The sequence below is a fragment of the Phaseolus vulgaris genome, chromosome 11 (genome assembly GCF_051622355.1).
Source record: "Phaseolus vulgaris cultivar YP4 chromosome 11, ASM5162235v1, whole genome shotgun sequence".
Classification (NCBI taxonomy): Eukaryota; Viridiplantae; Streptophyta; class Magnoliopsida; order Fabales; family Fabaceae; genus Phaseolus; species Phaseolus vulgaris.
Genome location: NC_143508.1, coordinates 8895408 through 8960131, shown reverse-complemented (window position 1 = coordinate 8960131; position 64724 = coordinate 8895408). Strand labels below are relative to the sequence as shown.

At 30.5% G+C, this 64724-nt stretch overlaps 4 protein-coding genes across 10 annotated transcripts; 2 read left to right on the top strand and 2 right to left on the bottom strand.

The window, feature by feature from the left end:
• Positions 1–5300: 5300 nt before the first annotated feature.
• LOC137833589 (uncharacterized) lies at positions 5301–9617 on the top strand. Its single transcript, XM_090297321.1, has 10 exons — positions 5301–5465; positions 5554–5721; positions 6062–6200; positions 6296–6380; positions 6458–6582; positions 6943–7037; positions 7142–7336; positions 7548–7660; positions 9277–9338; positions 9406–9617. Exons 1-10 carry the CDS (start codon positions 5301–5303, stop codon positions 9615–9617), a joined length of 1359 nt encoding a protein of 452 aa, XP_090153447.1.
• A 1362-nt stretch (positions 9618–10979) lies between these two features.
• LOC137820614 (TATA box-binding protein associated factor RNA polymerase I subunit C) lies at positions 10980–17116 on the top strand. Of its 7 annotated transcripts, none has more exons than XM_068624792.2 (4): positions 11062–14986; positions 15138–15238; positions 15519–15800; positions 16860–17116. In XM_068624792.2, the coding sequence occupies exon 1, from the start codon at positions 11412–11414 to the stop codon at positions 14094–14096; it is 2685 nt and encodes an 894-aa protein (XP_068480893.2). In that variant the 5' UTR covers positions 11062–11411; the 3' UTR covers positions 14097–14986; positions 15138–15238; positions 15519–15800; positions 16860–17116. The 7 variants fall into 7 exon arrangements, with proteins under 7 accessions (XP_068480883.2, XP_068480893.2, XP_068480918.2 ...); XM_068624817.2 differs by adding an exon at positions 15901–16007 and having other exon boundaries at positions 11062–15238; XM_068624808.2 differs by adding an exon at positions 15901–16007 and having other exon boundaries at positions 11062–15238; positions 15519–15822.
• Positions 17117–29560: 12444 nt separating this feature from the next.
• Positions 29561–30903, bottom strand: LOC137831021 (uncharacterized). Its single transcript, XM_068638507.2, has one exon. The coding sequence runs from the start codon at positions 30544–30546 to the stop codon at positions 29584–29586; it is 963 nt and encodes a 320-aa protein (XP_068494608.2). The 5' UTR covers positions 30547–30903; the 3' UTR covers positions 29561–29583.
• Positions 30904–46998: 16095 nt separating this feature from the next.
• On the bottom strand, positions 46999–52322 carry LOC137812586 (phosphoglycerate/bisphosphoglycerate mutase family protein). Its single transcript, XM_068614718.2, has 9 exons — positions 51821–52322; positions 51589–51694; positions 49873–50089; positions 49657–49775; positions 49370–49468; positions 48637–48690; positions 48469–48567; positions 48119–48226; positions 46999–47718 (listed from the first exon to the last, which is right to left on the bottom strand). Exons 1-9 carry the CDS (start codon positions 52171–52173, stop codon positions 47344–47346), a joined length of 1530 nt encoding a protein of 509 aa, XP_068470819.1. The 5' UTR covers positions 52174–52322; the 3' UTR covers positions 46999–47343.
• Between the last annotated feature and the right edge of the window lie 12402 nt (positions 52323–64724).

Here is a 64724-nt window from a genome sequence, read left to right as displayed (position 1 = left end):
GTATGATGACCATATTGGTTGAACCATCATTTATTTTGTATGATGACCATATTGGTTGAACCATTAGTTTCAATTATATGTTAATTCTATAGTTCCCGATAGAATCTTAATTTGCAAAATGGATTGGAATGTATGACATTTCTTCTTTCTCCGGTTTATTGTGCGAGTAAAATCATATTTCATTTTGTATGATTATCATTTATTTTGTATGACAATCATATTGGTTGAACCATTAATTTTAATTATATGTTTATTCTATATTTTTTGTCAGGATCTTAATTTGTAAATTGAATTGGAATGGATGAAGAATGTACTAACATGCATCCAATGTTATTGAAATGGAAGAATATTGATGTTTTTGAATTGGCTATGTTTAATGTAGTGGTGTAGTTGTTTGATGTTTGGGTATGTTTTGAGATGGAAGAATATTTATGTTTGATTTTTATCTTAATTGAATTATTGATGTTTGACTAGGTTTGAAATGGAAGAAAAGAATATTGATGTTTGATGTTTTACAATACTAACAAACATAGGTTCAATTTTTTATTCATATAATCAATTTATATTCAATATTTTATAATTATTGAATTTTATTATTCAATTTCGTAACAATGCAAAAAGTAACAAATATTTTGATTGAGTTATTTTATATTCAATTTTTCAGTAGCAAACATTTGTATTCAATTTATTTAAAAAAAATTGTATACGAACTAACTCTTATTCAGTACAGAGAAATTAGTCCGCATCCACTACTCCGAATGAGCCAACCCTACACGCTGTTGACCAAACACGGATCCATACTCCCAAATTTCCAATCCTCTGATTATTTAGCTTTAACAAGCCTCTTAACTGAAAGTCCCTTTTCAGCTTAGACATGAACTATAAGGCCTAACTTATCTATACTTATAAGGGAGCACAAACAGACAACTTTCTACACGTGTCGCTCTCACGAATTTTTTAAAAAAAGAAACAAAAATTGAAATTTACCAGAAGAAGAATGTTTTACACGTGGCGCATTGTGAGACTTTAGTTGGGAAGAAAACGAGCTCATGGTTCTGCTGACCCAAAATGAGTGAACAGGCCCAATATGCATAGGTGGAAGAAAAATTAGGGTTTATGAATGTGTGTTCTGTGTGCCTAGCAATGGCTTTTCCAAAAGCTTTTATGGCTGTGCAAATGTCAATTCCAGCAGATATTGTAGAACAATGACAGAGCACCCTTCAGGTAATGATTTTTGAATTTAAATTTGAATTTATGCTTTCTAAGGTTTTTTTCGCTTTCCCCATTCTCTTTGTCTCTAAAATCTAATTACTCTCCTTTACTCATTTTCACCAATTTGGCAACTTCAGAGATAGATCCGTATTTGAAAGAATTTTTCCCCAAAACACCTTTATTTTTCACTATATATACAGTGTTGTATAGAGCCATTATTTCATTTTTGTTCGGTTTTGTTCTTTTCATTTGACATTGAACGAGGTAATCTTTATACCGTTTCTAGGGTGATTTTGTGTTCTAGGGTTGTAAGCATGTGTTCATTTCATTTCTCTTTATTTTTGCCTTTCTGATATTTTGTTCTTTTGATTTGTTCATCTTATCAACTTTTTCAGTGTATTTTACCTCATTTTTGTTGAGTTCGTGTTCCAGGTTTGTACGAGGTGATATTATTTCTCATTTTTGGCTTTTTTTTCATCTCATCCAACTTATTCAGTGTGTTTGTTTTTCTTCATTACTGTTGAGTTCAAAAATGGCAAACAGTTCCTCCATTCGTTCAAACAGGCCCTGCAACTATTCAGATTGTATTCTATTCCCTTTTTTCTATTCAATTAGTTTTCTTTCTGACATGCAAACGCTTTCTTCAATTTTTTTTTTGTTTTTGTTCTCTGTTCTTTTATCAAAGTTGCAAACTTTGATCTTCTCTGCCATCTTTTCATTTTTTGTTTGTCAATAAGTTTTCTCATGCCTTTTCTCAATATTTGTTGGTCTTTGATTTTCTTTTTCTGATAAAAAAAAAGCTTTCCTTTCATTTTTTGTTTGTCAATATGTTTTCTCATGCTTTTTCTCACTTTTTTTTTGGTCTTTGGTTCTCTGTTTCTCATAAAAAAGCTTTCTTTCTCACATGCAAAAGCTTTCTTAAATTTGTTTTTGTTTATGTTCTCTGTTTTTTTTTTATCAAAGTTTCTCTGCCATCCTTTCATGTTTTTTCTCAATTTTTTTTGGTCTTTGGTTCTCTGTTTCTGATAAAAGGTAATTTCTTTTTGAATTTGAATTATCCATTATTATTGGTTTTGACATTTGTCATATTGGTTACTGCTTATGTAAGAAGAACAATATGAAGATCAGTTTGAAGAACATACTCATGCTGTTGCTTATTGTGTAGGCTGCATTTGAAGAACAATGTGTAGGATCAAAGAACTTTCAGATGTAGGATTGATACAAGGATCAAAGAATTTTGTAATTGTTTAAAGACATATTTTTTATAATTTGATGAAAGAAGTATATATCAATGTAAAATCAATTTGATTGTGTAAAAAAACATTTTGTATACTTTGATGAAAGAAATCTATATGAATGTAAAATCAAATTTTGATGTAATTTATTTATATTAGATTCAAGGTCAATTCCTTTGTTTTGTGTATAGATATGAATATGAATATTTTGAGATTGTTTGAAAACTATTTTCTATTGCTTGTGTTTTGAAAAATCACAGCATGTTAATAAACATTACATTTAGATGATATAAAAATAAAAATATAATGACATTGATTTTCATTCAATATTATTTAAATGATTTTATGAACATTGAATAAATTAGAAGGCTTAAGAATTAATGAATAATAAATAGTAGTATTGCAGTTGTACCAAATAGTAATATGGAAAATATTTGTAAGTATAGATTCATAACTGAACTTAAGACGAGTTATGCAAAATAGTAGTATTGCAGTCAATCATTATCTCTTTTGAATGTTAATAAACTTCAACAAAATTTTATTATATTAATATTATTATTATTATATTAAGATTATGATTATTATAATTATATTACGATTATGATTATTATTATTATTATTATTATTATATTGTAATTTTAATATTAATAATAATATTTCAGTTTCCCACTTTTGCATTGTCATTTTTAGCTTCTTTTGCTTCTTTCTTTCAAAGATGGCAAACAGTTCCTCCATGTGTTCAAACAGGCCCTGCAACTGTTCAGGTTGTATTTTATTCCCTTTTCTCTATTCTATTAGTTTACATGCAAAAATTTTCTTCAATTTTTGTTTTGTTTTTCTTCTCTGTTTTTTATCAAAGTTGCAAACTTTGATCTTCTCTGCCATCCTTTCATTTTTGTTTGTCAATATGTTTTCTCATGCTTTTTCTCAATATTTTTTGGTCTTTGGTTATCTTTTTCTGATAAAAAAACCTTTCTTTCTGACATGAAAAAGTTTTCTTAAAATTTTTTTTGTTCTCTGTTTTTTTATCAAAGTTGCAAACTTTGATCTTCTCACCATCCTTTCATTTTTTGTTTGTCAATATATTTTCTCATGCTTTTTCTCAATATTTTTGTGTATTTGGTTCTCTTTTTCTGATAAAAAACATTTCTTTCTGACATGCAAAAGCTTTCTTAATTTTTTTTTTTGTTCTCTGTTTTTTATCAAAGTTGCAAACTTTGATCTTCTCTGCCATCCTTTCATTTTTTGTTTGTCAATATGTTTTCTCATGTTTTTTCTCAATATTTTTCTCATGTTATGTTTTTTATTTTATTTTATTTTTCAAATTTATTTAATTTAACCGTATTAGCAATATTTTAACTGAATAATGTTCTAATTTGTTTCAGAATTGGAATTTCGAATTTGAATATTTTATAATGCAGTATTGTATAAAGCCCAATTTTAATATATTGCATGTAAGAATTGGGAAGTCCACTTTGAATATTGCATGTCAAACCAATAACTAGCTTAAAATGTTAAGGACATACCAAATATACAAATCCAGAATACAGAGCAAACAAGATTGACAATGTTTGTGAATGTTCTTTTCCTTTCTCAATATAATAGCAATAGCCTGTTCATACAAGGAGAACGCATCCTCCATTTTCCCCTGTAATATCAATATCAAATCAACCTAAAATTAAGGCAAATGTAAAAACTGTAATTTGTAAAATTTAATAAAAAAAAAATAGAAAGTGGATTTTGGGAAATCATGTGGCGCCAATTTGACTGCATTAAATTTGACTACATTTATGAAATTGTTTCAATGACGCTTGTTTGTATAAAGTTGAATAAGTCTTCTAAAAAAACACTTACACAAGCCAGCTTACCAATATGTGTTCTATATTTGCATGCCTGATTATTGCTTCAAGAATAAAGTTTCACCATTTATCACCATTTATATCTTCAAATAAGTTTGTAAAAATTGTAATTTGTAAAATTTAATAAAAAAAATATAAAGTGGATTGTGGGAATTCATGTGGCACCAATTTTGAGAAAATTTATGACAATGTTTCAATGATGTTTGTTTGTATTACGAGACACATTCATCAATGTGTTCTCCAATAGTGTATAAACTTGAATAAGCCTTCCCAAAACTGTAAAAAGTATGTGCAAAATTACTTTTTGCTGCATGAACTGCATTTATAACATTTTTTTTATGGTTTATGAGAGCATTGCACATTCATCAATGTTTGCATATCTGTATAATTCAACCTGGTGTGTTTCATGAAGTGAACCAATTGCCACAGCTGCCAATCCTATGAAGTTCTGGGTGGTAGAGCAAAAGGTCTACCATGGCCTTTCCCAAACGTTGTTCAAATTGGGCTGCCAAATGGAAAGTGGATTTCTGAAAGTATCACCAAAATGGTACTAATTTTGTTTGGATTCATAACATTGTTTGAATGAGGTTTATGAGAGCAGTGGACAATGATCAATTTTTTCTGCAATAGTGTATAAAGTACAAGAAGCCATCCTAAAACTGTAAAAAGTATGTGCAGAATTGCTTTTGTATATAGGCAACGTGATGTACCTTTCATTGTCTAGAGGGGAGAATTCTGGCAAGACAATTAATTTATGTTTGCTCTAAAAAAACTCATGCCTTGGGTTTACCTTAACGGTGTTAAAATTTAGTTGACACATGGAAAGTTGAATGTGGAAAGCATATACATTTATTATGAAGGTGTGCTATAAAGATAGGTAATGTTGACTCTATTTAAATGAACTTCAGCATTGTGAATACATTCATATTGAAATTTTATTTTGTCATTGTGTTTCTCTCACTAAAATTGTTTTCTCTATTTTATGGAATACACTATGTCTATATTGAAATTAGATCAAACAATCAATGTATTAAATGATGTGAATTCAAAAAAGGAGTCATGGAATGTGGTTGTTAGAGTCTTACGGCTATGGTGTGTGCAAGATTTCATGAAACAGAAAATCTCTTTTTCACTAGAGACGGGGCTACAAGATGAACAAGTAAGTTTTTCATAAAACTCATAGTTGTGACATACACATATTTTATATGTGTTGCTTTTGAACATGTTTTCCTTATGTATTTTTTTAGGGAGTACGAATCCATGCATATGTGAGGAGGACACTAATATATAAATTCCAGAGTCAGATATCTGAAGGTCATGTGTATTCCATCCAATCGTTTAGTCTGACATCCAATTTAGGATCTTACAGAACAACTAAACATGCTTATAACATTAACTTCCAATATGGAACAAAGGTATCTTTAACGGCTAATGAAGTGGTACCACAAACTAAACCACATTACACCCCTCTTTCACTGCTTTTTGCTACTGGCTTTGAGACCGACTTTTTAGTGGGTTAGTTAAATTAACTTTTATGCTGATGTTTGGTATCTTTTCAATACAAGTTTTCTGTTATTAACTTCAGTAGTGTTTTACGCATATATAATTGGAATTCTGACTGGAGTTGGCACAGAGCGGGAGTTGACAAAGGAAGGAAAAGTTACCAAAATGAATGTCATCTCCATAGATTGTGATGGGTAATGTTCTAACTTCTATTCACCATTGTTTCTTTTTTAAACTGATTGTGTAACATAGTTGTTTTGTGAGAGTAGTTTTAGGATTAAATGCACCCTTTTTGGGAGCTATGTAGATCAGTTAAATGCATTCCTATCAACTTGGGAAGTAGACAATGCAGTCATATCTATAGAATTTTCCAAAGTCAAGTTCTTCAGAGGTATCATTTTGGATGAATCAAAGTATCTTATCTTTATTATTTGTTATTAGTTTGGATTTTTTAATTTTCTTACATGTTAATTTTTTATTATATAGACAACATCTATGTTCAAAACTGTATTGATTACACAAGAGTGAAATATAATGTACTGACTGAAAAAGCATTACTGTTGAAAAAGAGGTACTTTAGAAATATCATTATTTGATATTGGTGAAACGATTTTTTGAATGTATTATAATTTTGTTTTAATGGTAAAGATTGTTAGAAACAATGGACTCTCCATCGCAGGGGTTCAACCAACTGTGTGAATCTTCAAAGCAAACTTCTGAAGATGAGTTTCTTCAGACCACCGTCAGGAACACCATAACAGAGTTGAAGGATTGTAGAGAAGTAAACGTCATTATATATTTTAAATTCTTATTTGTCTTTTGTTTCCACTTATTTTTACATGTCATTGAAACAAGTCAACACATTCATAGTTCTTGCAACTATAAAACATGTTATGGACGATGATGATTGGTGGTATACTGCATGCATATGTAACAAGGCAGTTTACCGCGACTCCAAAATGTTTTTTTGTGAAAAATGCAATAAGCACGTAATGAAGGTCACCCTTAGGTACACGTTTTGAAGTATGTGTTATTGATTTATTCTCGGATATTGATTATAGTACAATACTAATGTGTTGCGTTGAACATATTGTATTTGTATGGCACGTATAAAGTGCAACTTCGTGTGATAGATGACACTGATTCTACAACCTTCATGCTTTTTGATAGAGAAGCAAGTTCACTGCTGAGTAAATCATGTGCTGAAATGTTTGAAAGCCATGATAAGGTTATTGTTGCACACCTTTAAATGTAAATTATATATATATATATATATATATATATATATATAACCCGTGCATTGATTAATTTGAATTTAAATTTTTATTTTAGAACAAAAATCTTCCAAATGAATTTGCAAAAATATTGGAGAAAAAGGTTTTGTTTAAGGTTGATTCAAAAATGGATAAAGGCTTCAGGTTTGAGCAAACCTTTAGAGTTAAAAAAATTTGTGTGGATGAAGACATCATTCAACGTTTCATCAGTGACAATAATAGTTCATTGATAAGTTATGTTTTACTGTACAATGTCTGTAATATAAAATGTTTCTTAAGTACTGATTTGTTTAAATCCTCATTTGTTTGATAAGGAGATATATGATCAAGATGGAAAAAAAGGAAAAGAAAAGCTAGCATTAACTGATGCTTCCTGTGAGAACATCACAGAGATATAAATAAATTTTAATAGACAATAGCATTAGTTGAAAACATTTGTTCTGAAAGTGTGTGTATTGAAACAGGATTTGTTGACAAAGTTTGGGAGTGAATGCAATGAGTCGCAATCTCAAACTGTGGATTTGAGCAATGACAGTGTTACAGTGACTCCACTCAAGAGACAATCTCCACCATTGTTGTAAGTTGCAGAGGAAAATCTGTCACTCAAGACATTCAAAATAACTGTTAAAATTGAGAAGTGAAATGTTATTTAAAATTTATGTGTGACATTTGATCTTTTGAGGATATGAGAGTAATTTGCTTACTTATGTAATATTGTAGTAGATTTGATATATTATGCAAAACAATGTCATAACTATTTTATGTTTTGAGGATATTATGATTACTATTATGTATGACATGTTATGTATTGCATTGTATAGTTGTGTATTGCTATTTTGTAGGTTTGTATGTTTTGATCCTCAATGGATGAAGATTGTTAGAGTATGCTGAAAGTTCTGTCATAACAAAGTTGCAGAGGTGAACCAAAATGTTCCACGACATTGTTATAAGATTGAAGATTGTTCATACAATATTTTAAACATGTATAAATCATTTGAGATTTGATTATTAATGTGAATAATCAAATGTGTTGTTTGTATCTTTCAAGTGTGTTATGCAGTGCATGACTTTAGTCCATGTAATGGATTTATTAATAGGTTGTAATAAATGAAATTTCAAGGGTAGTATTGGATTTGAGCTCAAACATTCTTTCTTTGGTGACATTATGATGAATAGATTGTCCAACTGTTGCTAAACTTTATTGATCTTTGTGAATACAATTACACAAAGGAATTAGCATTAAGCCTTATGATTTTTGTGAATGATAGTTATGACATTCAAATTCAAGTCAGCTAAGATACAATTTTGTAAGAGTTGTTGAGTTGAATTTTGACATTAACATCATGCTGCAGAAGCTTCCAGTAATTCTGAAAACAAATTGCATAAAAAACCATCTCCTTTTAAGATAGTGTGCATATTTAAGCTAAAGACGAGTTTTGATTTCATCCACAGATTGGATGAGAATGAGCAATTTAACTTCAAAATCAGTAAGCAAATGTTGAAGCACAGCTTGCCTTAGAACAATAGTGATAGTAAGATTGATACCATGATCAGATGAAGTAAATATTAGAATAGTACTGCTTATATCACAATATTCAAATTGAGATAGAATTGGGCATGTTCAATATCTACCTTGAGAAGCTACCAAGATCAATAGAGAATCGTGTGTATAACTTTTCATAAAATTTTCTTTTAAAATGTTTGTCAGTAATTTTGGGAATGTGCAGACAACTTTCATCTGTGCTTTATAATTAATTATAAATACAATTTGACTGTCTTTTGTAAATCTTTTTTGTCTAGCCTAATTTGTTTTACTTGAGAACAATAAGGAGATGATGTAGTATATATTTGTGCAGACCATAGGAATAGCCCAAATTTGAGAAAGTCAAAGTGCATCCAAAAAAGAGAATTTGGATTCCCGCTTTAAACTTTCACTGATCTCTACCTATTTGACAAATTCTTTTGTCAAAACAATTTAACAACTATCTGAACTTCACTAACAACAATATATGCATATGGATCCAGATGAGTCAAAGTGTGCAAGAAACTAAAGGAATCATCCTTCATAATAAGTTACACAAAAAAGCTACCAAACTTACAGGTAGAACCTCATATGCCATTTTTTTTAAATATAGAATTGAAGTTTATCATTGATGACTTGATTTCTTAAGGTACTTCAGATAAAAATTGCAGCAAACAAAGTCCTCGGACAACCACAATTTCTTATGGAGAAGCAAATTCTGTTTTAACAACAGGTAAATGAGGTTCTCATTGTTGGTTATTATTTACTGTTAATGTATTAAAATCAAAACTTCATTGTAGATGTCCGTGACAAATCAGACCACAATCCAACAAAGAAAATTAAGATGGTTTTCAACCAAGAATTCACAAGCCAAAAGAATAAGTTAACAACATTTTCATATGGATTAAACTACACACATGATTCAGTTTCTGACATAGAGAGTACAAAACATGTACATGACAGTTCATCTGAGAATGCAATAGAGAAAGCTGTCATGGTTGTTAAAAAATGATATATTAAAATGAATTTATGATGTGCACATATATGTTCAAATATGCACAAAAAATATTTTTATGGTTTTTTGTACTTCTCATTCATAATGGAAAATAACAATTTATTTACTATCATTGTCATTTCCCAAAATTTAGAAAACATATTCCTACTTCATACTAAATGTATATGTTAACTAATTAAAAATAAATTAAATTAAAATTCTAATTATAAAATGTAATTTTTGTTAATTTGGAATTAAAAATATGATATATTAAAATGAAATTATAATGTGTACATGTATGTTCAAATATGCACCAATATGAATTTATGGTTTTCTATACTTCTCATTTATAATGGAAAGTATCAATTTATTTAGTATGATTGTCATTTCCAAAAATTTAGAAAAATGTATTCCTACTTCATACTAAATGTATACGCTAACTAATTAAAAATAAATTAAATTAAAATACTAATTATAAAATGTAATTTTTGCTAATTTAGAATTAAAAATATGATATATTAAAATGAATTTATGATCTGCATTTAAATATGCACCACGCTCTTTATTTGAAATTCTGTTAATTTTTTTAGGTAGGGATATGTGTGAATGAGAATTTAACCACAAAAATATTTATTTATTCATGAGAGTGCATTTTTTAGGCATGCACTGCTGAATTGGATTGATGTGTTGGCTCATAAAAATTTCTTATTTCACATTAAAACGTATACCTAACTATTAAAGTATTTTTCAAACTCTTACATTTTAAACTCATTGTTTACCCAATCTTCTTTCTATGGTTGTCTGTACTTCTCATTCATAATGGAAAATACCAATTTAATTAGTATGACTGTTATTTACAAAAATTACCATTCATCATTTCAATACCTAGAAATATAACATTTTTTTAATTGCTATAAAAATTATTAATTATTACTTATTAGTTATTATTTATAAATACCTTTTCACAATCACACTATTAGTTGTATTTCTGAAAAGTTTCTAAACTTTAATCTACCTCTACTAGAGAGTATACTTTTCTCTTCTAAACCACTTCAGTGCTTCGTTAACTCTAATATTTGTTATATTGTATAAATTTCTTTACTTACAAATTGTATGAGTTGATTGTATTAGATGAAAGTATATATGTTGTAAAATTTATTATTATTAAAATATTTTAATGTATAAAATTATTTATATAAGACGCTAAGATTTTTATTACAATGAAAATAGTTAAAATATATATCTACATAAATTATAATTATTTAATTATTTATTAATATATTAATAATATTTCATAAATACAATCTTTCCTATTTTATAAATAAAATCTTTCCCGTGCCTTAACCTACTATTAAAATACCTATGGCCTTTGTGCTGATTGCTGCTTTTGGTGAGAATTTTGGATAGTTGCACTTTAAAAAAATCTATTTGAGTGTAAACTATGGAATTTAGTTTTACATTTTTTTTTATTAGTATGTTTAGTGCATTTAGAACTTAGGAAAGCTTGGTTTTTTTATTTTTCGATTTCCTTTTAATGTTTGTTTATGTTTGAATCCTTGACGGCATATGATAACGATGAACTAGTATTCTTTTATGTTATCTGCTAGGTTTTGTTTCTTTGCATGTTTTTTGTCTAGTCAAGCATCCAATGAAGCCGCACCGACTTTGCATGACCCATCATCTTGTTCTTTCCTATGATCTTGATAAGAAAAATGAAGATTTATGTTAGTTGACAAAGAGTGTCAATATATATCAGGATCCTAGAAGGTGTGGTAGAGAAGGTGAATCTGTGAGAGGGATTGTGAAATTGCAATGGAACTCTCAGAAGAATGGAAATCATTCTTCCCAGTAGGTTCCTCCACCGTAGCTCCTCTTCTTCTCTCCAATTCCCCTTCTCTCCCTTTAGGTCCTCTTCTCTTCAACCCTAACCCTAATTCTCTCTCCCTTCTCTTCTCTTCCCCCTCTCTGCTACCATCTCTCTACTGCCCTCCCTACCTTTTACCTTCCCGTTTCCTTCTCTCTTCCCACCCTCCTTCCATTCTCCCCTCCACCGCTTCTTCAATTGCCTCCCTCTTCTCCTCCACCCATCAAAACGACGCCGCTCCCCCCTTCCTACACAACCGCCTCCACCTCCTCACCTACCCCCACTGCCCTTACGCCCTCCTTTTATTCCCCGCTGGCTCCAACGACCACAAGCTCGCGTTTTTCACTCTCCGCTTCAAGGACTCGCGTTTCCATACTCAGCTCGATACCAAAGGCGACGTCTTTTACGCCTCTACAGGCTCCTCGCACCGTATCTTGAACATTTCTGTTAACCCTGTTGCTGATTTTGGTTTCACAGGTAGTGATGACGAGGATGATGATGCTTCTCGAGTTATCGGGTATTTGTTGGCTACTACTCTATATTCCGTTCATTGGTTCGCTGCGAGGCACAATCAAATTTTGGATAGACCTAGCGTGGTTTGTTTGGGTGATAAGATGTTCAAGACTTGCCCTGTGGCACATGCTTGTTGGAGTCCTCATATATTGGAAGAGAGCGTGGTTTTGCTGGAGAGTGGCCAGTTGTTTTTGTTTGATTTGGAGTGTTGTGGCGCCGGTGCTGGTTTCAAGGGGACTAGGTTGAAGGTGCCCTGGAATGATTCTTCAGAGAGTAAGGTGTGGCTGAGCTGTGAGTTTAGTTGGCACCCCAGGATTTTGGTTGTGGCGCGTTCTGATGCTGTTTTCTTGGTTGATTTGAGGCTGAAAGATTGTAGTGTGAGTTGTTTGATGAAGATCGAGACGCTAAGAATGTATGCTCCGGATGAAAATGAGCGGTTTCTTGCGTTGGCAAGGGCTGCTCCGGACAACTTTTACTTTGCTGTGGTTTCTAGCAGTGTTTTGCTTCTATGTGATGTGAGGAAGCCTTTGGTGCCGGTTTTGCAATGGGTGCATGGGATTGAAGGGCCTAGCTTCATGTCTGTATTGAGCTTGTCTGATTTGAGGTCCCACTCGAGGGAGGATGCTTTTAAGTTGGCTTCTGAAACTGGGTTTTGTATTATGTTGGGAAGTATTTGGAATTGTGAGTTCAATATCTTCTGCTATGGGAATGTATTACCATTTCGTAAAAAATCTGTTACGTCGAAGATTAACCCAACCATTTGTGCTTGGGAGCTTCCAGTTGAGATTAATTTGTCTGGTCATGAGTGTCATTGTGGAAGTTGTCTCTTAAGGAAAGAGTTCTCAAAGGATGCGCTTCCTGAGTGGATTGATTGGCAGCAGAAGAAAGAGATAGTTTTGGGATTTGGCATTTTAAGCAATAAACTTGCCGCATCACTGTGTGAACCTGATGAAAATGGGGGTTTTACATTGGTAAGGCTTACTTCCTCGGGAAGGTTTGAATTGCAGAGATATCATGCCTCTTGGGCTCAGGCCAGAAACTTAGAAGATTGTCCCGATCAAGTATTGTGTTTGAATAGACACTTACTGTATCCCACGAGTGATGAGGAGTACAAGTTTCCAAAAAATTATAACTACTTAAAATTGGATTACCTTGAATCATATGCAAGTGGTGGACTTACTCAATTCCTGATTAGAAAACTAAAAAACAACTATAAGGATGCCCATGACAAAGAACGCAAAGAAGTGCACGAGTTATTATGTGAGAAATTAAATGCTTGTGGGTTTGGTCAATTAAGATCATGTCCTGCGGTTACTTCTGTTTTTAATGATGTCAAGCTACCAGAAAGCTTACATGAGGTTGCTTTGAGAAGATTGTGGGCTGACTTACCTATGGAACTGCTGCAGTTGGCGTTTTTGAGTCGTGCTGAATGCCATGAAGTTGTTGGAAACCTGGATCACAATAGGGTAGCATTGGAATCTTTAGCTGTTCCCAACCTTCCTCAACTGTCTCCATTCTTTTTAAGGAAATCATCACCCCACAGCAATGATGACATTGTGGGTCCAGTTATTCCTTTTCCTGTTCTTCTTGTGCTTAATAAATTTCGCAATGGGAGCTCAAATATGGAAGGAGGTGAATTTTCAGTAGAAACAGAGCTTAGCCTCAAATATAAAGAAGTTATGCAGGTGGCTGGTGAGATTGCTGTCTCAGCTTATGGGCCTACACAGCTTGATAATCATGCAGTCTCCCTTGCTGAGGATGGAGAGGAAACCTGGGCTGGATCTTCGAAATCAAAATCTTTTTTGTTATACAGTCCAGTTTCATTCAACTTGTCGGCAGCTGACCATGCACATGAAAAGTCTGTTTATAGTGACACAAATTATGATACATTCATTTCTTATGTCCCAGAGAAGAAGTCCACTGAGCAAACTGAATCTGTTGGCCAAGAAATCTTTGATGATCTTTCCCTTGTTGAGTTGAGATTTGATGCTCCTGTGAAGAAGCTCGAACCTCAAGGTTTAAAGGCATATGATCTATTGAAGAGACAAATGTCTAAATGGCAAGAAAATTTTGATTCATATAAGGAATTTTGTATTCAATCTAGATTTGAAAAAAAATAGTTAACGGGTGGTCCCTCCTTTATTCATCCTCTTCCCCTTAAAAAGTAGATATGATAAAAGCTAATGGATCCCCATCTCCTCCTATCTGTTGCTTTTGGTCGATTCTTGGAGACAGGTTTGGTTGGTGAAATTTTTAAGTAAGCAATTGACAAATAAGATGGTAAATTCGAAGAAGCTGTTCCTGGTGAAAAGAGGCTCTCATCAATTTGAAGAGGAAGTAGGCAGCTAGAGGCTTATATCCATTCAATTCTTAAAAGCTCTAATCTATTTGGATGGTATTGTACTGCTTCCTCCCATCCTTCTTAGTCCGTATTGGGGAAGATGATCTTCTTTTGTGGTTGGTTTACTTAATGAACCTAAAAAGAGTTTGTCCTCTACTTCCTCTCAAGATGATTCAGGAAAGGAAAGCAGTACAGTCTATCAATTATTGATTGCTCATAGAAGAATGATATTCTCTCCCAGCAACACCGATACAGATTTTAATTGCTGTCTGTGTGAAGCTTTGTGGTAAAAGGCAAAATGTACAAAATGTTACCATTGGCATGTTCAAGTATCTTCTAGTGTACAAGGGAGATGCATTGGAAGACTTGCTTATTTGTAGACCTGATCAAGGGCAGCAACTTGATGTGATCCTTGGTGGTTTTGATAAATTATTGACTAGAAGTTTGTCTGAGATTTTTGAATGGTGCTAAAGTTTCAAGGAGTAAGAATCAAAAACATGGATTTTTGTCAAAAGAAAGAAATGGAAAGAAATATCTAGAAGCTGCAATATTGGATTTAAGACTCTGGGTGCGGCAAATTAGCAAAGATATCGCTGGTTTTAGTTTGTAATGCTGTTTCCACTGAGTTGAGAGTTGTTTGGCAAGATAACTATGGATGGATTCTACACAGTAAGTGTCATCTTTCTCACTAAGTAAATCTTATTTCACATAAGAGCCAATATGGCAGTTGTCTACCATTGAAGGTCTGTATTGAATGTGGAAAAAGCTTGAATACTGCAAGCATGAAGTTGATACAGTATAGAATATTCTTGATGAACAGTTTAATTAGAGAAACCAGAGTTGTCTCGGAAAAATTGAAAATGGTCCTGATGAATCAGAGTCAAAGCCTTATTTTCAACATAAATCTTACTCGAATAGCATGTAAGAATTATCTCCTTATCTTTTGATATTATTGCTAGTTTATGACCATGGCATTTATGCTGCATTATTGATGATGAGTTGTAGCACAAAAAGCCCTTAAGGACTTGAAATTTTTACCCTCTCTATGGTGCTATTCTTTTTAAGGTGTTTAGTGTTGCAGCACAGATCTGAGCTTTGCCTTTATCTTTTTAAATTTGGTTCTCATGCCACTTTTTTTGGTGTGTGGTTATGTCTTCCCCCATTTCACGTTTCTGAATGTACTTTATCTGCTTTGTATCAGGTTGGACAACAATTTCAGGATCCTCAAAACAAGAAAGCAACAAGGTACCCATCTCTCAAGATAATATCAAATCCTTTTCTAAAAGGTGTCACAAGGGAGAAATAAGCAATTTCCAGTGCTTTATGCAATGCATCTAAAGACCTTGTCAGGACATGATCTTCCCCAATATCTATCCAGTCTTTCCACAAGTCCTTGCTGATTATGAGAGTGGAAATCTTGATTTGTCCAACCCAAAAACATTTCACAGGCTTGATAAACCAATGGACTGCCAGACACCTAAAGGTGAAGACTAGTTTAGAAAATGGTTGGTCTCTTTTAGTGCTTTATGATTTTGTTTTGAGTTGCAATTTTTCTTTCATTACATATGATGTATTGTTTGCAGTCATGCATACCTGAGGATTATATCAATACAAGGACATTAGTGTAGAACCTGTAGGTTGAATGCATTGTTTTTCTCTATCTTCTTTATTCAAGTTCGTATTGGAGCAGGTATGGTCTCGCTCTGTCTTCTTCATTGTCTCTGGCAATGTCCACTGTAAAACTTAAGTATTTCCTATTAAAGAAAATATATTTTCATCTCCCAAAGAAAATATGTAGTTGATCTTTATAAAGAAACAAATAAAGCTGAGATGTAGAACCTCAGGAGTTCCTATTGTAAAAAAAACCCCATATTGGTAGGAAAACTTAATTATTTATTGGTACAAGTCCTCCACATGTTGCCTTCCCACTGCCATAATCACTCCTTGACATCACCGTTTGTCTTGTTGGCATCTTTTGCCTTTTTGACCTTGATTCACTATTTCAGATTACTTTGGTATTGGGACATGTTTCCCCTCTCATGATCTTAGGATTCTTCTCTCTCCTTAGATCTAGTTATTGCTCTTCATCTGTATTGATGTATATATATGAGTTACCAAACAAAGGTAAGGCACTTGCCTTAACCTTAAATCTGGGTACATAAAAAAGAAACAGTAAGGAAATAACATTTTATTTAGCCCTACAATCTAATATCTGTCTTCAATTGTATACACTTTCCAAACATATATTTATGTGGAAATGTCTGACATGGTTTGTCGTAGAACATTGTCATTATAGACTCCCGTGATGAATGATGTCTTCATACCTCGTATAACTATGAAATATGGGGTAAAAATAATGCTTTTCACTGCACAACCTTCTGCAAAATTCCAATTCCTATTTGCATCCTTTTTGTTGATTGTCTCGCGTGCAATGTTAGAATAGTGAATGGCATAATTTCTAGCGTTTAATTTTGTGCAATCTTATGCACTTGATTTGACAACCATGATTTTGTAGTGATCAACAATCTTTTATTACTTGCAGATACATGAAAAATCCTTAGCAGAATCCTCTTTCAACACATGTAAATTTACATGGAGGCATTCAAATTCAGTACGAGGTAATACTACATCATTTGTAACAGTAAATAAAAGTGATGCACACCTTTTCCCGGACAATGTTATTTACCCTCTTTTGGGTATATACATTTTATCAAACGAATTTACCCATTAAGTTTAACTACTTGTAACACACTTCATCTTGATTCCTGAGTTCTACTGGCTAAATTATATGTTTGGATATTCAATTTCTTACATTTTAGTATATTAATAAATTTGAGTATGAAAAAAAACATTATTTTTATTTAAGTTATTACTTGAAACTGAAATCAAGTATATATGATGAAAGTTTTGCTAAAAACTCAAATTTATCTTACCAAAAAAATAAAAGTCTATATGTAGATAAACAATGGTGGATCTTATATGCAGCTGCCCCCCTCCAAATTTTTCTTTTTAAAATTACTTCTATATTAGTATTTTTGTGTAGAGATTGCCCCTCCTCCAAATGTTTTTTAATGATTAATTAATATGACACAAATTAATTAAGAATAAAGTTGAAGTAAATGAGAATATTACGAGATAAATTAGTTACAAAAATATGAAGATATTAAAATTGAAGATAAATTAAATTCATAAAGGAAATTATATAAATAGTTAGTTCTTTGAGACAGAAGGCTTAAAAACATTAAATAAAATAGATTCTGAGATATTTGAATGTATTAAATAAATTAGATTTTAAGAGATAACGAAATTTGAATGAGATAAATTAGGTTTGATATAGACATTAGAATATAAATATTAGAATATGACGTAAATTATGTAAGATGTTACAAGATAAATTAGATCCTACGATATAAAGATATAAAGAATTAGTTCTAAGAGGTAAAGAAGTTAGAATATGAAATAAATCAAATATAAAATGAATAAAGAGAATTCAAAAGGAGATAAATTAAGAGATTTAAATAAAAGAAATTAGGTGACCAAAGATTCAAAAGATTAGAATGAGATAAATAGAAATATTAGAATATGAGATGAATCACAGTATTAGAGTATAAGATAAATTAAGATGGAAGATAAATTTCTTGTTTATAGTATGGTACATTGAAAAAAGATGTTAGATGAGTTCAACTATTTTAAAAAAAAATACAATTTATTCATCGCAATCTAAATCTATTTCAGAATGTGAAATTTGGAATTCAAAAATACATTTTAAATTATTTTCAAATCTAAAAATATCATATTTGAATTACACAATTTACATTATTTAATTTAAAAAAAATACATTTTGAATTTTACAATCTAAAATATATTTTAGAATTACATAATTTAAAATACATCTATGAATTATTGAAGCTAAAAATATATTTTATATAACAAAAATTTGAAAATACACTTTAGATTATATAATATAAAAATATATTCTTAATTACTAAAATACATTACTAAATTATGTAAATTTAAAAATATATTTTAAATTATATAATACAAAATATAATTATGGATTTACATAATCTAAAAATATATTTCAGATTATATAATCAGAATATTCTTCTTAATTCCACATTTAAAAAATTCATGGATATTATAACACAATTTGAAAATACACTTTAGATTATATAATATAAAAATATATTCTTAATTACTAAAATACACTTCTAAATTATGTAAATTTAAAAATATATTTTAAATTATATAATACAAAATATATTTATGGATTTACATAATCTAAAAATATATTTCAAATTATATAATCAGACCATTCTTAATTCCACATTTAAAAAATCCATGGATATTTTAAACTTATATAACATTTCATGGAGGTGCATGAAGAAACCCAAAAAAGTAATTGCCTATAAATTAATCTGGTACTACTCTAAATTTTAAATAGGTGTATGTTCTTTCAAAAATCTGTTACTTTAGGGTTTAGGGTTCAATTATATAAAATTAAACTAAAATTAATACGCACACGTTATTTTTAAATTTTAAACTAGATACATTAAATAAGTAATTTTGTAGTCTCAATTACAATTTTTATTAAATATAACTTTTGCTCGAAGATTGAAAGCACGTGAGTAAAAAGACAAATTGAAAATTCAATAGGCAAAAAATACAATTTAATGTAAATATTATTATATATTAATTAGGGTAAATTATGTTTTGTATCTTTGTAAAATAGCGAAAATATTAAAAATATTCTTAAAAAAGTTTGGACAATTTTAGTCCTTATAAAATTTAAACATAATTTTGCATGTTCTCATAAGTAATGAACTAACACGTGTAAATCTAATTAAATTTTTTTTTAACATTTGTTTTGTTTTAAACTAAGATAATTAAAGTTAAAAACAACAAGTCAGTAACCCTTGGTAACAAGAATCGGAAAGGGGAGTAAAAAAAGTAAGATTTTCGAAATTATTGAACTCTTATTTGAAACAAAGGAGAAAAATGATTTTAAAGCCGAATTTAGAATGAAACACTACTTTGCAAGGTATGACGATTATAACTTCATTTAACATTGCAGCTTTGTGATGAAATAATGTGTTTCCCTTTTGTTTTACTTTATGTTTTGTTGTTTGTTGTTTTCTTTGATGGGACAGGTGCATTAGGATTCTTCATTTTCATTTTTCAATTTGAATCCATGTTTGTCATTTTCGTTGAAGTTGATGGATTTTGAAAATAAAAAGTTGTTCAATATGGTGGGTTTGGCCCTTAGGTTCTTAGGCTCTAATATGTGAGAGGTTCTATTTTATAGGAATGTTGGAAAAATGACCTCATTACTAGGGTGTACTTCATTCATGTATATGGAGTTTATATTTATCAATGGAGATGTTTTCATGTTTTTGACTTGATAAAGAATTTGAAATATAAGGATATGCTCAAAGTTGAATTTTTAAATAAATAATATTCTGAACAAAGAAATAGTAGGTCAACTTATAATTATAATCATTAACAATCTCTAATAAAAATATATACATAAAAAATTGGTGTTAACAATCAAATTATAAAAATTGGTTCTTTTATAATTAAAAATGAAAAATCTAAGCACCTCGATAAACTTTGTTGTCATAATGGTCTGAATGGTCCGGTAAACCTTAAGATGTCTTTAACTAGAATCAACTTACATTCATGGACATATTGTCCAATATCAATTTTTTTCGTCTTCCAAAAGAATATGATAAAATAAAGTCACTTGTCGAAGGATCTTATTAAAACTTTCTTTGTGTTAACTAAGAATGAACCTCTTAAATTTGTTTATGCTCTTCTTGACCTTCATCCATGCATGTTGCTCCTTGTGATGCACTCAGGGTTATGTTGCTTAGGCAAGTCATTTAACTTAATTTTTTATTTCTTGTCTTTCTCTTCTGATAGCATACATGACTTTTCCATGATGACATCTCCATTGATAAATAAACTTTTTTAGTTTAGAGATCTTTTACTTGATTGCTCATAGAAAAATTAGCCTTCAAAGCTTCTTTCAACAAGCTCTCTCAAGTAGGTCAACTCTTATTTTGATTTCAACTCCATTGAGGTCCCACTCCACACCAATTTGGATCCCATTTGGCATCAACAATAGCCCTGAGATTGCAAGTCCATACAAGAATTCAGTAGATCATTTAGAGTAGCCATCGTGACTACTTCTTCATAGATGAGCTCAAAGAGATGTTTAAGTTAGATCAAACATGGAAGTCGCAACCAAGGAAGGTCTTAACCAAACTTGTACTGGTCATAGGAAAGAACGACATATGTCTTTTAGGAGATTGGTTTGATGGTGACCTCTCTGCTTGATATAATTTCAAGGGGACTTGTCCCTTTTCTTATGCTCCCTCTTTGGGCCAATTAATAGTGAATGAAGATCTTGTTCCTCTCATTTGGATTCTCCTTTTCTTTTCTTCTTTTTCTTCTTAGCTACAGCTGAACACTCCATCTGCAATTGCTAGAACAAGTTATTATTTTGAGGGTTTGTGACTACCATAATATTTGAAGGAAAAAGAACTATTCTACAAAGTTAACATAGAGAAGATAAAGTGAAATTAAGAAAAACAATGTATACCATCTAGATTCTTGTGATATTGCAAAGATAAATAGACATAAAGAATCTTATGACAAACATTATCAATAGCACAATGTTGGACAACCAACAAGATATCGTCCTCGACTAAACTCTCCAACATATAAATGCTAGTGGTGAAAGCGCAAATGATATATTATCATCTATAGTTAGAGAAAGTCTCCCTCACATGCGGAACCACCCACTTGTGTCTTGTGTCTAACAAGAGATCGTTATCAGATTGCTCCAAGGCTAACCGGTGGTGTGATTATTTTTCAACAAGTGAATCAAGTCAATTGTAGTACAATTGACAAGAGGGGTTCTCTTATCCAAAGACACTAGTGATAAGCATAGTAGAAATATGATCATAAAGGGTTGTATATATTATTTTTATAGATAAAATGAATAAAAAGTAAAAATTATAATTAGTGAGATTGAAGCTAGATTTAAAAAGGGGAAGTTCTCTGATCCTTATGGTCAAACCAAGTTAATCCCTTAATCATGATTATCTAGAACAAAAGATTACCACAATCAATTCCTTAACTTACAATAGCTTGCTTCTACTTTAAGTTGGAACAATTCAAGCCAAATATTCAATTATGTTCCCAGATATTGACTTGTTTGGATGATTTGAAAGAGTTTGAAAATTGAAAGTGTTTCCCATCATCATTCAAGTTCTAAAGGAAAGAACAATGATTCCTCACATATCAAGCATTAAACATTCAATCAAATCAAATGAACTAAAATAAACAAACATTCATAAATAACAAAGGATATGCTCTTCAATCCCAAGACGAGGAGTTTAGCTACTCATAATGATGTTTACAAGAACAATCAAAGATGAATAATTAGCAATTAAAGACATGGAGTATTGGATGTTGCATGCCAGCTGAGGCTGTCATTCTTCTACCAAATTTTACACCTTCGTGTCAACCTATTTAGCTCAAAACAAGGTCTCCCTATTTATAGAGCTGAGGTGTGGGCTGCTTTTAATCGGAAATTCATTCAATGCATGCCAATCCACTCAGTGGATTAGCAATCTTCAACTTGAAGAAATCTTGGCTCAGAGCCCATTCTCAGCCTATCCCAACGAATTGCTTTCTTTGGTCAAAGGGTTTCTTCTTTACTCAGATCCTCACAAATTTGCTTAACAACCCAAATATCCATAGCTTGGGCCCTTCTCTGGCGTAAATTTTCTTAGTGGATTCCTCGGTGCTTAGGGTTTGGAGGTTCTTATTTTAAGTGCTATTTGTCATCAATTTGTTGAGCGCTTTTGCATGCAGTTAGTAGATTGAGACTTCTTCTACTTCTTTATTTCGTTGCCTTTTTTCCTCAAATTCTTGCAATTTTTCACTCAAATGCACACCAACATATTCAATCAAGTCAAATCATGATTCTAAATGGGAAAACATTCTTTTTCATAAGATTTTCTACATAGTTCATTCAATTTTAGTGCCTAAGTGTATGCAAAAAATATGAATATTTGGCACCTATCACTACCTCTCAACCACAAACTTGAGATCCACTGCACTAGAACTACTATCACAAATAGTTCACACTGATGTTATGATGGAATCACTCTTAGAGTCAAGACAAGATTGTTAATACACTTCCTCGGATAATGACTGCCCACTCGATAACTCCTCAAACCGTGAAGTCAGGTATATAACTTACTTAACGCTTGAATAAGATCTTAACAACTAACACTATGATATGAGTTGATTTTACGATTGCACATTTTATGAGTTGCACTTTGTTTAGGATTTTTTGAATTAGAAATTATGGTGAGAAACCCAAAGAAGATTTTCACTGGACACGAACTTAACCAAAATGAATTTGGTATATTTTCTACATTTAGAGTAGTACTTTTATGTTTCTTCTTTACGAATATGATAGTTCACTTCTAAAAGGTAAAGAGAAAAACACAATATAGGGTGATGATGATGATGAGGTGCAAGAATTAAAATAACATAAGATGGAAGGAAGCAAGATGATGACCGAATAAAAAACGAAGAACAAATAAGCAAATGGAAATGGAATTTTGGAAGGCGTAATGGAAGAAAGAAAAAGAGAACGATGAGAGAAAACTTATGGAATGGAAGATGGATCATGCCACTTGGAAGGATGGGAGCTTCCAAGATGAGTGGTGAAGAGTTGTCACTTGAAGTGCACTGCACTCACAAGATAAGACCCAAAAACCTTTAGGAGACTCACACTATAAGAAAAAAAGGTTTTAACGAAGATTATTTAGCGGAGATTAATATAACCCTAGGAATTGATTTAATTAACGAAAGTTTTTTTAACCTTCGTTAAGTTCCAAAGGTTATTCAAAAACCTCAGCAAAATAACAGAGGTTATTTTAACATTCGTTAAATTTTAAAGGTTTATTTTAAAACCTCAGCAAAATAAAATAACGGAGGCTTTTTAACCTTTGTTAAATTTTAAAGGTTTATTCTAAACTCTCAGCAAAATAATAGAAGTTTTTTTAACCTTCGTTAAATTTCAAATGTTTATTCTAAACCTTAGCAAAATAACGGAGGTTTTTAACCTTCGTTAAATTCCAAAGGTTTTTTTTCTAAAACCTCTGCAAAATAACAGAGGTTTTTTAAACCTTTGTTAAATTCCAAAGATTTATTGTAGAACCTCAGTAAAACACTCCAAAATTTTCAAACTTCAATAAATAAATATAATTAAATATATTTATAAATAAATAATTAAAAACTGCATAATTTTAATATATTTTATAACTAATTTCTCTAAAATTTTGAAAGTGTAACTTTATATTACAAATAAGTTTTCTAAAGTTTCAAAAATTTATTTTAAAAACTCATCAAAATAGCCTTGGATAATAAGTATATCACAACTAATCTTTGATAATAAGTATTTCAACAATATTTGCGTATATTTTATGATTGATGGTAGTTGGTTTATATAATTCCTAGTTTTTTTTTTCTTACTAGCTCATACTTCAAAAAACTTGACTTATTTAGTTTTAGCTTTTGATATTTAATTCTCATAATTTTGAAATATTTTAAATTAAAGTCTTTATTTTAAAATGTATCTAATAATTAATTCATTGTGAAGCTAAGAAGTGATAAAGTTAATTTCTCCTCGCAATATGTTCTTGCAATCTTTAGTCAATAACACATATGGCTTTGAAGCCCACATCTCATAGATAATATGATTATTTAGGATATATAAAAAAGTGATAAACACTAGCTATTGTTGAGTTAGGTAACAGTGACTTGTGACCTAAGTTGGGACAGTAAGGTGATAGAAGAAACAATATTGGAGTAAGAAGAAGATAGTGTCTTATTTAGTGTTTCTTCTCATTAGATATAATAAACATAAGTGTGATTGAATTGTGATTCCTTGTTAGGATTGTCGTCGGTGGTCATTGGTCCTGTACCGGATAGTAGTGTGTCTACGGTAGAAGAGAGAGAAGTCAGGAGGATCGTTAGAGATAGTGAAAAATGGGGTTGAAGGTTATTTCAAACGACAAGTCATTTTACGACAAGAAAATCATTAAATATAAACTAATTTTATAGACAAAAAATAATTAGTTGCTATATTGACTAAATTAAATACTATTTTAGAAACTAAAAAAATTATTGATATCTAAATTAATTTCTATTATTGATAAATAGTTTTTAAATTGATATCTAATTATCTATCAAGATTTTAGCTATCAACTTTAGAATATAAATAATTGGTAGTTAAAATCTTGTTAATTAATTAGATACTAATCTAGAACCTATTTATCAATAGAAATTAAAGTAGATACCAATATTTTTTTTAGTCTCTCAAATAGTATCTAATTTATTCAATATAACAATTAATTATTTTTTTTATTTTTAAAATTAATTTTTATTTAATAATTTTTTAATAGTGTAAATAATATTCGGACTCAAGATTACCTACCCACATGTATTTATAGAAATCAAAGATAAGGCAACCCAATGGTAACAACTTTCCTCATCTACTAGATTTCTCATATTTACCAATCATAAAAAAAATGTAATTGCTTCCCAATAGATAACATCTTCGTAGCATCATTCCAAAAGGCACAAACCAGCTCTTCCTTATTTTTAAAACAATGAAAATACCTCAATCTTTAGACACAAACCAACTATTATCAGACTCTAGAAATTTGAAATTCCATGTCTACAAAAAGAAATTTAAGCCTAACACTCCACCTAGTTTATATTAATATCTAAGATGGTCCTATTCTTAATACTAAATTAACACAAAAAGAGTACGAAAGAAAGTTAAGTGACAAAGAAGATATAAATGGATAGGCACATTTATAATGAAATTTCTTCATAACTAATTTATATATTTTTACTGTTCAGAAAAATAACTAGTGAAACTAAATTGTTAATCAATGATTTACACAATTTTTATAGAGACTTAAAAATAAAGTATGTTACATATATAGAAATAGAGAGATTATTCCTCTTGTTTTTTTAAGAATGTTCCTCTTCTTGATAGCATACCATAATTCAAAATATATGTTCTCAAAAGTAATTGCAGAACTAATTTCCTCCAAATTCAGCATTATCCATATATTTATTTGAAAGAGGAAAATAATACATGCAAAAGTGAATACATCTTAGTGTGTATGTTCAATGCCAATGAAAGATATGACCAATCAAGTGCAAGAAAAGAGATTATTAACAGATTTTTGTTATCTTGCTTCCCAATATTAGAAGAAGCACTAGGTGGGGGCAATGATGGTGGGATTGAACAAGCTTGAAGGCCTCACTTTTTAATGCTAAATCTTCCAACTATGATTTAATTGATTGGCTTTTAGCACCACCATTACCTACCCATTATCATGGCTAATCATCAATTATCTCATTCCAAGCTATTACTTCAATTGTAGAAACTTTTCCATTATTTTCCTTTTCTTCATGTACCCTCATAGATGTCATACATATATTATCTATTTTCTTTACTACTAGACTTTCACCTCCAATACCATCAAGTCTTACACTTTCTCATATTCTTCTCTTTTTATATTTTTTTTATAAATTTCTTAGTTTTACTAAGAACTTCCTTTTTCCTTTGTTGATTATTTTGGGTTAAATATGTTTTTTTTCCTTTAGTTTCACACAAAATTAGTTTTTTTTCCTAATTTAAACTTTAGACATTCTGGATACTTGTAATAAGAAAACTATTGGAATGAGTCATTGTTAATTTTTTTTGACGTGACAAACGAATTTCTAGTGTGCACTAAGATGATAAAATATTTCATGATGACTAATGTCTGACCTAAATGTTATAATATTATCATTTACACTACGCTAAAAATTTGTTTGTTACATAAAAGAACACTCATAAGTCTACTTCAATAGTCTACTTACTACAAGTATTGAGAAGATCTAAAGTTTGAACTAAAGACAAAAATCAATTTCTTATAATAGGACGAAAAACATATTTAACTCATTTTTTTTACACACTTGTACATCTTACATCGCATCGATTAAAGATAGTCAATTTATAATATATAAATAAGGTATAAATCTAATATAATAAATTAGTTTTATGATATAGAGTTATATATATATATATATATTTATATATTTCCTATATATATATTTATATATTTATATATCTCCTAGCTATATCTTATCTCCATTTGTTGGGAAAGAGACACTTAGGTAGAAGGTAAGGCTAAAAGAAGATAAGTTTTTAGGATAACACAAACAAGTGAATTAGAAATAGGAAAGGAAGAAGAAGGAGCATGTGTGAAGAAATTTTGGCAACTGCGAAAGTAACATCCACCAAACAGCACCCAAGATGCAGAACCAGCAAAGTAACATGTAAAGCATAATGGAAACGTACTCTCACTTGGAACCTAATATGTAAACGAAGAAAGAAAGCGAAATCAAATTAAAAGATAACTGTCACTTTTAGTGAATACATCTTTGCACTTTATTTTGAACAAAGTATAAAGAAAAAGAGCAAAAGAGAGGTCATATTTTTACATTTACTACATAAAATATATTTATTTAATAACTCAAAGTAATAATATTTTAATTATATTTTACTTTTTAATTTAAAATCTTGATATACGTTATTATATTATTACTGTGGTTGTAAAGGTAGATGAAAGCTGAACAAAAATTGTATATGTATTTTATGAAAAGTTATTCAGAAAAAGGAAAAAGCGATAGACGTGTGAAATAAAATGATTTATGTGATCAAATAAAGATACAAATTTTAAAAGTGATATTGTAAAATGTAACATAAAATTATTGGTATAAATAACAAATAATATAACACAATTGTTACCTTCTCCAAACCCAATTTTTTCATTCCTTTTTGTTGCCATTCTCTTCCCATCTCATTATATTCTAGTTATTCTCTCTCTATGTCTCTGTTTTAATTTTAGAAAAATTATACTTTCACAACAGGAGTTATATATAACTCCTGTGATAATTTTAATAAAAGAAAAATACAATAAAAATAAATTTATACTTAAATAGTGTAAAAAATAATTAAAATAATAGTATCGGATTTGTCAGATGGGTGTAAAAAACAATTGAGTTGTTCATGGTTCTTAATTTTAATACATATTTATCATTTTCTCTCTTTTTTTTTAACATGAATATCTTAAAAAATATTACTAATAACCACTTTTTATATATATAACTAGATATCTTATTACGAGTCTCACGTTTATTTAAAAATTGAAGTCAAGTAAATTTTATAAACACATTTCTCATACTTTTAAAAAACAAACATAAAAATGTAAATAATTTGTAGTACCCTATAAGAAAATCATGAAATAGAAACCAAATTTAGATACTAAAAATAATTAGTTGTTATGATGACTAAATTAGAGACTAAAAATATTTTTGATTTCTAAATTAGTTTCTATTATTATTAAATGGTTTCTAAATTGATATCTAATTAGCAACCAAAGTTTTTGCTATCAAATTTAGAATCTAAATAATTGGTAGTTAAAACATTGGTTGCTAATTAGATACCAATTTAGAAATTATTTAACAATAATAAAAACTAATTTAAAAACCAATTTTTTTTAGTTTCTAAAATAATCTTTAATTTAATCACTACTGCAATTAATTATTTTTTATATATAAAATTAGTTTTTATTTCATGATTTTCTTGTTGTGGTAATACTCTAAATATAACTAAGTCCAAGGCATATACCAAGCAAAAATCAAATCAAAATGAGAACATTAGCCATAAAAAACAAGACTTATACAAAGAAAAAGCCTTTATAAATTGTATGAAGTGTAGAATGGAAAGAAAGTTAAAAAGATGGAATATCACATAATAGAAAAAGTTGTAAATAAAAGAAATGTGGCATTTGAAGTTGATTTGATCCGAATAAAGTGTATCCATTTGTGAGGCAGTTGGGAGTGAGAAAGAAGATCTGTATTTAGAAACGCATGCATTGAGAAAGTAGGTGATGATGATTTGGTTGAGAGGGTGAAGTGGAAGTTTGGAGGGACCAGGAGTGATGAACACATGTTGAGGCATCTCAGGACACAGGAAGAGACCATGATGCATAATCAAAGGTTCCACCACGCCAGTAAAGACAAAACCAACATTAATGTTGGAGCTTCCTTCTTTTGAATCATTTTCGTGTGAAAGTGACCCGACCAAACCTAACCTTATTTTCCCACTAAACTAATCCCTCTAAACCAAACCAAACCAACACTTCAGTTATACTTTTAAGGTTTTAAGTAAACTGCAATATCACAACCAAATGCTAAGGAAGATCCACATCGTACCTTGCCCTTTTTTTATTAATTGGACTGTTATCATCAAAATTACGTTTTCACCTTTCAACCAAAGATTGCAGTGAGGAACAAGGAGAAGACTGGTCAAGATATGGTTCATTCCATTTCCATTCACAAGAGTCCTTTAACTTTGTTTTCCATAAAAGGCTTGCCAATTCATTCATCACATTCAGAGTCTTCCATTAGTACCCTTTTAGCTCTATTTCTCTTTTCTCCCTCTAACCAAAAAAGAATAAAACTAGTAAATAAATTGGACACTTTTTCCTATGGCTTCATGCTTATGTTCAGTTGAAGATCAATTCAACATAGTACATTTCTAGTAACATTCAGAAACAATCAGCTCCAATTGTTTTTACAAACTAAAATCACTGTCTAAGATAGTTTCTAATTGTTAATCTGATAGAGTGGACTTGGTCTTGGGGTTTGGATAATTCGCATGCAAATTTTGAGTTCAAAGGTTATGGTTTCTAAATTACATGACAGATATATCAAAGATGGTTTGTGAGAATTTGACAGTTGTGGCACAAACTAAATGCAGAGAATAACTAATTTTTCTTGTACAACTAAAATTTCTGAAACTGGAAATTATTTTGTTTCTCTTAAAAAAAATGAGTATGTTTCCTTTCAAGAGGAAAGGAAATAAAAGAAGAGTTAAGGCAAGAATAAGAAACTAAAGAGACAAAAAAAAAAGGTTAAAAAAAAGAAATTAGAAGAACAATTTCAGTTCCCTTATGTGGTCTTACAGGCATAGATCAACAAGGAGAATTCAACTCTGTCTTTTCCTTTCAAGAGGAAAGGAAATAAAAGAAGAGTTAAGGCAAGAATAAGAAACTAAAGAGACAAAAAAAAAAGGTTAAAAAAAAGAAATTAGAAGAACAATTTCAGTTCCCTTATGTGGTCTTACAGGCATAGATCAACAAGGAGAATTCAACTCTGTCTTTATCTTTCTGTGCATTCTTTTCCTCCAACCACAACCTGCTATCCATGCCACTCCTAGTCCTGAACATGAACACTGCATATCCAGAAGAAGATGAAGAAGAAGAAGAAGGGCTGAAGAACCAGTCATGAACATCCCAAAGCAAATCAACCAGCAACCCATCAACAAAAATGGTTTGATTCCCCCTGAAATTCCACTGCAACCTCTTCACACGAATCACGGTCTTCTTATCTATGCACACACACAAAACCGGTGACTTGAACATCCCTTCATTCTCCTTCTCCACGCTGCATCTGATCATAACATCGTGCCACGTGCCAGTGTCGCAGAACTGAGCCTTGGTGGTGTAAAGGGTGTTCCCAGAACAATGCTCTCTTCGTGACAAAAGAGAGACCTTAGCCAAAGCGGTGTTTATGTTGTTACTTCGGAAATCGAGCCTCTTGGAAACCACTGTTTCTTCAGCCGTGTCACCGAGAACCAGACCAATTTCCGAGTCAATGACGATGACAACGTGAAAGCCTTGAACAGGTTCGGGACCGGATTCATACTTGGCGTTTGAAAGATCCCACGAGATTTCGACCTTGGATGAGAGAGAAGAAGAGGGTTCGAGGATTTTGGTGCCCTTCTTCTTCCTGAAGAAACGGGAATTGGTGTTGAGTCTAAAGGGTGGAGGGTCCTCTTCGTTGAAGGTTATGGCGAGTCCTTGGTTGGAGTGGCTCCTACACCATGTGACTGTGACCAGAATTTGCTTTAACGTGGAGAGGACTAGTTTGTAGACGCTGGAGACTGAGTTTTGGGTGGAGGGAACAATGTCGGAGGGAGAGATGCAGGCGTTGTTCGAATAAGAAGAACACGAGATAGATGAATGAGACACGTTAACTGCGTTCTCGCTGAAGCAAGTAACAATGTCTCTCATTGTTTGGTTTTCACAGGGAGAGAGCACCAACTGACCAAGACCTATCTCACCTGTACTTATATACACTTGCTTTTGTCTTTATGTGATCAATGTGGGATTTAATTCTCACACAAAGATCTGAAGTTTTTGGAGAAATTGTGAGGTCTGAGAGAATGGAGGTTATGGTTGCATCTTCTGTCTTGGGTCTGTGAAAAGGGGAAACTGAGAGGAAGAAGACTTGACATTTAACATGACAGTCTCTCTCTTCTTAGAATAATGTGCGTCTAATGAGAGGGAAGAGAAACCTTGGGTGCTTGGGTGCTCTGCTTTTTTATTCTGAGTTGCCAGTTGATACTGCAATTTAAAAGAAAAGAAAAAGGGTGAGAGAAGAAAAGATTCATCAGGTTTTCAACACCAGTTTTTTATTTTTGTTTTTGTTTTCTATTTACTATTCATATCTTGGGTTTGATGATGATTAATAACTCCAATTAAATAAAAATATGTTATGAACAATTTATTAGCCTCATCAGGTATGAGTGGTCAAGTTGGAAAACAACAAAGGGACATAAATGAGAATGAATAAGCATAACAAAAAACAGAGGAATCTCCTTTATTTCCCTTTCTCACCTGTTTTTTGTTTTCTTTTTCTGTATTTTTTATTCTATTATATCCTGTTTTTCTATTTTACTTTTTTAAAATATATATATTCTTTTTAATAGAGTACTATTAACTATCTTTTAATAAATTTCACTTATGAATAATTTTCTTAAATACTTAATTTGATTCTCAGTTATGCTCCCAATTCCATTCATTTTTGTAAGAATCACATTAAAAGTTAACTTTAATAATTTTGTAAAGCCCAATGTAGAATTAATCTTTGCATTAACTATTTAATTAAGACTCTTTTTTGAATTTAATAGCTCTTAGTGATGAAAGAGACTACAAGAATTAATATTAATTGCTGATAAAAAAAGAATTAATATTAATATAAAGATTTCAAAAAATTAAATGTAATGTTAGGATAGTAGTAGCTTTGAAAAATATATCAACTATGTTTCAACAATAATGAATTCATTAATTGAATCTTATAAAAAAGAGGATAATTCACTAGTTCTTCTGATAAGAATATGTTTATTTAAAAACTCAGTTATTTTTATCACGTGTAATTAATCATTATATTCATATATTTAGCAGAGAAATAACGTGAGATGACAGCAGTGGTTTTTATTTTTTAGGAAGTTTCCTTTGTCAACTGTTATATGTTAAGTTTTAGGTGCAAAAAATGTGTTGTTAATTCCATTTTTAAATATCTGTGGCTCTCTAATACCCAATAATTTTTTTTATTCTTTTAATCAGTACTATTTGAGCATTGGTTAACATTCATCATATTAAAAAAAATACATAACTTAATGAAAAAAAAATAGTTTGCTAAATAGAAGTTTTCTTAGGGACCCATTGGAGCAAAAGTTTGATTGGATAAATATGTGGTTGTTTTTTCTTTCTTTCTGCTGCCAAAAATACTATATCTCTTTCTTGCAATAAACCAGCAAAGTGAATAGTGCAGTGAGGATGCCATGAATATGCAATAGTGAATGTTGGTCCCACAAAATAAATATGGCCTTTGAACTCATCCCAACACAACCTCATCATCAATGAGAAATATTTAAGAAGCCATGCATCAACTAGTTATAGACTAATACCTTTCTGAGTAATTAATTCAGATTAAAGTATTTAATGTGAAATTAAAGGAGTGTGTGTGACTATTTTAATTAGTATGATCTAATTGTTGCATCATAGGATAAAACAAAGTATATCATATGGTTGTGGTTGGGAAAGAAAAGCATTTGAATGAACAGAAGCACATGAAGTATTAAAGCTTAACTGTTGATCCAGTTTCTACCCCCTCATTCTACACTTTTTGGGAAGTGTTCTGAAACCAAACATAAAGTATGATGAGTGTGTGAAGATGAGGGTTCACACATCACAAGGAGTTGCAGTTTGATTTGGTTTAAGGACTCAAGTGGAAAAGAGAAGAACATTTTTCATTTGTATATGTTAGGTTATTATGGTTGAATTATTGTTACAAGTGTGAAGAGGTAAAAGAGAAGTGAATTAAGGGGATGGTGGAATCTGTCACAAACAATCTGAAACAGGGCATAAGGGGCATCATTACTTTCTCTAGTTGAGGTACAAGTGTAAGGGCATGTTGTTTTGGGTCATGGACCCCAGAAACTCTGGTCCTGCTGGGGGCATGTTCTGCCTTCCTCATTATGAATCGAACATTCAAACTTGCTTATGGTAAACGTAAGGATTCTTTATATGTAACTGCATCTACAAATCACACTCTACAGTGTGATGACAAATATTGAGCTGAATTGCAGCTAATTTATTGCTGTGCATTAAGGGTATTCCTGTGTGGACAACTAGACCACTTTTTTAGGTGGAGAATCACCAATTTGAAGTTTAAAACTAAATGAGATATAACATATGATATGGTTATAACTTTAATAACCACATATCTTGAATATGTCAGCAAATGCTATATGTGAAATCTTCAAATTTGTATGCAGGAAAGATCACATATTCAACCAGAACAACTTCTTAAATTATTTTCAGTAACTCCAATAGTTAGTTTCTAAATTTTGACTAGGTACACCTCAAGTTCACAAAAGTAGGTATAAACCCTCTTGACAAAGTGTTCTTCAAATGAAATATTTAATGGTCTCAAACATTTCACAACTACAATTGCAACTATATATGTGCAGAATTAATTTTAGTTGTTATTTAAGAGGGGAAAGGAGGAGCTGCAAAAAGGTGAATAGAATGCATGGTTCTTGTGAGTTTCCTGGTTTATAAAGAAGGCATGTTAACTTTTCTTTTTCTTTTCATCTACATTTTGAACTTTTCCCTAACAAAGTAGAATAACCAGATTCCTTACAAACCATATGTTTCTCTCAACAAATTATTAGCTAGCTACAATACAACTTGCATTGTGAATGCAAATCCATGTATGAAATAAGAGAAGCATATTATATTCCAGCTTGCCCACAAAGCTAGCTGAGAAAAGGCACACACTTGTATTCACTCTTCACTTAGAAACCTTGAAATTCCTTGAGCCTTTTACTTTTGAAAAGTTCATAGTAGCTGGTAATTGTAATAGAGACTAGAGATTCATGGTAGGGACTGATGAATCAAATCGATGTGTTATGATTAAGCAATTATAATCCATGTGTCACAGACACATTATATACCTTTGTAAAACAATAATCAGTAAAGTGAACCCTATGCACTCTACTCTTTTTCTAGAGAAACCTCATTGTTTTCTTCTTTCCCTTTTGATGCTAAAGATTACTTAGATTAAGATTCCAAAGGGTCATGACTCATGAACATGATGATGCATATAATTAAACTGAAGGTGAGGGTGACCACTCAAAAGGGGCAGAATGGAATCCAACTGAAAAGGAAATTATTGTGCCTTGGCCTTGTGTAATACTGATAAGTTTTTCTTCAACCAAACACCTTTTCCTGGCAAAGTTAAATTTGAATTTCTTTTGGCACATAATAATGCACACTTGGTACCAATAGATCTCAGACTTTATCCTAAGTTGTTGATGAAACTTGAAGGAACCTGTTACCTATCTATCTGCGGGAATATTGGGAATTAATAAATCAATTGGGCCAGCCATAACCTTTTCCCCCACTTTTTATTTGGTTCCTTCCCAAGAGCAATTCAAACTTCAAAATCAAAACCGTTTTCAACTTTATCTTTTCTTCCAAAATTATGCTGTAACTGAATGTATGCAGACAAAAAATTTGAAACTGATGAGAACGATCAAGCTAGGGACTAGGCAAACTCTCCCTGCCCTGTGCTACATGTTCTCTCAATTATTCAACACATTCTGCAAAATCCCTGTTAACCATGGAGTACACAACTATTTGTATATTCCTGTTTTATATTTTTACTTTTACAAGCCTTAATCTAACTAATTTGGGTGAAATTTATGTTTTTTGTGATCTTAACCAGAGAGATTATTACATGTTTTAAGACTATCATACTTTTAATTAATTTTTACATAACATATAATTAAATTTTATCAGTTGATTTTTTTTGGTTATGTTTCTACCAAGATAGATTGAAATGATAAGTGTGTATGTGATGATATGAAACACTGTAATGGTTTATCAAAAACAGGAAAATAATCACTCTCTTTGAGGCCATTTATTACCAGAAATTCAAATTACTTTCTTGGAGATGAAAATATTCCAAGAATAAAATTTCTGAAAAATTTAAATAATCATAAAAATATGTATAGTTGTTAACTTCTTTTAAAATAGGATATTTATAGTCAATTATTATATAACATTTTGTGTAAGTTGACATTTAAAGGTAAGGAAGTTTCATTTTTACTTATGGATTAACAGCATTCATATGAATCTTTTTTTAATAAACATGAAAAAGTTTTACTTTTATTCCACTTTTTAAAAAATGTCAAAATATTAATGCCAAAAAATCTTAAACGCTCTCACAATCTCATCTATGATAATCACTCCATCAATATATTAAATTTGGTTTTAGAAAAAAAAATTGCATGTCTGCATATATAATTTAAGGAGTGACTTATTTAAAGACCTCACTTCATTTTTTTCATTCAATTACTCTCAAAAACTCCTTTTTCTTCCTATATCATGAAAACTATACAATTATTTTTAATAAATTAATATTAATTTATTAAGAAGTGAACTTTAAGTCTCAATCTTATAAAATCACTCTCTCATGTCCGAGATCTGTCAATTCTTATGAAACTATATATTATGCGTTGTCCGATAACGGTTAATAGCTTGGATTTTAAACTTAACTTTACAAAATCATTCCCCACACATCAAGACATGTCAACTCGTGTGTGAGACTATATATTATGGGTGGTCCGATAGTAGTGTAACAGCGGATGACCTGATCAGTCAAACAAACTCTCACTAGAATGGACCTTAAATGACTGTGACATCATATGAAAAAGTAGACTTTAAATCTAACTCAATCTTACAAAATCAGTTTATAGGATAAAGTTTACACTCTTATATATAGTGTTATTCCCTCAAAGGTATGAGAGTTGAAGTATATAAACATAATTAATAAATTTGAGAGAGGAAGATGTGTTTGATTCACAAATATTTTAGCCATTGAAATTATGTATATTGGAACATAAGTTGAAGTAGCTATCTTGTAAAAACCATCTGTATCCTGGATAGTACAATAATACAGTGAATAGTCCAATGTTGGGTTCAATAAGTCACAGATTATTATAATGTCTTAAATGTCATGGACTTTTAGAGTACAGTTCTTTAAATATGGTATTCAATGATATAGGTGAATGTTTAACTAAAACCACCGTTTAAAAACATTAAATGTGCAACTTTGATTAAAGTTTTTGTTAAATTGGGAGAATTATTAGAAGGGTACTTCAAAACTTTTTAAATGTATCTGTATATATATGATGCTGATGTAATGTCTGTGTTACATAAAAGAAAAGTTTTGTGGATCACTTTCTTCAGTTACAACTTTGTCTCAAGAATACTGCAAACAACATGATTTGGGTGTGCTAGCTCTCAAATAACTCTTTTTTATTTTATTTTTTTAACTTACTCTTACCATTTTAAATGTCATTGATTTTATTTTATTTTGTTTAAAATGAGTTAACAAAAAGTGATACACCATATGTAATTGTAATAATAATGGAAGATACTTTTCAAATTTGTTAAAAAAACATCAAAATATTAAAAAAAAACTATTAAAAAATGAATTGATTGCAAACTAATAAAAAATGAGAGCATTATTCCAAATTAAATTTAACTCATGTTGGTTTGTTTATGTGATTCCTTTATTTAGAATAATAGACAATTGACTTTATTTTTTTTCTAATTATGTTATAGCAATTGGTTTTGGTGATAATGACAAGAAACCAACCAGCAATTGAATTCAATGGCTACTTTTGGGCTTTTTATTTCTTTCTTTCGTTGAAATATTTTAAGGAACTTGTAAAAGAAAGAAAATTGATCTATTGTATAAAAATCATGTTCAAGCACAAAGTCAATGGAGCAAGATTGAATAAATTTTCCTTTTTTTTTTTCTATTTGAGTTTTGATCTTCCTAGCCTAGATCCATTGCATTGTACTGAATTTTTAAATATAGTGTATACATTAAAATAATTATAATGTATATTTTGGGTTATATAATATAGTGTTATTAGTTTTAATTTTAAAAAATATATTTTAGATTTAATGTATTAATTATTATCGTTTTATAATTAGGCTTATCTATATTTTTTTCACATACTACCGTCAAACTTTTTTATTTTCGTAAATTTTATGATAGTGTCATGAGATTTTTTTTTTTAAATGAGGTCAGAACTATGTTGTTCTACAAAAATTAGTAAAAAATCACATTGTTTTGACTTTTTTTTAAAATTACATTTTGTTATTCTACTAGAAAACTAGTGAAGTAGTAAAAATGGTTGAGATTGAAATTTTTAAGAATAAAATGTGAGTAAAGAACTTGTTGAAAATATAGTAATAAAGCATCAATATTTTATTATTCTCCCGTTGTCTTTATTGAGAAGGTATTTTTTTTTATATAAAAAAAGTTTAAATATTATTTATTTTATTTTTCATCCGTTACTATATTACGAAAACAACAATTGCTGTGTTGCTATGGGTTTGCAATTTTTACATATCTTTAAGAAAGTTTATCGTGTTTCTTTATTATAGATATTACAGCTTATAATAATTACAATTTTATTAAATTAAAATATAGTATAAATTTATAAGTATCATTACAAATTTATTATATATTTGTATTCATATATATTAAAAATAAAAATACCAATTTAAAGAATGATACATAATCATGTAATAATAAATTACATGTTAAAAACGAAAACATTAATTTAAAATCTGACAATCTTATAATTTTATAACAATAAAAAAATTAAATAGAAAAACAAATAAAAATTAGTATTCATGAGTTGTTTATTTTCAAATTCAAAAAAGTTGATTTTTTTTTCGTTTTAAAATTAAATTTTTCTAAGCTTTTTAAAATTCAAATTTTCAGTTTAAAATAACTATCAGATTTATTATATTTAATATTATAAGTAATAACATTGGAAGATGAGTGTACAGTGTACACTAAATTTTGTTTTTCCTTTTAACTCTATAAATAGTTGTATTTACAATATTAAATATTTTTACTATTCATCTCCTATATTTTAACTTATTATAAATGATTGAGAATTAAAAGTTAGTTGCTAACCTTTATTAACAGAATAAACTTAATTATAAACAGTTTAACGGTTTAAAATTTGATACACTACAAACATTTATTTTTTTTAATTAATTGTCTATTTATAATATTTTTTTTTCTCTTATAAGCATGTAAAAGTGAATCCTACGTCAATATCCATCAGAGATGAGTAAAAAACTGCAACATGGTACCTAAAAGTAATGAATGAATCTTTGTTGCAAAGACAATTAAGAATAAAATAACATTCTTTTACATGAGATTGGTGTTGCTTTTGGGAAGTTTGGTTAAGGGTTCATTTTCTCATTAACACAAACTTTAACAAACTTGAGTGATGAAAGTGACACTTAAAATTCTGCAAAAACCTTTTTTTTTCTCAAAATCTTCTTTGAAGATACAAGATAATGTGATTGTCGGCAAAATCAACAACTAGTTCCGTGTGATGGGACGGATCAAATGATATACTCAACAATCATTGAACAAGTTTAAACATGAATCACATCACAGTGTTTTGAATTTGAGAATTTCTAGATCTCTTCCTCTTAAAATTAAACAAGCAATGGCATCATCCATTCAAGAATTTTGGTGACTAAAATTAGTTGCATCTCAGCAATCTTTGTAATCTTGTGTAAGATTTATAGTATGCCAAGGTGAAATTTTTCAAATGTTTGATTGGGTGATAAATTTAATCTTCTTAATTATAATGTTTTTCATATTTTGGTTGGGTTTGGATTGAGAAGTGAAAGCGTGAGTAGTTGAAAAATTGGTTGTGTGAAGTTTTGATTTTTTTTTTTTAAATAGCATTATTTTTATTTTTATTTCTCCATCCAACACCATTTTGATTTCATTTTTCTATTTAGATTTGTTTTTTACCTTTTTACTCATATTATTATTTTCACTTTTAAATATTTATAAAATTGTAGTGAATTTAAATATTTATAAAATTAAAATAAAAGAAAATTTGAAATTTAAAAATTAAAAATTAAGCATATAAAAATTTATGAAGAAATATCAATACAAAAAGAATGAAATAAAATATTTTATAAGTATTTTGATGTAAGTAAATATTATGGGTAAAATAAAAGTAAACCCTAAACCCTAAATTCTAAACCCTAGACTCTAAACTATAAACCATAAATCCTAAGAAATTATAAGAAATATTATATAATCATATTTGTTGTTATAATTTATGACATATATTTATATATACTTCATCATTTACATAATCTTTCAATTTAAATATAATATTTTTCTTAATTTTTATATTAAAATTTATACATTTTTTATTAAACCTAATAATAAATTTATTCACTTAATTTTTTTTATTATTACATACATATCATCAATGAATAACTTAATTTTTATTTATAATTTTTTAAACCATTTGGTTAATATTTTTTTATATATAAAATATCCAAAAAAATTTATTTAATTTTTACTATTACTTATTTTGATATCTTTTTTTAAAAAAATTATTTCAATTTTATATATATGTTTAAATTTACTACAATTTTGTAAATATTTAAAAGTGAAAATAGTGCTATTTGAGGGAAAAAAAAGTAAAAAACGGTGTTAGATAGGAAAATAAAAACAAAATGGTGCTCGATGGGAAAATAAAAGTGAAAATAATGATATTTGAGAAAAAAGTTCATAAAAATGTAAAGAAAGTGAATGTGTTTGGATTGGGGTATAGTATAATGAATTTGTGAAAAAAGTTTATTGAAGTTTGTGAGTGGTGTGATAGTTCTAAGGGTATTTTTACTTTTTTTTAAATGTGTAAAATGTAAGATTACAAATTTAACTTGGTCTTTAAAAAAAGAATAATTAAATATTAGGTATTTTTCTCTAAATTTGAATGAATTAAAAGTATTAGCAGTATAATCCAATATAGTTGAATAATTAATTTCTGAAAAAAAAAGGAATTACTTAACTAATATATGTAAAAATTATAAATTGTTGTGTAGAAATAAATAATTTAAAAATTTTAATTATAATTTTTTTTGTATTAAATGTAAATGATATTATTATATTTATAATAACTATTATTATATAATTTGTTTATTATAAATAATTATATATTTTTGTATTAAAATTTTATTTTCTTATTAATTATTATTATTTTATTTTATTAAAATATTTGTGTTTGTTAAATTTATTTAGTAGGCAATATTTGTAATGAAATCTACTTTTTATTAATGAAAAATGTAAAAAAAAAATGTGAAATCCTAAAATAAAAAATGGCAAATTTGTAAAAAACTTAATGTTGAGTTGGTTTTCCCTTTGGTTCTTTTCATTTCAATAGGAGAAGAGATTTATTGTTCATACTTATATCCTCTTCTCCTCTTTTCCACAAAACTATGGATCCAAATAAGAATTATATCCTCACATATTTGTTTGTGAATAGTACATCCATAGAAACAAACAGGTCCAAGATGAATTTCACAGACAAAAAAACAAAAATGATAAAATTTGAGTAAGATGAAAAATGATATTATTTAGATAAAAAAAAATGAAAAGTGAAGAAAAATAAAAATAAAATTTATAAAAGTTTGTGAATAATGTGATGAATGTAATTAATAAAACAAATTAAAGAAATTGTAAAATTACAATTTTATTTTTGTGGTAAAAAATAATTTAACATGAAATCTTAACTCATATCTAATTAAAACATTATTTATGTTATGATTCTTTTTGCCACATTTAAAAAAAAGTACGAGTTATTTGACATTAATATATGTAAAATTGTTGAAAATGGTTAAATAAATTTTAAATAAAAATAATTGTAAAAGATGTAAGCAAAATTGTAAAATTTAATTAAATAAATCGAAATTGGTGTAAAAAATTAGCATCTAATTAATATTAAACATAGAATGATACAATACAATATGATAGATAAAAAGAGTTAAATTACAATATTTAAGCATAAATATTTAAAAAAAAAAACAAAGAATCATATCATGAAAGCAATCATTCAAGAGAGTCTTGAAACTCATCAAATCTTCGTTGCAAATGGTCAATTCTTTGATGTAGTCTCTCAAATCCTTGGTTCATATTCATGTTTAAGTTATTTAATTCATGTTGCAACTCCTAAATACCAGACTATCATGGTAGATTGGGGTTTGGTGGGACATGTTGTACATGGTCATCATGTATGGTTGGGTCTTCGTTGTCAAGATGTTCTTCATCATCCTGGTTGGCCAAACCATGTTCTCCAGACACCGTTGACAACAATATTCAATTTCCTCAAGTTTTTTTTTACCAAAATTGTGTATCCAGCCTAATTAGACAAATGCATCAATAATAAGTCATGATACGTGTAATCAGATTGATGTATGGAAGATGCATGTTTAAATTATTAATATATACATATTTAAATTAAATTCATATAAATTTTACCCTAGAGTATAATTTGTCCTTCATATTATATATACCTTAACCTAATTTTTTTTCCTATTTAAATATTTTCCTTAACTAATTTAGTTTTGGACTAAATCAATTACACCAAAAAGACTTTATATTCAACTCAAAGGAATACAAATAACAATAATGTATTTGTATACAAATACAAATAACAAATAACAAAGATTTTAATTTTTATTATTTGTATAATTTTAATCAATTATTCAAACATAATTTGATATCAAGTCTCCATAATCGATTATGTCTCACATGCAAGACCTTTGTGTGTCCAATATGTATATGCAAATGAGACACTCATCAATGGAAAACAATGCATTTGAGAGCTTACTTGTGGATGTCCATAGGCATACAACCACGAGACCGCCAAAAGAGCTACATCAACACAACTACACCTGCCTTGAGGTTGCACCTACAAAACATCATTCTATTAATTGATTATGGGTCACTTGGAAGAATCAGATCATGCACACAAAACAATCCACAACTGGAACAAAAACACAATGATTGAAAAGAAAACACCATGTGAAAAAACAACAACATAATCAGTTACCCATAACTGATTATGTTATTCTTTGCTTTATGGATTTGTTTCAGAAAAACACATCAAATTCCATATATAAACTTGGGAACCATGAACCTCACCTTATTCATTGATCTTGACCCCAAGGTCTATCAATAACTCGTCTTCACACAACAACTCCAACACACTTCCAACACCACCTTTCTTCAAAGCCACCAACACCAACCAAGTAACACAAGTAGATGAAAATGGAACAAAGCACCTCACACTAATCACAACACCACAAAGCTAAGATTCGAAGGTTCAAACTATGAACCCAACACAATGATTTTAATGTCATGATAAAAATCTCACCTACTCGTGATCAACATAGCAAGAACTGATTTTCCTACTCGTAATCAACATAGCAAGTGTTGGGAAAAATGGGTAATTTTCCCACTAAAACAAAATCCTAACAAAGCTACCCGGCAAATAATATTGAATAAATAAAGCGGAATAATAAAAGAGATAAAGAGGAAAAAAACACACCCGAAAATTGTTAACGGAGTTCGGCCTGTTTAGCCTAATCTCCGAGCACAGCAAAAACAGCTCACTTTTATTATTATGGGAGAAGATATTACAAATTGGGATATATAACAGTGAAGGAGGAAAGTTTAATTTATAACCCTCAAACCTCCTTCCCAAACAATGAACCCACTGATGTGGGACTTGGGATTAAGCCAAAATCAACAAATCTCCACCTTGGCTTAATTTCAAGTCCCACCTAAAACAAATCTTCTCAAAACATAACAAAAACAAACTTTACAGTGCTTCAAATTTGCGCCTCCGGGCGCCAACTTCAAATGTGCAAGATATTAACCAAGTCTAAACAGTGTTCAAACTTGGTCCTTGTAACCACCTTGGTGAGCATATCTGCAGGATTCTCCGTAGTGTGAATCTTCTGGAGAACAATCTCCTCTTCTTCGAGAATCTCACGCACAAAGTGATAACGAACATCAATGTGCTTCGTCCGTGCATGAAAGAATTGATTCTTTGCTAAATGAATAACACTCTGACTGTCAGAATATAACTCAAGTTGTTTCTGACCAACTCCCAAGTCTTTAAGCAACCCATGAAGCCAAATTGCTTCCTTCACAGCCTCTGTAATCGCCATATACTCTACTTCTGTCGTAGACAAAGCCACCGTAGACTGCAAGGTAGACTTCCAACTAACTGGCGCTTTTGCTAAAGTGAACAAATAGCCAGTTGTAGATCGTCGCTTATCCAAATCACCTGCATAATCAGAATCACAATATCCAACTATGCATTGACCAAGTGATTCATCTTGCTCAAATGTCAATCCAACATCTAAGGTATTTTGGAGGTACCGTAGAATCCATCTCACAGCTTGCCAATGTCCCTTGCCCGAATTATGCATGTACCTGCTAACAACACTCACAGCCTGTGAAATATCTGGTCTTGTACACACCATTGCATACATCAAGCTTCCAACTGCATTTTGCATATGGGACTTTCGCCATGTATTCTCGTTCTTCATCAGTCGTCGGAGATAAATGGCTACTCAATTTCAAATGAGGAGCAAGTGGGGTACTTACAGGTTTTCTATCTTCGTGTATACCAAAACGTTGTAGTACCTTCTGCAAATACTGCTTCTGTGACAGCCATAGTTTTCCCCTCTCCCTGTCCCTATTTATCTCCATGTCGAGAATCTTCTTGGCTTCCTTCATTTCGAACTCTTTACTCAACTGAGCCTTTAACCTGTCAATCTCAACTTGGCTCTTTGCTGCAATTAGCATATCATCAACATATAAGAGTAAGTAAATGTAGGAACCATCTTCAAGTCTGCGCAAATACACACAGTGATCATATTTGCTTCTCTTGTACTTATAATCCTTCATGAACTTATCAAATCGTTTGTACCACTGTCTCGGAGATTGTTTCAATCCGTACAACGATTTGCTAAGTTTACAAACCCAATCTTCTTTACCATCAACCTTGTATCCTTCTGGTTGAGTCATATAGATTTCCTCCTTCAAATCACCGTGTAGGAACGCGGTCTTTACATCAAGTTGAGCAAGCTCCAAATTCAACTGTGCTACCAAGGCCAACAAAATTCGAATGGAGGAATGTTTAACAACTGGAGAAAATACCTCATTATAATCAATTCCCTCCCTCTGAGCAAAGCCTTTAGCAACCAACTTTGCCTTGTAGCGAACATCTTCTTTATTAGGAAATCCTTCTTTCTTTGTAAATACCCATTTGCACCCAATTGCCTTCTTACCTTTTGGTAATTGTGCCAGCTTCCACGTCTTGTTCTTCTTCAAAAACTGCATCTCCTCTTCCATCGCACCTACCCAATTACCACTCTCTGAACTCAGAATGACTTCTGGGTAAGTGGATGGAATGTCATCAACAACTGGAAGTGCATAGGCAACCATATCCATGAAACGAGCAGGCTTCTGAATATCTCGTCTCTGTCTTCTAACTGCAATTGGCTTTGATTGTTGTTGAGATTCTTGGGTAGGAACCTCTTCCTCATCTGACTCTTCTTCTGCCATAGGAGAGTCACTTGTGGTATTTCGTTTTAGGATCACCACTATCTGTTCAAACTCCACCTGCTTCTGGGCACACTCCACCTGTTGCGGAGTACTATCAGCTCCTTCTGGATTTACCTTCTTTAACATGGCAGATTCATCAAAGGTAACATCCCTGCTGATAATCGTCTTCTTTGCCTCTAAACACCACAAACGGTATCCCTTCACTCCAGGACTAAAGCCCATGAAAAGAGCTTTCTTTGCCCGTGGATCCAATTTTGATTCAATCACATGATAATATGCAATAGAACCAAAAACATGCAAAGAATCATAATTAGTTACAGGTTTTCCAGACCATACCTCTAACGGGGTTTTGCCATCTATAGCAGAAAATGGCAAACGATTGACGAGATGTTGGGCGTATGTCACAGCCTCAACCCAAAACTCTCTGCCTAACTCAACATTAGACAACATACAACGAACTTTCTCCACAAGTGTCTTGTTCATACGCTCTGACACCCCATTTTGCTGTGGTGTTTTTCTAACAGTGAAGTGTCGAACTATGCCACAATCTTGACATACCTTCAAGAACGGATCACTCTTGTATTCTTCTCCATTCTCTGTTCGGAGAACCTTAATCTTCCTTCCTGTCTGGTTTTCAACTTGAGCTTTCCACTTAAGGAAAATTTCAAACACATCATTTTTGTTCTTCATAGTAAACACCCAAACTCTCCTGGAAAAATCATCCACAAAAGTGACAAAATAATGCCTACCTCCGATTGACGGAGTCTTGGCAGGTCCCCACACATCTGAATGCACATAATCCAAAATACCCTTGGTATTGTGAATTGCAGTGCCAAACTTTACTCTTCGTTGTTTTCCCATAACACAATGCTCACAAAATTCAAGTTTGCAAGCCTTCGTACCTTTCAACAATCCCTACTTGTAAGAATTTGCAAGGATTTCTCTCCAGCATGTCCCAACCTCATATGCCACAACTTCGTTGCCTCAACATCCTTCTTAGAGCTAGAAGTTGTTGTCACTACTGTTCCCACCACTGTACTACCTTGATAGTAATATAGATTGTTCTTCCTCACGCCTTTCAACATCACCAGTGCTCCTGAAGTTGCTTTAAGAATTCCATCTCGCATCGTCACAACTAGGCCTTTAGATTCTAAAGCCCCCAATGAGATGAGATTCTTCTTCAACTTTGGCACGTACCGCACATCCCGCAAAATTCTAGTGGATCCATCATGATTCCGCAACTTGATTGAACCTATCCCAGCTGTCTTACATGGATTATCATTACCCATGTAAACAACCCCGCCATCGAGTTCTTGAAATTCAAAGAACCATTCCCGAATGGGACACATATGATAGGTACAACCTGAATCCAATATTCACTCATCTGGATACGATGATGCTGAAAGCAAGACAATTAAAGAGATATCTGATTCCACATCACTTTTGCATTCTGCAACATTTGCATCTTGCGGAGCCTTCCCTTTCTTCTGCAGTTTTGGACAGTCTTTCTTCCCGTGTCCTTTTTCATGACAGAAAGCACACTCATCTTTGGCAACGGCTTGACCTTTAGACTTAGACGTCCCTCTTCTCCCTTTTGTCTGACTTTGCTGACGACCTCTTGCCATCACAAACTCAAAATATTGTATTCAATATTACAAACAACCCAAGGGTGAACCTTCGGCTCTTGATACCACTTGTTGGGAAAAACGGGTAATTTTCCCACTAAAACAAAACCCTAACAGAGCTACCCGACAAATAATATTGAATAAATAAAACGGAATAATAAAAGAGATAAAGAGAAAAAAAAAACACCCGAAAATTATTAACGGAGTTCGGCCTGTTTAGCCTAATCTCCGAGCACAAGAACTAATTTTCAGGAATCTCTACATGACTAGGATCTTTGTCATGCAGAGTGAAAAAAAGCATGCAAAAAAGAAAGACAAAATTCGTAATCTATTTAATATCCAACTAGCTTTCTCTTAAAATTTGTTCACACACGCGAGAGACCACAAAATTGAATCACCTGCAAATTTGTTCACTCAAATCTTTATAAATCACGTGAATACTCAACTACATTATTTAAAACGACACCCAATTGCCACTGTTTGTGAGACTGACCTTGTTATTGGGACAATGAGTTATAGTTAAATATCCGGAAAAACTTGTTTGAGACCACACTTTCATTTCACAACTCCTTAAATATCGCCTAACGTTACTATTCTCCCGATTTAAAACATGCGCATGTCATTTTAGATTGTTTCACTTTATCTGTTATTTAATAAATTTAAATATACCTGTTTTTTTTATAGTTGTTTTTAGTAATACGTTATTTTTACCAATGAAATGAAAAATGGTAATATATGTTTTCTATATTGTTCTGTAACCACTAAAACTTTTCCTTCATAATGTACAAAATAAAGTTATTTGAAATCATTCAAGAAGAAATGGAATATTCGAACATAACTCACGATTTCTTTTACTTGTTATCTGAAGAGAGGAGAGTAAAAAATACTAGACAGCACAACGTTAGTTCCATAACATATTCAATGCCTCCTCAATTCCGTTTTTCTTAAGAGTCATACCATTTTTTGTTGTATCTTTTGAATTCTGTCAAAAATTTCTTCCAGTGACACTATTTGCTAATAGCGAGCACAGAACTTTGATTTGTTTTCTACACAGGAAAATAGTCAGCAATCACCAAATAGTGTATATTCTGAATTGCCATTTGAAAAGAAAAATACAGCACAGTTGACAAAGTAATCTTGGATGATTGGTGTTATGAACTGCACATATCACATGAAGCAATATCTATATCTTGAAGTGAAATGCATTACGAGGAAGGCAGGCAAAAAACCATGCTGTCTCATCCCTAGGTCACCCTCCTCTTACTAAGACCTTATAAGATTTCATTTTTACTGCCATCATCATGCCTTGAAATTTCAACTATCTTCACCATGTTGAACCTCTGAAACTCTACACTTGAAAGCTGGGTGTTATTTCAATTCCATTTTAGAATCACAAGTTTACACTTAAAACTCTTCACCATCTTCTGTTGATCTTGTGATAGGTATGGACCATCTCCCCAAGTGTGCAGTATAATTTATGCACCTGATGACACCTTTTCCCTTAGCTCCATCAGGGAAGTCAAGAACACTGATGCTCCCTGCATCAAGATGAAATGATCCCAACCATTCTTTAGTCAAATTAAGGCAGTGCCCCATTAGTGCTATGTGGATTGCAGGAGGACCAACTGTCACTATAACTTCGTCTGGCTTAGATTCATCAGATATTTCATCCAACAATGATCGCCAGGCTTTTCCAGATTGATTCCATAATGTTGTTCTCAATCCATCATCAACTCTATTTAACCAACCAGGTTGAAATGGCGGAAAATTGGATACATCCTACAATACATAAATAAAAATTAGATAGAACATACTCATAATGCACACATCAACTGTTAACCAATCCTTGTTATTTTAAGAAGACTAGAAAAATGGATATTGAAATTACAAGCATAGCAGCTATTAGTACCAAACACTTGGCAAAACCTTTTTCTAGTTGAATTTCTTGGTACATTGAGATGGTCACAATTTCCTTCTACTTTTCAATATTGTCAACTGATTATCATCAAGCTTTTTTTTTTCTATATCTTCAATTTGTATTTACCAAATTTTTGTGATCATTCCTTTGTAAAGATCATACCAGTACAGAAAATACTACATTAACTAAAGTATCCATTTCAGAGAAAGAAAAATGTCAACAAATGATTGATCCACGTTTCCACATTCAAACATTACTTGCCATTTCAGATTGTTTGAAGATAGTTTCAACATCAAGGCTCCCCATCTGCTTCATCTCAACATATCGAGGCACACAGTCAGCACCCAAGCAGTCTGCAGCTTCTTGTACCTAAATTCAAATCTAACAATTTAATTAGAGGAGAACAAATATGAATAGAGACAGAAACCAAAGCTCTCCAGTTCAGGCATACAATTTAACAGGGGTGTGTGTGTGTATAAAACCAGAGTCTATGTAGAAGTAGATGCAAGTACTTGCAATCAATAGATTAAACTAGCAAATAGGAATTTGACACGCTAGAACTATGAATTTGGCATGACGAACTAACTACGAAGTACCAAAAGTGAGGCTACCTGGGAGATTGCCGTGGCTGTCTCAACACATGCTTTGTTAGGACTGCTAATTATGGAATTCACTTTCAAATCAAGTAGTAGCTCTGCAGATTTCTGGGACTGTTATACATGCAAAAGATCAGATGAAATAACTTTTGCCCACCTATTTCTGATGATTGGATGTAATACCTGTATGACACCAAGCATGTTCAATGGTTGATCACCACCAAAAGGAAAACCATCCTGTTAACACAAGATAGTTTGTTTAGAACCTGTATGTGAAGAAATGCATTTGGAATCATAAACCAAGATCAATCAATTATCCCAAAAGCTTAAATTATTTGGTGAAAGCACAACTCTAAACCACATGGTTGACTATCATATCATGAACACCTGAAAGATGATCAACAAATGGTTTTCCAAAACCTTAAGCTTTTTGGGTGAAAGCATACAGATGGTTTTATATCTCACAATTTTCATTTCGATTCAAAAATTAGAGCAATAAGCATTTTGATAAAATCTGGAAAATAAATATAGCAAAGCATTAAAGAACCAGATCACGTCAAAAAGATATTTGAGTAAACATTAATTCTGGTCATACAACAATCACTTCCATAAATTTACAGTTTTATTCTTTGAACACCTTCCATCGTACTTCCCATTCGAGTTTTAAAAACAACATTTCGCAACTTGCATTGGATATTAGAATGAGTCATAAGAACACTGGGTAAATTACTTAATATTTCAACAGGCATTGCTTGGGTTCAATGGAATACACTTCGTTGCTAGTATTAGAAAATAAATAGTTCAAAAGGATAGAGTACCCGCAGCAGCATATCAGTTATAAATTCACAAAAGTAAGTTAAAACAAAGACTCAAATTTTAGAAATTTATCAAATACATTTGAGCCATTGCTTCATACCTCTGCACTTCCTTGTGTTGATCCATTACAAACAAGTACGATCCGCTTACTTGTCTCTCGACCTCCAGATTTTCCACCAGCAATAGGTGAACCAGGGGTCTGCATTAAAGTTCAACTCTGTTTGTAGAACAGTTTTTTGTAATAAAAAAAACATTTTTTTTGTTAAGAGGGAATAACACATTCTCATCAACTTTGAAGTTATGGCCAGGGGATAACAAAGCCAATTCCACATTTAACCACAGCTAGTCCACTTTGTGGCATTGTACCAAGTAAATGGGCCCATATACCTGATTTAAGCGGTTAAGGCAAATATGTGGAGATCCACCCTCAGATCTTGGGATGAAATCCAGCACACTAACACCACAATTGCTCTGAAGTAATTTTCTGAAATACTCGGGCCCCAGACCTGATTGTTAGGAATGGAAGAAAAACTGAGCATATTATTTGACAAAATTTGATCTTTTCTTTTCATCATCAAAATTTCCTCAGGGAGAAACCGGTACCAATTGCTGTGGCAACAAGAGCCTGATTAACAGCATTGTGAGCAACCACAAGAACAGACCTGCTATCATGAGCTAAGATTTTAGTCCAGCAGCTTCTAGCACGTTCCCACAGCTCTCTAACTGGATAATGACCATCAATGATGAAATTCTCAGCATCTATCTGCCATTCACGAAAAGCAGAACCAAATTTTGCTTTCCCCTCATGCTTCAGCAGACCCTAAAGCAACATAAGATCAGTCACACCAAGTCACAAGCTATACCTCAGTACAATACAAAAACCATTTTAGTACTTAATAAGGTACAAGCTTATTTAATTTGGTACCTAACAGACTAATTTTATTAATTGATGTCTGAAGGTTCAAGGTCTTTAAATACTTCCATCCTTAAAGATTAATTTTACCAATTTCATCCCTCCAAGTTTAAATTCTCAATATTTTAATCTTCCAGACAAAATAACAAAGGTAAGACGTGGAGTAGAAAGTTAATGGCTTGTGTTCGTTTACCAGGCCTTTGACCCTCGTTATCCGGAAGTTACTTTGAACCCTCTTAAGGACACAAAGGTTTCCTAATGCTTATTTTTCCCATAATAAGATTCTAACCCAAAATTTTTCTTAAGGAAAACCAAGTTCTTTGTAACTCAAACCAACAAACATTGGTTAAGAGCTTGCTTGGTTTGGGAGAATATTAGCGAATCTCATTTTCTATTTCATGTGTTCATGTTTTCAAATATCATGCATGAAGAATAGGGTTAATAAAGGTCTATTTGGTTCGACAAAAGTTTTCTATTTCTACTTTTAACAAATAATATGAAAAGGAGAATGAATCAAGCAAATGGACTTTAAGTCTAACTCCAGTTTGCACCCACTTAAACAAACTCTTAAACAAACCCTTAGTAGGATTGATTTCACTTAAACAAACTCTTAGTAGGATTGATTTTAAATGACTCTAATACCATGTTAATAAATAAATTTTAAGTCTAACTTAACCTAATAAAATCGACTTATATGATATATGATGAGATTAACACCTAGTTATATAATATGAAATATCTTGTCTCCCATCTATGTACGATCTCCAACAACAACAACAACAAAAAGTATTTTCTTAAAGTTACTCCGAAAATAGCTTGATCTCTCCTAATCATAAAATTGTCAAACTTATTTTTTCTTTTTTCCTTATTTTCAAAGATTTGTACAACAAATAGTGAAACTTTTTCGTGTATAAATCTTTGACATCATGAAAACGTGACATGTTTTATGACTGCATATGAAAAGCAACAAAAAAATGAAAACAAAATGTTTGCTTAAACAGTTATTCTACTTTTTTTTCATACCACGGGTTTTCTCCGGCCCATTGGATACACTAATATCTTTGACTCAACAAGTTTTCGTACACAAGGAGAGTCCAAACATGAAGTCTTCACTATATGAATCATCACCAAAATGTGTGAGAGCAGGTGTCTAACCACTATGTCAACCCAGTGCATGTTCATTTTTTAATTACCAGTGAGTATAAAGAGAGAAAAAATAGAATATGCTCTTAACTAATCAGAAACTGACATGTATATTAGCTCTTATAATAATGACTTTAACAATCACAGTCAGCATGATTCACAATCGGTCAACACTGACTATAAAAGCTGCTACAGAGACATTAAGTAGAAATTGAACTAAAAAAGAAAGAAAAAGATGATTGTGTGAGTGGAGCATAGCATACTTGAAAGGAGTACAAATCGATTTCCCGCAATTCAAAGTCGGGAATGAAGGGTTCCTGGCGAGATCCCCAAATGATTTCAGCGGTTTTCTTGGATCGAGCCAAAGGACTACACATTATTAGAACAATAAAGAGCACAAAGAAGAAAATCCAAAGTCACGAAGAGCCACAATATCTAGCAATTGCATTAAGCAATGGAAGATGATGAAGATGATGAAGAAGAAGAAAAAGAAACCTGGCAAAGCAGGCATCGAAGTTATCGTCGATGAGCATTTGGCGTGATGTCTCAGCCTGAGACTCCCCCTTCTTCGTGAGAACAGAAAAATTAGAGCTTCCTTGGATTCTCCCCTCCGCGTTCCACGTGCTTTGGCCGTGCCTCACCAGAACCACCCTCTTCGCCGCCCTGATCGGCGGAAATGATACCGAAGTCTGGAGCTCCGAATCCAGTTCAGGTTTCTCCTTCTTCTCCTGCACGCTGCTGAGGGAGCATCTAACGACGACGTTTCTGGTACGGTGCGATGTGGGAGTGGAGTGAAGATGATGAATACGCGCAGAAGAAGAACCGCATGGTCTTGCCACCAAAAACATCGTACTGTGTTGGGTTGGAACTTGGGACTCTGTTTCTTTTTAATGTTTTATGTTATGTAATAATATTATGGTTGGTTCCCATTGTTTCCATATCGCTCTGCGTGGAGGGAGATGCCTACGGAAAGACACGTGGTCCAACAACCAACCCTCTATCTTAAAAATCTTATATTATATAATTTTTTAAGATAAAGTAACTTTTAAATATTAATAAATTGTTTACATATAAAGACCAAATTTAATTCAAACAACTTTAGTTTCTGGTAATTTAACATTTGAGTGAGCAAAAAGGGAAACAAAGTTTCATTTACCAGTATCTATATGCCTTTGTCCATTTTTCCTCTTCATTTTAAAGTTTTTGTTACATTTAGATCTACAAAACCGAAAAATCTGAAGAACGGATGTGAGAAACCTGAATTACATATATGGTGTCTGAAGTGGAAAAGCAAGATAAGCAAGATAGAGTGATGCAAGATGGTCACTGTTTTAAAATTATATTGCAAACCAAATTATTTATACTAAAATACAGATACTAAAGAAGAGCCTCTCCCACTCACGATGTACGAAGAAAATTTGGAAGTATATATTAATTTAAAAAAAATTATTGATGGTATGTTATTATTATTGTCAAATAAATATATACTCAAAAAGAGAGAGGTAGATAGACATTCATGGTGTCAGTCTCTAGAAGGAATAGAGAATAAGTTGTTGTTGTTGTCAATGATGGTGATGTGTCGTCATCATGTGCTATGAGAGAGAATGAGAAAACTTGAATCGAATTTTCTAGGGTGCCTATTAATACGTTGTTGATGCAGCCGACCACATGACTTGTAAACTATGAGACGATGAGGATGGAGGAGAACTCAAGTTGGTATCCCACAAATGCAAGCTAGGTAAGTTTGGGATTTGTCATCCCCAAATTGAGGTCATGGTACTTAACACCAGTTGTTACCACTTTGCAACGCTAGTTATGAGACTGCTGATAAATGTCTCATATTAACCTTTGTCGAGAGGTGGTACCACAACACCAACAATTTCCACCTTCCTATTGATGAGATGACTATCACTCTGGATGATGTATTTGCATTGCTTCATCTCCCCATTATAGGGCAGTTTTGTACGTATGTGACGTTGGATCTATGTCATCATTGTTGTCGAGCTACTTGGGGTAGATTTTGGTGATGTTGACTAAGTTGGGAACCAATGATATCACTCCCACATTTCAGGAGTTCCTCCCTTAGATGTGTCATTATGTCATTGGATACCATATATGTATAGTTAGCCTTTTGCATGTGCAAAACGACAGTCTTACCCATGTTGAACTCCTTACGATGACCATTAGCCTAGTTGACTGTTTGAGGCGATATCAATGTTCTCAAGATATATCTGACTTGGGACGTGCCCATAACACCATTTTCTCGAGCATGTGTTGCACCAGTTTGGGTACAAGCAAACAATTGCTCGGCCTCCTCCACCTTTCGAATGAGGTGTATTTGTTGTCATTGGGTGACCAATTGTTGCACTTTATCGATCATCTTGTTGCCAGTGTGACACTGGCTTCACATCACTCAGCATGTGCAATAGAATACATGCACTAGCTCATATATGTGCCACATCCCTACATACTTCCTCGGATGGACAAAAATTATGGCAAAAAATGACCACGAGCATGCTTGTCCGGTGAGTTATTTATGTTAATACGTCATGATTTTTTGTTTTTATTTTTCAAATGCTTAATGCATTGGTTCAATGAATGCATTACATATTCAAGAAGATCGTTGATATTTTGTAGCTTATGATCACTATGGACATGTGACACAACATATTTCAATGTGTATTACGAAGTGAACTTTAAACCTAACTCAAACCCATAAAACCGGTACATGGGGATAACATATGATGGGTGGTCCGATAACGGTCAGATAGCGGGTGACACGATAGACCCATCAAACACTTGCTAGGATAGACTTTAAATGACTCTAATATCATGATTCTGATTTTTGAACTTGAAATGAGGTGGAAAGTCATGCTTTTTATAGCATGTATCAATGGTATGTCCTGTCCTTCCATTGCTTCCTCTTCCGTATCTAGCACCTCTGCCATAGGTTGTAGCATTGTTTTTATAACCTCCTTTGCTAGTAGCAATCATTGCCTTGGATTGATCACCAAATATTTGCCTCTCTTATTGTGTAACAAAAGAGCAAACTTTATTCAAGGATGGCAAAGGGTCCATCAATAGAATTTGAGTTCTCACAGTCGAATAATTATCATTTAGCCCCCTTAGAAATTTCTGGTCTTGTGTTTTATATTTAGAAACATTCACAAGAGTATTGCATTTAGAGGCACATGAAGAAGCGGATAGCGGGCTGAAAAGATCAAGTTCATCCCAAAGAATTTTTAATTGAGTGAAATAGTTTGTAACAGTCAACTCACCTTGTTTAAAAGAAGAAATCATCTCCTGGATATCAGAAATACGAATCATGTCTCCTTGTGAGAACCTTTCCTTTAAATCATTCCATATGTCAAAGGCATTGTCCATACAAATGATGCTCTGCGCGATGGATTGAGAAACAGCCTTGAGAATCCACGAAACAACCAACATATTGGCTCTCTGCCATGTTGGAAACAATTATTTGGTACAATTGGGAGCTTCTATAGTTCCATCAATGAAACCTATTTTGTTCTTTGAAATTAGGCTCATTTGAAACGAACGAGACCAATGATGATAATTTGGTCCCTCAAGAATAATAGGGACAATAAGAAAGGAAGGATTATCTGATGAACTAACATGGTAAGGTGAACTAAGATCTTGTGAGGGATCATCAACTTCACCCATGAATAAATGTAGCAAGCAGAGCTCTGATGATCAGAGCTCTTATACCATATTACAAAATAAAACAGAGATGAACAAAAGAGTAAATTGAAGACAAAGGATATGAGAATGAATATCTCTTCTTTCTTATTATTCAAATCAGAACAAATGGTCTGAATATATATAAGTAGTACATTCATTGTAGGGTTTAACTAAAAAAGGAAATAATCAATAATTAAATACTAGAATCATAACACACAAAGAGATAAAATAAAGGTTATTCCCCTCTATAAAGAGAAACAACTGATAATTAGAAAAGACACCCAATTATTCTCTTATATAAAGAGAAGTAATTGATAATTAGAAAAGACACCCAATTATTCTTCTATATAAAGAGAAACAACTGATAATTAGAAAAGACACTCAATTATTCTCTTATATAAAGAGAAGCAACTGATAATTAGAAAAGACACCTAATTATTCTTCTATATAAAGAGAAGCAACTGATAATGAGAAAAGACTCCCAACTCCCAATTAATATTAGGATCCTTCTGTAACTCTGGTATATGTATCCTTTAATAAGATAAAAATCACAATGCATTGTAGTTAGTTTAGGGTGTCACGGATGAAAGGGTAGTTTATACATACGTCCACAGGCTTTATAGCAGGCAACATGGATATATTCTATTACTTATATTTTGTATTTTTAATTTTAACAATGATTATTATATATATAAGAATGTTTACTTTTAGTTAATATTGTTCTTATTAAATAAATTATTTGTGTTTAAAATTAAAAAATACTCTTTTAAATAAATTAATTGTATTCAAAATTAATTTAAAAGGATAAAAAAATTATATATTTCAGAATTTACGATCTAAAATATAAAATATGTGTTTCTATGTATTCCAGATTATACATTCTGAAATACATATTTTGGATTTTATATTCTCTAAAATATAATTTTAAAAATGTAAAAATAATTTTCAGATTATATAGAGGTGGAGTTAAATTTTATGGGGTGCAGAATGCAAAAGGCTTATTTTATGTACATTACAACGGGCTTAAATAGTTGATCCACTTTAAATTAGGCCTGGCCTACTATTTTTTTAATTCTTAGTTGCAGTTTTAAACGTGGGAGATAGGTAATAAGTTAAAGATCTAATTCTTTTAAGATTTCTCTATTAAAACATGTGATATTGTATATTTTAAATAAGACTTTACTAGAATGAAAAATTATTATTTTTATTTTGAAAATATCTCTTAACAAGTAAATAAAAGTTATTAAGATGTGAATTTTACAACATTCTTATATAGGAGAAAAATTTTATGGAAATTTTAAAAATGATGTAAGATAATAAAACATATAAAATGTAAATTAAAATTGTATGTGATAATTTTTGCATCAAAGATTACCATTTTTTTTATAACAATATGTAAATATAATATTACTTTATGGTGTATTTTTAAGATCCTTATTTATTTTGTAAAAATGCATATTTAAAAATAAATGATTGTAAAACATTTCAATTCTAAATTTTAATAAACAAAATTTTAATTAAACATAATTACAAAGATTTTTTTATTGTTTTTTAGAGTAATAGCTTCTTTTCAAAATAATTGTATCTCTCAAATAATTTTTTTTCCCCGTCTATTTTATGCTTAAACACATTCTCTAGTTATTAATATTTTTTTCTGGTACTTTCTTTAAAAAAAAAAAATCTTTTGAAATATTTTCTTTAACAAAATTTAAAGACGAAAGACAAATTTTGACTGTTTGCTCTAGACCTTTTTCATTTGAATGTATATGTTAAAGAATAACTAAGTTTTGCATACATTATATAAAAGTTAATGATATATAATAGATTATTAGAATAATGACACTTCTCGAAAACCACGAACTAATATAGAAAATTAATAATGACCAATGTTGTTAAATTTTATGGTTTGATTTTAAGTTTTAAATATTTATTAATTTAAGTATTTTTAATTAAATTTTTATCAAAAACATTATTCTAAGTACTTAATATTTTTTATTTTATCATTAAAATGGTGTGGTTATTATTTTTTTTCGTTTTATTTCTAATTCGTCGATCAACTTACATTCTGTCTCTACTTTGTTTTAACTCCATCAACTTTTTATCTTTGATTTTATTGTTGAAATTTTTTTTCAAATTTTTTTTCTCATTCATTGGAGTTGTAATTTTCTTTTTCTGCAAATTTTAAAACGTATATTCATAATTTTTCTATACTATGTCAAAAAGACAATTTAACACTAAAAATATTATGATATATTTAATTAATGTAATTAAAAAAAGGACAACACCTGTGTTTCCTAGTTTAACTAGTGGTGTGGTCTAGTTTCACTAGTTTTTTTTTTTTTTATAAGAAGAGTGCTGTTGATAAATAACATTTTTTCAAACACATTCTTTCTCACATTTTATTATGGAAATATATTAAATACACGTTCACTTTTCTTAACTTTTAATTAATCATGAAGAATAATATTGAATAAAATATAATAAAATTATAATAAAGTGCACTTATCGAATGTCTGCATTATACTTTTACTTAGACATTTAATTCCTTGGTATTTTTAATGTAAAAATCACAGTAATTTATATAATATAGAAAATCAAAAACATAATTATGAAATGATAGGATTAATGAGTATATCTTTATTTACTATTAGATTGTATTTGAGAGTAAAATTATATTAGGTTTGGATGAAACTAGATATTAATTAGAACCATTGTTTAAATATAGTTTTTAGATACATTTTGTTATTATTTTGATATTGATATTGACCATGTAAATATTATGAACTTTATTAATGATAATGCAGATGAAGAATTACATGCCATTGAAGTCTGGAAAATTTTGCTAAGGATTATAGAGTTTCATCCTTCACATCAATCAATTAGATGGTCTTCCCAAAATATCAAAATAATAACCAAAATAATTTAATCTTATGCGAGGGCATTCTCTCAATCTATGCTATTAAAATTCCTCTTTAAAATGCGCCATAAACATAGCAAATATCATTCAAATATATTATTTAAGTAAATTTTCTGCAATAAATAAAAGTGAAAACGGGATGTGAAAGTGATTGAGAATTACAATATATGTTTAATAAGTTGAAAAAAAAATGAAACATTCGATAATTGTCAAACAAAATCCTAAGACAAATTTTGAATTCAATTTTGTGTAAAGAAAACAAATATTATAAAAGAAACCTTAGAAGAAGAATGAGGATGACTGAAGAGTCGCACAACACACTCAAGACTTAGTTTGCTTAGTTATAATCAATATCTTGTTTGCTTAGTTTAAGAGGTAGAAAATAAACATATCATGAGTAAACACTTGAAGATGAGTAACACACTGAATACGTCAATAAACACTTGTTTTGCCGATAAGATTATGTTGAATTTGATTGACATTTCTTTGATTAATTTTGACATTTGTGTGAGAATTGGAAAGATCACAATCCTATGATAACCAATGAGGATTTCATGAAATTGGGAGTCAACCTACTTTCTTTACTAAACCCTTATTTTACTTTATTATTATTACTAACATTTCTTGTTTACATATAAGTTTTAAACTTTGTTGCATTGGATTCACTATTGAATTCTTTAAGAGATGATTGGAGTCATTATGATCATATCTATATTATCACATCTCTAGTACTAAATGGTCTAACACGTTAAACGATCTTTACACTGGAATTGAATTTTCTTTTAATTGATTAAGAAATGACTGTTATCAACGACTCTCCTCTATTATATATATATATATATATATTTCATGTACTATGAAGATTTAATTAGATAAATACTTTTTTCATAAAAATTTGTTATTAGGTATTTTAGATATTTAATTAAATAAACAACAACTTAAATATTTTACTTTTTTTTAGTTATTTATTTAACTATGTCTCTTCCTTTCTTGGAAGGACAAAAAAGTGTTTCTTATTATTAGTGTTTATCTTTTATTATTCGTTTATTTCTTCTTTGTTATTCTTACATGAGATATAAAAGCTTTAAATTGAAGAGAAATAGTCACAAAATGTAAGTGATGATGATGAGGTTGAGTTGAACTAGAAAGTAGAAAACCCCAATGGTGGATAGTGTCTTGTTTATAGATGCCCAAGTTTCCGAATTCGCGGTTATAATACTGAGACCATCGATGAGTGTGTTGAATACTCTGAGAAACTATCATCATTTTTTGGTGTAATATGCTTCTTTCAATGCCAGCCATAATCAACACACTACTTGTCTGCTTCATGCTCTGCTTTTTCAAACACAACACACAATCAATCAATCCATTTCAAAACTGCCTTAGATTAACATAACCTCGGAACCATCACATCACCACTTACTTTCATGTAACTACTGTTGAATGTTATCAAAAATATATATTTGATTGCTTTTTTGTACATGTAAATAAACTATCAAATAATTCTTTGTTAATATAAAATTTTATATATTTTTATTGTTTATCTTGGGCATTTGAATGTTTAAGTTTTTGTAGGTTTCACTTTCTATTTAAGATCACTATGAACCATTGAAGTCATACTAATGATTCTTCAAAGGTGTCAAAATCTCTCCCCCGATACAATATATATATATATATATATATATATATATATATATATATATATTTAAAATTATGTACAAGTTTATTCTAAATCATAATTATTTAGTGAAGAGCTTGGAATATTGGTTACTGATGATGCTAACTTAATGGCAATTGGTTAAAATAAAAACTCTTACAAAAAAATAAAAATATTTACTTAAAAATATTTATACATATAAAAAATATTTAGTCAATCCAAATTCAAACTCAGGATGGTATGTGTAAGATTAGGTTAGACATTGGTCAAGTTAGGTCAAGACAAGACGATATCAAATTAGTCAAGATCGATCAATGTATGTCGAGTCGGGTTCAAGTCAAATCAGGTTTAAGTCAATAAGAGATAAATCAGGTTAAAGTCAAGTCGAGTTTAGCTTGGCTCAAGTCAAGTTAGGTTGAGACGAGCCCAATCCATGTTAGACCAAATCGAGTCGAGCCTACATTAGATTGGGTTAGATCGAGCCCTAGTTAGATTGAGTCAAGTGGAGCCTAGGTCAAGTTAGGTTGGGTCGTGACTATGTCAAGTTGGTCGGGTTGGGCCAAAGTTGCACAAGTTCAAGTCAAGTTTAGTTGGTCTTACGTCGTGTCGAGTAGTGTCGAGTCATCTCTTGTTGGGATGAGACATGATTAACCTAAGTTAAACTCATGTCAAGTCAAGCCCGTGTCAGGTTGGGTTATGTGGGCCAATCAGTCCGAGTTGGATTAGACCAAAGTTAGACCAAGTTGGTCTATGATCAAGGGTTAGATTAAGTCAGGTCGGGCTCATGTCAAATTGAGTTGGGTTGAACCTAAGTCAGGTTGGAACCTTATAAGGAAATGTCAAGTTAGGTTGGCCCAAGTCATGAAATGTTATTGGGTTGAGCCCAAGTCAGGCTTGGTTGGGATAGGTCAAATTAAGTTGGATTGAGCCAAATCCAAATTAGTTTAGGTTAAGCCTATGTCAGGTGGAATGCATTAATTCTAACCCATGTCAAAATGAGACTAAGTTGGGTTGGATCCAAGTTAGTTTGAGTCGAGCCCAAATGAGCCCATGTTAGGTTGGTCAGACCTAGTCCATTTAGGAGGTGTCAAATCCAATTAAAGCTTTGTTGGTCGGGCTAAGCTCATGTTAATAAGGGTCAATGTTAAACTAAGTTTGATCTGGCTAAAGTCAAACTGAGTTGGGACAAATTGAGGTCAGACCAAGTTAGCTCAGTTCAAGGTCAAACCAAATTGTACTTGGATCATATCAAGTTCAGTCCAAGTCAAGAAATGTCTAGTCAAGTTGCACTTAAGTCATGCAAGGTTGGACTGGGTCAAATCAAACACAAGTCAGATTGGGTTGAGTTTGACTCTGGAAAGTTGAGATGGATCTCAACCTTACAATTAAGTTACAAATAATAAAAAAAATTAAGGATCAATTTATCATTATTATAAAATATTTAAAAATTAATTTGTAAGAATTGATTTGTAATTTATAATATTGTAAGGACTTATGTAATTTTGAAAATTATTTAAGAATTAATTGTTTTGGGGCGAGTTAAATTTACTTATATGGAGACTATGATTTTTTCAATTCAATTAGATCAATAATATAAAACTTATTTTAGAAGTAGTTTGAGATTAACTCCAAATTAATAATTTTAGTGAAAAGGTATCTAATGGGTCTAAGAAAATGTTAGTATATTTATTATTTTAAACTCTTAAGATAGTGGAAAGCATAAATTCTTTCAATAGTTTTTTGTTACACTTTGTATTTGAATATAAAGTAATTTTTTTTCACACGTAATCTCTGTGTTTGATTGTGTACCATTGATCAATAAAACAAAGTTTCGTTCTTCTCTTTCTCTTATTATATTCTATTGTTAAAAATGCAATAATTGATGATAAAAAGGAAAAAAATTAAAAAAAATCAATAACTAAGACATGTCACCAAATTTAAGATCAAAAGGTTTTTAATAATAACAACTTTATACTATAGAGGATTGAAGCAATGAGGTAAACATATTTCTTTGTCACAAAAAATAAAAAATCATAAATGAAATTGAAAGTATAATAATTTTACATCTTCAAGATAAAACACACTTAAATTGGTCTATAAATCTTGTTAACCATCAAAATGAACTTCATTAATGGATGATTTATAGATATTTTTAAATCTTAAGATATGTTCAAATCTTGTGAGGTTCAGAAATTCAACTTATATAGTCTTTGCATGTTTTATTAGTAATTCTAGTGGTTTATGTAAACAAGTGGAGTGCATTTTTATTAGAAATTTAGAATGTAACTATAGATATTTAAATAATATGGTGCTATAGATATTTTTAAAATCTTACTTTTTTTAATATTATTATATTAGTTTTGTTGTTGTGGTGCATAGTTGATATCATTAAACGACTAGTAGGTGTTTGGATAATGTACAGAAGAAGATTGTTCACAGCTAGCATTTTATATTTTATATTTTTATATTTTCTTGTTTTTTCTACTTTTCTCAATAATTAATATTCCTATTGATAACTTGTGAAGTGTACCCCACCATCACTATGTCTTCATCTTTCTACCTGTTTAGTTTCTCACTACAAATTTGTTAATTTATTTTTTTCTCTTTATTTTATGTTTTTCTATTATCTGTCATATTTCATATCTGTTTTCCTCAGGTTAATCTCATTTTTTTTATAGAAATAAAAATAAAATAAAATTTATTAATATATTTAAGCCTATTTAATATAATAACTAGATATTTTAAAATTTAGGTTTAGACTCAAGTCAGCAATAAAAGAAAACTTAAGTATAATATTTCTTGAGAATTTTAATGGTTGAAAATGATTAAATTATGTTTGATGGATAAAAGTATCTCGATTATAATTATATACATTGTCTACACGTCAAGTAGATAATATGTCACTTTTACTATTTTTTAATGCATTACCACATAAAATAATTTAACAAGAACAATACAGTATTTTGTTTCAATAATTTTTTATTTTAACTCAACAAAATTAGATTATCATCACTTACTTTTAGTAAAAAAAATCTACCTGTCATGTTTTTTAGGAAAAATCTAATCAAAGAATGAAAAAGACATATTTTATGACGTTGGGAGATTTTTTTTTTATATTTTATGAAAAAAAACATAAAAAGACTCATTAAATATAAATTAATGTTAAAGATAAAAAACAATTAATTATTATATTAATTAAATTAGATATTATTTTAGAGACTAAAATAATTAATATTTAAAGTAATTATTATTATTAATATATAGTTTCTAAATTAATATCTAATTAATAATAAAAAATTATTTATTAATAATAAAAATTATTTTAAATATTAATGGTTATTTTAATCTTTAAGATAAAAATTAGTTTAATTAATATAATAATTAATTATTTTTATCTCTAAAATTAATTTTTATTTAATGATTTTCTCATAAAATATTGAAATAGTATATACAAAATTAGAATTATGTTCTTAAAAGTTTTCTTTGAAGGTATAACTAAACTCATCTTATATACAAAGTTGTATTGTAATTGTAAATATTTAAATAAACAAGTTGGAAGAAATTAGAAAGATAAACAACAAATTAATCTAATAAGTTAAAGATAAGAAAACAAAATTAATCTGAAAAATTGAAGATGGGAAGACAAAAATAGCAGGAATGTAATTGGGTTTAAGATAAAATCAGAGGAGAGGTACCTAACAAAATATTAGGCACTCAATAGAACAAATTTTGTAATAAAAATTCAATTAGAAACATTTAAATTTAGAAAAATATTTAGAACTTAATTAAACTATATAACTATGTCTAAAATGGATAGTTGGAACTTAAAAGAAATGTAATATTTTATTTTTATTAGCAGAAAGAAATGTGAAAATTTAGAGATTTATGAATTTATTGCAAAACTTGAAATCCTCATGAGATATGTGAATTTTTCTTGACACAGGATGACATTGATGAATGAAATGGAGAGAAGGGATACTTTGTGCAGATATCTCTCGTGAACCTTTAATCTTTACACCAAACTCCCAATAGCATATATGGCAATGATGATTCTGTGAATGCACCCCACCATCAATTCAATTTCATGCTGCATATATCAACATAAAAAACTCACTCATGCTTTTCTCTGCACCAAATGCCTAATTTTTTTCCACAGCTACAATACACTGTAATAAATGTTGGTTTTGAACAAAAACCTATACCTTGTATCCTTTAAAGCATATAGTGAAAACATGAAGAAAAAAAAGGTAAAAAGAATAATAAATAAGAAAAACACAAACAAATTCATTATGTTCTTATAGTGAATGAATAAGTTGTTTTTTCAAATAATTGTTGTGTTTCTGGTTTTCGAGTTCGATATTTGATATCGGTTTAAGGTGGGGTACTTATAAAAGGTATTCCAACATGCTCAAGTTAAGATTCGGTATTTAATCGTTGGAGTATTAATTCTTGTAATAAATTCGTACATTTATCTTGTGTGGAGTGCATACTTATAATAGTAGTATCTTATTTTGAGTTTGAAATATTAGGACAGGTTATTGAGATTTCAAAAGTAAAATAACATTCTGGGTCATAATTATGTAATCATGTTGTATTGATGAATGCTTGTTAAGTCTAATAACCGCTTCGACCAGTTAGTCAAATAATTTTTGGGTTTAACTATTAAACAATGTGTGTCTAGGTACTATGGACCACTTACATAACGCATTCTTCTAAATATTTTGGAAGCATTAAAAACATGTAAAAAAATTATAAATAATTATTTTGGATTTTTTTCATGGAATTATATAATTTTGGGAAACCTTATAGTATATTTTTCCGCTACAGAAATTTTATCACCTAATATAATACTATTGTATAATTTAAAATGTTTATAAAATTAAAAAAAAAATATTATGTGCCGAGAGTTTTTATTTACTATACTTTTAGTTTAAACACATTTAGTGTATATATTTAAAGAAATATCAAATCATAAACTTGTATCAATATTACACTAATCATAAATTATTTTTTTATATTTTTTCTAAGATTATAAAATAATTGTTCATTCTTTTCAAGATATGAGTTTGTCTTTAAGGTGTGAGTTGAAAAGAAAAAACAAGCTATCGATCAAATTTGGTTCAAAA

Excerpts from the sequence above, each read along its gene's own strand:
- LOC137833589 (XM_090297321.1), top strand. The coding sequence starts at position 5,301 with ATGTCTATATTGAAATTAGATCAAACAATCAATGTATTAAATGATGTG. Across the intron at positions 5,466-5,553 it reads CGGGGCTACAAGATGAACAA|GGAGTACGAATCCATGCATA; the intron begins GTAAGTTTTTCA and ends GTATTTTTTTAG. Across the intron at positions 7,337-7,547 it reads GTTATGTTTTACTGTACAAT|GATTTGTTGACAAAGTTTGG; the intron begins GTCTGTAATATA and ends GTATTGAAACAG.
- LOC137820614 (XM_068624782.2), top strand. The coding sequence starts at position 11,412 with ATGGAACTCTCAGAAGAATGGAAATCATTCTTCCCAGTAGGTTCCTCC.
- LOC137831021 (XM_068638507.2), bottom strand. The coding sequence starts at position 30,546 with ATGAGAGACATTGTTACTTGCTTCAGCGAGAACGCAGTTAACGTGTCT.
- LOC137812586 (XM_068614718.2), bottom strand. The coding sequence starts at position 52,173 with ATGTTTTTGGTGGCAAGACCATGCGGTTCTTCTTCTGCGCGTATTCAT. Across the intron at positions 51,695-51,820 it reads TTCGATGCCTGCTTTGCCAG|TCCTTTGGCTCGATCCAAGA; the intron begins GTTTCTTTTTCT and ends AATAATGTGTAG. Across the intron at positions 49,776-49,872 it reads TCTTGTTGCCACAGCAATTG|GTCTGGGGCCCGAGTATTTC; the intron begins GTACCGGTTTCT and ends CCTAACAATCAG.